This window comes from Apium graveolens, chromosome 10 (genome assembly GCF_009905375.1).
Source record: "Apium graveolens cultivar Ventura chromosome 10, ASM990537v1, whole genome shotgun sequence".
In the NCBI taxonomy this organism is placed as follows: Eukaryota; Viridiplantae; Streptophyta; class Magnoliopsida; order Apiales; family Apiaceae; genus Apium; species Apium graveolens.
Genome location: NC_133656.1, coordinates 218,349,858 through 218,421,946, shown reverse-complemented (window position 1 = coordinate 218,421,946; position 72,089 = coordinate 218,349,858). Strand labels below are relative to the sequence as shown.

Genomic DNA, 72,089 nt, shown 5'->3' with positions numbered 1-72,089 from the left:
GGTTACAAGAAACAAAGCAAGACTGGTAGCTAAAGGGTACTCTCAAGCTGAAGGCATTGATTATGATGAAACCTATGCTCCAGTGGCTAGACTAGAGGCCATCAGGATATTTCTGGCATTCGCAGCATTCTCTAACTTTAAAGTTTATCAAATAGATGTCAAGAGTGCCTTTCTGAATGGAAAGCTGGATGAAGAGGTGTATGTAGAGCAACCTCCTGGTTTTGAAGATCCAGATCATTTGGATTTTGTCTACTTTCTTTTCAAGGCTATCTATGGACTCAAACAGTCTCCGAGAAAATGGTATGACACTCTCTCTGAATTTCTTATTGAAAATAGCTTTATTAGAGGTGTCATAGACAAAATTCTATTTTCTAAAAAGCATAAGAATGATACTATATTAGTCCAAGTCTATGTGGATGATATAATATTTGGGTCTGCTAATGATAATCTCGGTAAGATATTTGCTAAGTTAATGCACAGCAAATTTGAAATGAGCATGATGGGAGAGCTGAAGTTCTTTCTTGGATTACAAGTAAATCAAAGGTTAGATGGAACTTTTATTTGTCAATCCAAGTATCTCAAGGAACTCCTCAAAAAGTACAATCTAGAGGATTCTGCATCAGCAAGGACTCCGTCAACTACAGCTGTCAAGCTTGGACCCTGTGAAAACTCCATTAAGGTAGATGTCACAAGCTACAGAGGTATGATTGGCTCGTTACTCTATCTTACTGCAATTAGACCAGATATTATGTATGCTACATGCTTATGTGCAAGGTTCCAAGCGGATCCTAGAGATATTCATCTCGTTGCTGTTAAACGAATCTTGAGATATCTTAAGTGAACACCAAATCTAGGTATTTGGTACCCTAAAGAATCTGGTTTTAACCTTGTTGGATATACAGATTCAGATTACGCAGGAAATGTTGTTGATAGAAAAAGCACCTCAGGGAGTTGTCAATTCTTAGGTAGCAGACTAGTCTCATGGTACAACAAGAAACAATAAACAGTTTCCAATTCAACGGCCGAGGCTAAATATATTGCTGCTGGAAGCTGCTGTGCTCAGATCTTGTGGATTAGGAATCAGCTACGGGACTATGGCTCTGTATTGAACAAAATACCTATTCTATGTGACAATACAAGTGCAATAGCCATCACCAACAACCCTGTGCAGCATACAAGGACCAAGCACATTGACATCAGGTATCATTTTATTAGAGAGCACGTCATGAATGGTACTGTTGAACTATTTTTTGTTCCAACAGAAGAACAAATAGCAGATATTTTCACTAAACCTCTTGATGAATCCACATTTACCAGATTAGTTGGTAAATTGGGTATGTTGAATAGCTTTAGTGATTAAATTTGTTAATATCTGAAATCTGTTCTTGAATGAATTTACAAATAAATTTTTCATAAATGAAAAATTCATTTGCAAATTTATTTTATCTTATTTTCCATAATACTTGCTTATTTCTATGTAAGTTTTATTATCTTATCTTATTTATTTATTCTACTTGTTAATTTTAATATCTCAGAATATTTTATTTTCTCTAAAAATATTTTTCTATGAATTTTATTTGCTAAAATTCAACAGAAATCTATTTTTTGAATAAAATATAATTATTTCTGAAATATTGCTTTTGTTTTTGTAAATTTATTCTGAAACTGTAAGTATTAATTCTGTGTATAAGTTTATTTTATACTAGAATGACAATCGGCAAGACAATTGAAATTGTCTTGCTGAAAGTCATTCCAGTACATATATGTGTTTAATTTTAATTCAGTTTAATTTTATAACTGGCAAGACAATCGGTATGACTATCAATAGTCTTGCCAGTAATAAAATTTATATCAGATAATATTTGTTTTTATTTTGTACTGGTATGACAATCGGTATGACTATCAGATTGTCATACCAGTTATATTATTAGTATTTTTATTTTCTCAATTGCCTGGTATGACAATCGGGAAGACAATCGGTATGACTTTCCTCGATTGTCATACCAGTTGTTCTACTTAATGATTTTTTGTTTTATTTTGTAAAATCAATTCAGTTCAATTTTCAAATTCCAACAGTGTTTTCTCTCTTTTGTTTCTCTCTCTCAATTTGATCACAAACCTCCATTGATACTTCATTGCTCGAGTGTTTACTCAGCTTCACAAAACTCCACTTCTGAGATATATACATACGCGTATATACATACAGAAGTGCTGCCAATTTTTTTTTTTTAAAAAAATATTTTTCAAAATCCAATCTTTCATTTCATTGGCTGTTGTGTTGTGTGTTTGACTTATCTGGTTGCATATCTGATTTTGGTGGTCAAGACACATTTGTTTCTAAGTTTTTTTTGGATATAATTGAATTAATTTGAATTATTAATTAATTTTTAATTCGAATTTTCTTAATTTAATTCTTAAAATTCTGACAGTGTGTGTATTGTTGTATTTGTTTTTTTTAAAATGGCTCTCAATTTCCAAATTGTCTCGCATAATCTTGTTGGTTATTTTAATCCAGAAAAATGTGATGTGGAAAAATTTAAGCCGTGGATTAGATTTTTAAATGACCATTCGATTGTTAGCTCTGCTATTAAATCAAATGTGCTTTTAAATGTCGATCTACTCAGACTAATTTGCACAACCTTTACTGTGGCCGATGATTTTAAATCTTTTTCATTCACCGTGGCAAACACACAGTATGTAGTTGATGAAACAGTCGTCAATCGAGCGTTAAATTTTCCAATGGACAATTTCTGTAATTTACCCTCTGAAAGTGATATTTTAAACTTTTTCCATGCTATTCACTATCAGGGGTGATTAATTTAACCAAGTTGTCTAAATCCAATTTGGTTTCTGAATGGGATATTTTCTTCGATACACTTTCCAAAGTGTTTGCCAACTGCACTAAATCCAACTTTCACAACATCACTTCCACTCTGCAGTATATTGGTCTTGTGGTTGTTTTCAATCAAAGGATCAATTTTGGCAAACTACTTTTACCCATTCTTCTGAGACGTCTCACTACTACTTTACGTGATCATTCTACAAATCGTAGGGTTTCGTGCTACTACGCTCGTTTTCTCATGCTCATAGCAGAACATCTTCTCTCACCTGAGCATAAAGCTCTTTTTGCTAACTCTTCAGTAACTGAACCCCCTCCAGTAAGTAAAAAGATTTACACATGCCAAGACACAACCTTCAAATTCATTCAAGTTCCAGTACTTGTATCTGCTTTCATGGCCACTTACATTCATTTACCTATCTTCAATCTTCCCGGTCATGAACAGCAAGCTCAACCTCCAGTGGTTCAAACCACCCAGGCTCAAACGTCAGATGCTCTTCCTCTGCAGGTAATAATTCCTCAAACTCAAACTATTCCTACTTCTGTTGAAAGACCCCTAGTGGTTGATAGGACTGACCATGAAGTTGTAGAACCACAGCTTCAATCCCAGGTCATAGAGCCAAACACAGAGTCACAACCTATCTCAACCTCTCCCCCACTGTCTAAAATGTTGCCTAGAAGGTTAGTAGGAAGTAGTATGTTGGTGGATGTGAATGAACCCTCAGTTCTGCCTCCTCCCAAGAAAAGAAGAACATTTACTGAGGCATCTGAAAGCCCATCCTTGTCCTCCCAACAGGACATGGACTTTGATATGGCCAGTGAACAGTTACTAGAGACATTCTATCAACAGGATGAATCTATTGAAATTCGCCATAGGGCCATGACATCCTGTACTGAGTCAAGCACACTTCCATTACTCACAATGGAAGCATACAGACCAATAGATGATACTCAGGACACGGAGCGAGGAGTGCACATTGAGTCGGTTACAGTGCCTGCCATAGTTACGGCAGAAGAGCAGTCACATGCTTCTGAGGGAAAATCTGACTCTCAACCACCTTTAATAGAGTCATTTTCTCCCCTCCCAGATCCAACACCTCTGGCTCCCTCACGGGATTCTCCACTCACGGATTTATATGGAGAAAGTGGAGGGCAACTCGGTCAATCTATCCCTGAAGCAATTCAGACATCTATTTCACATGAAAAGATAGGTTTGACTGAGGATCGGGACTCGCGAATTCCCATTGCACCACCACTGACCTTTCTTGAAGAGGCTAGGGTGATTTCAATTACAGGTACAGACGATCAGCATCAGGAAGACTCTTCACGAGCAATAATATTGAGAGATACAAAAGCACGTGAGTTGAGTGAATCAAACAGGAGAGATATTCAGATGAGCGCACACACAGACACAAACTGTGAAAATCTGTTAGCTCAAATTGTTGAACTGAAAGAACAACTTGCAAAAAGTCGGGCTGAGGCTCAATCATTCAAAGAACAAGTGGCTGAACGGTCTTCTTCTTCCACCTCTGTCAATAATCAGCTGGCTCTCATCAGGACTGAAATATCAGATTTGAAGACCTCTGTTGTACCAAAGCTTAACTCAATTCAGGCATCTCCAACGTTATCAGCTGAAGATATTTCAAACTTCTGCTCTCTCCATACAAGAATGACTTCTCTTGAAGACTTGGTTGAAATGAATCATTCACTGGATTCCTCCAGATTTCTGAAGATAGAGACGGGCATGGAACATCTCAATGAAGGGATGAAGCACTTGTACTTCATGATCAAAAATTCTCACTGCCCTAATGAAGAACAAAGAACTTTCTTTGAAGGGCCGTCTGGTGGAGGCTCAGGCTCTGGAGGTGATGGAGGTCATGGAGGGTCTAAGGGAAAGTCTGTAGAGGATTCCTCAACTAAGGGGGAGAAGAAAGAGAGAAGTGGAAAGGGAAAAGAAAAAAATTCTTCTGTTGGAGGCACAGGGAAGGCTGATGAGGTCTACTATAGTGGAGAACAGGATGACTTTGATATTTTTGACATTCCCACTGAACTAGTCTTGGAAGATAAAGATGGTTTCTTTGAAGCTGGGGAGGAAAGTGATTTTGGAGAATGGGAAGAGGAAGCTCAAGTAGATCATGTTTTTGAGAAAGAGTTTCAACAGCAGCAGTCAGAGTTGAAAAGAAAAGAAGCTGAACTCAAAAAGGTATCCCAGATCATTGACATGAGGAAAAACATTGAACGAACATAAACTCTTGAAAAGCAACGTATTCATGACATTAAAGCTAAAGAAAGGAGAAGAGATGTCAGACTGAAGATTGGTGAAAAATGGGATGAAGCTAGGAGAGTACTTGATATGCCTCAGCTAAGCACAAACAATGATAGGCAGTTTCTATATCTTCTTGACAAGTTGGAGATCTCTAATCCAAACAATAACGTGTACATGAATGCTATAAAGACTGAAGTCTCAAGGATCACAGCTGCCTTTGACAGATCTCTAAATGAAATGAGCATATTTGTATATTGTCAGAGCGAAGGATCTTTCAAGGTATCACTTCATCTGTTTGAGAATCGTTCTTTATCAGAGATTTGGGTCCTTCTCAATAAAGTCAAAAGAAGCCCAGAATTGAATGAAGTTCTTCGAGAAAGGCTCAAAGAGTTTGCCAGCAGGGCTAGTCCTCAAGTGGTCAACAATCCTCATCAGGTAAGATTCTTTAAGTCTGACTGTCTTCAAATCTGCCAGCTCGATTCACAATCTCTTAAAGACTACTCAGCTAAGCATCTTGTCTGGATGGAACATCACTTAAGAACTGCTGGATATTCATCCATGTTGAAAACTCAAGCAGCTGATCTGATTCAAGCTTATTATGAAAAGAATATTAAAAGGTACAATCAGTTCAAGAATAAGCTAAAGTCAGTTGGAGTTCAACCAGTCAGACCAGCCAGCTTCACTTCTGAAAAGGATCGTGTCTTTGACAAGGAGTTGCTTCAAGATTTGGAAGAAGGTGAATTCGGAAGAGAAGACAACTGAATTCAATTAGCTCAAAACTTAATGTAATTTGATTAGAGCTTTATGAATTAAGATAGACTAATGTAGTTATATGTTCAGTCTAGAGGAACATCTATCTTGTATTCACTTGTAAATTTATTTTGGAATCTGGAAAATGTTAAATATAATCCAGAACTTTTCTGCTATTTACTTTGCATTACTGTTTATATCTTTTTCTTATTTGTTAGTTGAGTTATGCTCTAGGTATTTGTTGTTATTATCTAACAAACAAATAGGGGGAGATTGAAAGGCATATGTCATAGCCTATTTGTTTATTCGAGGATCTAACTCAACTCAAATAAGGCTGTAACAAGTAAATAGTGGTTCTATCGTCAGAGAGATCTCTCAAAGTAACATATGTCAAAGGATTAAGTAACATTGTTCGTCTACAGACTTGAGGACTTAATTTACTGGAAGAAGCTCAAGAAATTGATCAAGCCTCAGTGATATAAATCAAGATTGTGGATTTAATCAAGTGACAGAGATCTCGTTAGGGTATTAATTAATTACAAGGATTTAGTCTGAAGAAAATCAAGAGTATCAAAGTCAAGGCATGAAGAAACGTCACGGAAGTTAGTCACTCATGAACCAGACAGTACATCGAGTGTCAACATTGAAGTGGTGGAATTGATTCATAATTGACAGTGATTTTCATAAGATTTTCAGAAGAATGGTTGTTGCTCAAGATTAGTATTAATTCTCTATTAATTAATTAAGTCATATAATTTAATTAAGAGAATAAATTAAATCTGCAAAGATTAATTTATTGATTAATTGAATTAATTGATTAATTAATTCAGAATTATTATTTGATTAAAATCTGTTTTAATCCAGCAAGACTATCTTTTGTATTAGCAAGACAATCGGTATGACAATCAATAGTCATACCGAAAGTCATGCTAGTTCATTTAGATTGTCTTGCCGAAAGTTCTATCAGTTCAATGGATAGTCCTACCGAAAGTCCTACCAGTTAAAAGGATTGTCATGCTAAGCTAAAAGGATTGTCTTGCCAGTTAAATCAAGGATTGATTTAATATAAAAGAACTGAAGCTGATTTTCAACAGAAGCAGTGCATTGAATATCAAACACAGAACAGAGAAAAACAGCAGAGAACTTATTGCAAATTCACAGATCATTTATTTCTAGTATTTATTGTTAAATCTAATCCACTAGAAATCCTTTTCTTGTTCTTGTGTAACTATCTAGCGGATCAAAATCCCTAGAACTTAATCTCAAATTGTATTTAGCATTTGATCCTTTTTATTACAAAAATAGAAAAAGTTCATGTCGAATTTATTCTAGATTTGGAATAATTTATTTGAGATTAATCCCTTGTAAACGATACCGTTGTTGTAACACCTTTCAAGTTTAATAATAGTTTTATTTAACTTGAATTTTTTTTCATTTTTTAATTCCGCATTTTATTCGATTAAACGGTATTGTTTGTATTCAACCCCCCTTCTACAAACATATTGAGACCTAACAGCTACTCAAGATGAATGTCTGTATAGTAGCTTTCTATCACAGGAGGAACCTAAGAGAGTGGAAGAAGCTCTATTGGATCCAGATTGGATTTTAGCAAAGCAAGAGGAGCTAAACCAATTTGAAAGGAACAAAGTATGGAAGCTGGTACCCAAGCCAAAGAACAAGAGTTCTATTGACACAAAATGGGTATTCAGGAACAAGATGGATGAAAATGGCATTGTCATAAGGAATAAAGCCAGATTGGTTGCTAAAGGCTATTCTCAACAAGAGGGAATAGATTTTGATGAGACATTTGCTCCAGTTGTCAGACTTGAAGCCATCAGGATCTTTCTAGCCTATGCAGCCCATGCCAATTTCAAGGTCTATCAAATGGATGTCAAGAGTGCATTTCTGAATGGGGAATTGGAGGAAGAAGTTTATGTAAGCCAACCTCCAGGATTTGAAGATCCAAATTTTCCAGACTATGTGTATTATCTGTTGAAAGCACTCTATGGACTAAAGCAAGCACCTAGAGCCTGGTATGAGACTTTGTCAAAATTTCTTCTAGATAATCACTTCACAAGAGGTACTTTTGACAAAACTCTTTTCTTTAGAAATGTTAATGGCTCTACAATACTTGTTCAAATTTATGTAGATGATATTATATTTGGTTCTACAGATGTTAAGCTTTGTAAAAAGTTTGCTAAGTTAATGCAAAGTAAATATGAAATGAGCATGATGGGAGAGCTAACTTATTTTCTTGGTTTACAAGTTAAACAAGTTAGTGGTGGAATTTTCATTAGTCAAACTAAATATATTTATGATCTTTTAAAGAAGTTTGACTTAATGGATTGTTCATCTGCAAAAACTCTCATGGCCACTACCACCAAGCTTGAATTAAACAAGGCTGAAAAGTCTGTAGACATTTCAAGTTATAGAGGCATGGTTGGCTCACTTTTATATTTAACTGCCAGTAGACCTGATATAATGTTTTCTACCTGTCTCTGTGCTAGATTTCAAGCTGACCCTAAAGAGTCTCACTTAGTGGCTATTAAAATGATTTTCAGATATCTCAAAGGGGCTCCAAATCTAGGAATTTGGTACCCTAGAGAGTCTGGTTTTGATCTAATTGGCTACTCAGATGCAGATTATGCAGGTTGCAAAATAGACAGGAAAAGCACAACTGGCACCTGTCAATTTCTAGGGAATAAGCTTGTGTCATGGTTCAGCAAGAAGCAAAATTTTGTTTCAACATCAACAGCTGAAGCTGAGTACATTGCTGCTGGTAGTTGCTGTGCACAGATACTGTGGATGAGGAATCAACTATTTGACTATGGTCTAACTGATGATAAAATTCCTATATTCTGTGACAACACAAGTGCCATTGCCATTACTGAAAATCCAGTGCAACACTCAAGAACCAAGCACATTGACATCAAGTACCACTTCATAAGGGAACATGTGATGAAAGGTACAGTGGAACTTCATTTTGTTCCAAGTGAAAAGCAGATTGCAGACATATTTACCAAGCCACTTGATGAATCAACATTCACAAGATTAGTAAGTGAGCTAGGTATGCTTAATTATTCATAAATTCATGTCCTCATTATAATCTGCTTTGAAGCCTGAAATGAATTTGTGGCAAGAACAAAGTTGGCTTTAAGTAAAGTTTATTCTATCAATGGATATTCCTTATCCGTTGAAAGCCAAAATTGTTCTATCAACGGATGTTCATTATCCGTTGAAAGACAAATACATTTCTGGTAATTTTATCCTTCAACGGATAAAAACAGTGTTAATCTTCAACGAATAACTATTTACCTCATCTGTTGAAGTGTCACATCAGTTACTTTAAGTGAGTCACAACCGTTGATTCGTTTACTTAACCGTTGATACATATATACACAGTTGTATGTATTTGTATTAAAGGCAGTTTTCAGAATTTCTGCAGTTTTCTTTATTCTTAAACGGTTGTAATTTACTTAAAAGTATTATTTAATCATTCTATTTACGTTTTAATTCGAGAAAGTATAAAAGCCCATTGAATTCTTATTTTCACTTTACGCTTTCTTGCAATTTTTACTCTCTTTCTCTCCCAAAACTCTCAATCTTTTCTCTGCAACCTCTACTCACAACAATGGTACCAGTAGTCAAGATTATGTCTCAGTCTGGCTTTGTTTATGAAAAGAACAATTTCGTAGCCTTGGTGGAAAAGAATGAAGCCCACTCAGATTATCACAAGATGATGGACTTCATCAAGAACTGCAAACTAAGCTATGCAATGCTGGAAGCCCCAACTATCTATTGTGAGGTAATTGAGGAGATTTGGACAACTGCAGAGTTCAACTCCAGAGATATGACCATTGTTTTCTCTCTCAAAGGTAAGGATTACTGTATTAACTGTGATGATATACAGTCTTGCTTTAAGTTACATGAGAATAATGCCATGACTCCACACACTGATAATGATGTATCTGCTATGTTAGATTCCATAGGCTATTCTTTTGACTCTGCTAGTTTAGGGAGCATTAGAAGGAAGGGCCTTAGGAAAGAATGGAGTTTTCTTGGAGATGCCTTTATCAAGGTTTTCTCTGGGAAGATTAGCAATTTTGATGTCATAACTTCATCTCTTGTTAATATGCTCTATATGCTAGTTTCTTATAGGTACTTTAATTTTAGCAACTATGTCATGCTAGAATTAGGTTCCATGTTAGGTAACAAAGCTAATAGACCTCATAACATCTATTATGCTAGATTCTTTATGTTATTGGCTAACCATGTTGCTGAAGGTTTGGTCATAACTAATAAGAGCAATAAACTCAAATGCTGGACACAAGAGAAAAGGGTCCTTGCAGACCTTGTGAAAATTAACCTCAACAGCCAGGTGCCATTGGTATATTTACCAATAATGAATGCACCTCAGGTAAGTGAGGTAAATACTTCTGCAACTCCTACTTCTTCCAACCCCATTGTTTCTTTGCCTTCTAGTGTGGCAATGGAATCTGTGTCTTTGTCCCAACAGATTCCTACCAAAGCCACCAAAACTAAAATTCCAAAACACAAGTCAAAGAAAACCACCTCTGTTGTTTCTCAAAAGACAACAGTTGTAACAACTACCATAAACCCTGAAGGGAGTGAACAGGGTGTGAGTGGTGAGGAGAGGGGTGAACATCAAGAAACCCCCCAGGATAAGGTGGGAGAGGTGAGTGGTACCCTAGCCAGCCAAGCCACAGTTTCTCAAAAGACTGTGGTGGTTCAAAAGGATTCAAACACATCCCTAGTTGCATCCTCCCAAAAGGATGCAGCTATTGAAAATAGTCCCCAACCAGGGACACAGAACAAAAGAGGGAGGGACACTGAAACCACACATTCACCTATCAAAGGCTTTTCAAGAAGAAAGAAGGCTAAAACCCTAGTTTCAACACAAGGGGCACACACTGCACATATACATCCACCTGTATCTTTGCCTTCTCAAATTCAGCTTGATGTGGCTCCAGCAAATGTGGAGTCATAGTCCCATTCTCTCATAATAGACACACATCAATCACCAAATTCTCCATCACCATCTATGGATATGGATATGATATTCACATCAATTCCTGATTCTCCCTCTTTAAAATTCAGGGAGGAGCCCCACTCAAATCCTGGTGATCATCATCTTTTAGATGATTTGTTGGATCATCAGCCAATTCTTTCAGACTTAGTTGAAGAATCTGTGTCACCTCACTTAATATCAATTCACACAGATTCAACAATTATGTCACTTTCAATATCTACATCTTTTCCTTCTTCAACGGATATCTCTCATCTGTTGACAAGTGGTTGTTCTTCGACGGATAAGCTTAACAGCAGTTATCCGTTGATATCATCAGTTTCCACTTCAACGGATACTCCCTATCCGTTGATGGTCTCTACACATATAACTGAATCAATTCCAAGTGTAGAAGACATGGTTACTGTACAATCACTTCTAGGATTGAGGGAAGGGAGTGATAATTTGAGTGAGAGGCTGGGTTGCTCCCAGGCAAAAGGAGAGGGTGAGAGTCAAAATATGCATGCTATTTATTCCAGCATGGCAAAAGTGAGTGAGGGGAGTGCCACCTTAGTAGGTGAGGGTGAGGGTGTGAGGGTGTGTGTGAGCCAGGGGGAGCCCCTCATGCAAGAATATAGAGAAATGAGAGAAAAGCAGGTACAGAAGCTATAAGGGTGGATCCAGCCATTGCTAGTGAGTCAATGATTGTGGATGATGCTGAAAAGGGAAGACAATTTCAGCAACATTACAAAGCTGAAATTGATAACATTTCCTTGGATGCTGACACTTTTACTCATCATGTTTCAGCCTATCAACTGTTGGCTGCTCAGGGCAATGTGGAGGCAGAGCAGACTTTGAACATAGTGCACACTTCAGAATCTCTTCAAAGAGATAAAGCTGCTGTTAATAGGATGCCTTCTCAAGCTGGTGAGCCATCTAAAGAATTTGAAGTAAATTCTAATGATGATGAATCTATTTCTTTGGATGGGAGCATGAACTAAGGGGGAGATGCAGGCCCAAGTTCTGTTCCAAATTTACCTGAATGGGCATGGACAAAGAAATCTACACCAGGACAGTTTGGTGTAGCTTTGGTCAAGCAGGTTATGACTATTCAAAAGGCCCTTCAGGACACTTCAGATGCTGATACCAAGGCTATTCTTCAAGCTCATCTAGACTCTCTGCATCTCCTGCAGTTGCAGCATATCAGACAGAATTTGAGTGTGGATGAACTCAAAAAGGATATTGCTGACTTGAAATCCTATAATTCTGAGAAGTTGGATTCAGTCATGCCTTATGGTACAATGCAAGATTTGTTGCTGAGATTGAGGAGAGAATCTGATGCTGACAAGAGGCTGGCCAAGTTGGAAAACAGAGTTCAAGTCATTGAAAAATATATGGTCACCATTTTTCAAAATCAACAATCTCAGACAAGTCTACTATTGCAGCTGGCAAAAGCACAAGGCTTGACCCCTACCCTTGATGATAATAAAAAGGGGGAGAATAAAGGGGAAAGGGAAGGAGAGCCATCAACAAAAGTTCAAATATCTAAAGTGCTAGTTCCTGCCATCACCATTTCTCCAACACTTCAAATCAAAGGAAAGCTTGATGGAATTGATCTAATCCAGATAGCAGCAGCTGAGATGAAAGTCAAAGAGCAAAGGAGGAAAATTGATAAAAGGATGCAACAATTTTTTGGTTCTACAACTTCAAAATCACAATTTGTGAAGCATAGCACAAAGGTGGAGCCAATCATTATGGAGCTCAAGCCAGTAAGGAGGAATAAGGTTGGAGAGACTTCTTCCAAGAATCTGAAACCTATGGTTCTCAAGCCCAACAACAGATCCAACAAGGACTCTACAAAGAAACCTCTAAGCCTTGCTCAGTTGAAAGGAGTGGATTTTCCTCTTCCAAAGCCTGATGAAGACAAGGTTTTGGGTGGTAATATCATGAAGCACAAGGAGACCAAGGATGTGGTTAAAAGAATGAACATGGCTATTATCTTTAGAGAGGGAAAGAGTGTTTATGTAATACAAGGACATCCCAAATTCTCAATAGCCAAGAGAGAAGAAGCCAGAAGGTTGAAAGAAGAAGCTAAAAAGCTAAAGGCTGACAAAAGAGCACAAGCAAAGCTTGAAAAACAGCTAAAGTCAAGTCAAGATGAAGAAAAGAAAGAAATTAAAGACAAGGGTGAAGATGTATGTATGGGGGACATGCTTAATGATGATGTGGAAGAAAGAAGCAAGGAAAGAAAGGAATGGCAGAAAGGGAACAGAAAGAAGGCCAATGTAAAAAGGAAGATTGTAGATGAAACTGAAGAAACCCAATCAAAATCCAAACCACTACCTTCTATTCCTGAACCCATTGTGCCTGACCCCTTCATAAACATCCATGGTGAAACAATCACTCCTAAGGAGGAACCAATTGATTGGGATACCATCAAATTGCCCACTTTCTTAACCACTTCTCCACCATCAAAGAAACAGAAAAGAAAAATCAAATCAACACCTCCTCTAACCTCAATCAAATTCACTCAGAAGCCTAAGCCTAAGCCACAAGCCTCAAAGGATGATTATGTTCACATTTGTGACATAAAGGAATTTACAGACATTGAACTCTATCTGGATGAGCTGGAGGAAGTAAGGGGAATAGATGCCTACAGACAGCTTCCAGAAAGACTAATGTTCAAATATAAAGGAAATGGGGAAAGGACTTGGCCTCTTTACAGAATTCTGGATGAAGGCTATTCTACCTTGGTTAGAGTCTACTCAGCTATAAAAAGGGATTCTGGCTTTACCAGGACTGCCAAAACTGAGATTCTCAACAAGATTGTCAGCATAAGGAAAACTTGGTGGGAGCCCAATGCCTTGCCTAGAACATTACTCATCCCAGAGAGAGAAGTTACAGTTCATAAGTCACCTCACTGGTTGATGGAGTTCAGAGACAATAAAGGAGTTAGAAGATTTTTTAGACTTGAAGATCAGCTCAAGATTGCCAGTAATAAAACTCTCAAAGATATGCAATCTAAGTTGGACATCAATGAAGAAGATAAAGCTGAATTCTACAGACAACTCCAACTCCAAATAGAGGAGAATGACAGGAGGTTAGGGAAGAAAACAAGGGATCAAATGAAAAGAAATTAATCCACTTCGGCTAAAGGAGCACCCTTGAAAACAATGTAATTCTTTAATTCTATCTCAGTATACACATTTTTGCAGCACTTTTGAATTTCTACTCTATTTCAGTTCATATGTTTGATAAGTGTTTTGTTATCATCAAGTTAAACCCAAATTTATGCCTACAGTTCTAGTAGACATAAATAGGGGGGATTGTTAGGAATATGTGTATTAGTTTGATGATAAGTTAAACAAAACACTTAAGTAAAAATCTAGTGTTTGTAGCCTCAACGGATAAGACCATTTTGGCTATCCGTTGAAGGAGTAGCTTTACTTAGAAATAAGTTTAGTATTGTAGCACATTTTATTCTCTGTATTTAAGTTGTAATTCTTAGATGTTGTGGGAAATTATCAGTCATGTTGACTACTAGTGGATATGCAAATAGGAGGGCTAATTGTAAATATTTCATGCCTTGTAATTTTGTATAAGTGAAGTAGTATCAACTGATATTAAAGTCCTTCAACGGATGAGAAACAAAGCTTCAACGGATGTCTCTAAAGCTTCAACGGATAACATCCATCAACGGATGAGTGCTTCAACGGATAAAGCATCAACTGCTAATGCATCAATGGATAAAGCTTCAACGGATAAAGTCATCAACGGATGAAAGCTTTAACGGATGCTTAGTTCAATAGCAGTTGATAGTGACAGCTCATAGGCTGACAGAGGCACATGGGTTGACAGAGACAAACTGGAATGTGGCAGTCTCTAGGAGAAATCAAGAAAATGCAGCATTTCCATTCTGGTGCAAACAAGGAAGTATTCAAAGATTCACAGCTAAACCTAAATTGTATTGGATAAAGAAATGAAGAAGAAACATGTGAAGAATCTTTTAATTGTATTTTACAGTTTTGTCTTTACTTGTAAACTTGGTGATATATAAACCAAGTAGCAGCTAGTAATTAGATTGTGAATTTTCCAAAGCTGTTTAGAAAAATCCAGAGAGAATATCATCTAGTTTGTACTAGGACACAGCTGTGATTTAATTCTTTGAATCACAGATTTTCTGAAATAACACATCTCTGGTGGAACAACAAATCCACCAGAAAAGTTTTTAAGTTCTTTGTGTTCTTTAAATTTGTGTTTGAATATATATCTGTATGTATTAGCTTCAAGCAATTCACACACATTTGTTCATTAAAACACTTAGCCTTAGAAACTGCTCAAAACTTGAAAAAGTTTTGAGATTTACATTCAACCCCCCATTTGTAAATCTCATTGTTAGTCCACTGGGAATATCAACAATTATTAAATTTTAATACATCAATGTAAATATTACATAAAATCCTAGTTAATCGGGTGTGTTAACAAGTACGCAATAATTAATGTATATATCATTATTATCATTGATATTATAAACATATCTATATATATAATGACAAATAGATTTTCACCTGCCATACGGACGTCTGCATACTTATCTCCAACCAATAATAAATTAAAGTTGACAATCCTGCATAATTAGTTAGGGGTAAAAAGTTATTATCCGATAAGTATGCAAAAAATAAATTAAGGTTACCACTATAATTCGATATTACCCAAAATTAAATGGTAACATAAAATAATTTTAATAGGCGGTGCTCCGGCCATATATATATTTAAATTATTAGTAGAGAGTGTAACCACGTCTACTTCGGTTATATATATATATATATATATATTATATGTAGATGGTGTAACCACGTCTACTTATATATGTATATTTAAATTAAAATTATACCTTCTCAGTTTCGGCAGGGTTTTGTGCTGAAAACGTGTTATAAAATACTGGTTATAGTAATAAAAGAGCTGCTAAAAGAACTACTATATTTGATCGGAGAGAGAGCAAGATGAGTAGGAGAAAGAGTAGAGAAAGAATGCTCGGTGCGATGTTTTCATTCACAGATGCATTCTATTTATAGTAAAACAAAGGGAGCAAGTATTTAATGCAAGTTAACATTTTCTACACATCTATGCATAGCTTAACTATTGCAACATTGACTAACTATATGAACATTGACTAACTATATGATAATCAATTTACAACAATTTTCAATTATTGATTCATGAAGTTAGTTTATTCTTCTATGTAATGTCATTTTGAATTCTTGATTATGCTCTTTTAGGAATATCTTCCAAATTTTTTGAAGACTCTACATGGGTATACCGCTACAACAAGTACACAAGTTCTTGATCTTTATTTCTTCAAATCAAAGAAAATTTTATGTTGCAGTAGTGTGAATTTCGTCCAATTTCATATGTGGTGAACGTTCTTTATGATACATGCGACACGAAACATTCCTTCGTAGATTAATAATACTTTATAAACCAAACATACCCGGTATATCCAGCTTAATGCAGGGTTTGGGGAGGGTAATATGTACACAGTCTTCCCCTCATTCTGAAAAAATGAAGAGGTTGTTTTCCGAAAGACCCCCGGCTTGTGTGTGTGCATGTAAAAATATATAAAAAGTGAGATGAACAATATAACATATATGCAAAAATCAATACCAATTTGAATTAAACTAAAATATGATCACTTAAATTAAAAAGATACCAAACAAACCTTAGCCCATGGTATTATTCACACGGGACTTACCTAAAATCCACTTTTAAATGAATAATGATAAATAAGTACAAATCTCGCATAATTTCCAGTGCCATATGAATGTAAAATTGATCAGACCATGAAAATGTGCCTTTATAAATACTGAATGGAAAACAGTTTATAGACGTTTGGATCCTATTCCCAAAATTGCTTAACCAATCTTTGTAATTTATGCTTTGCACTTGATCCCCAATCCATTGTCCATGAACAAATTGTGAGTAGAAGAACACACTAGGAATTTGGGTGTGAAATTGAAATGTGTCCCGATTCATATATAAAATTGCATTTCTCCCAAATGAAATTTTGAACACTAAACTCTTCTTTCTGATTAAAATTTTGAATGAATTTTTTTGAGAATTTAACAGGATGATCATAGTTGTAATGGTTAAATGGATATGATCCATGTCTGCTTCAAGGTTAGGAATTGTGATCGGCGGTTCGAAGACGAGCGCGCTTGGATATAATCAGGGATGAATAGATTAATAATATTTTATGATTCTCTTAAATAGCTTGTTAATATGTAGTTTTACATCACTCTAAAAAGAGGACTTCCCTACAGATTAATCAACATTTAAAACTTCATAATATGGCTATCAGAATTTAGGGGTCGTTTGGTTCAGGCTTTTCAGGTATGAGGTATGGGTTTTGGTCATTGCAAACCTATACCTGATGTTTGGTTCTGAAATTCAATCCTCCAAACCCATACCTCAAAACCCCAAGGTATGGGTTTTTGATACCTTAGTGGGGAGGTGGGTATGAAACATTGTAACACCCCCAAATCCGGGGTCGGGGATCCGGGTTGTCACGAGTTCCATTTCCCTTAATAACACCCAATCTTAATCCACAATCAACTACTCTGTACTGTGACCCCACAATAAACACACACACCACAAGTTATAGTCTCAGAGATGAATATCCAAAAATAATCACAAGTCATTTTATTCCACAATTATATGTCAATACACCTTAAAAAGGTTTCTGAATAGATTTACATTTCTTTGCCATTATTACAATTGATAAAGATACATAAGTCTGGTACATTAAAAGTTGAAAGTCTAGCCTATTGGTAGTTCCTACCTCAGCTACAGCGACATCAACGCCTATAGAAAACTGCGGAACGTTTCCTAATCGCTTGCGAATCGGGAGCTTGGTCCTGTTCATCTTTTCTATCTGTTGTTGTGTGATGAAAGAAGAAAGCAAGGGTGAGCAGCAAGCCCACCAAAATAATATGTATAATGATTAATAATATATGAGCCTTCTCATAGTACTCATGAAAGTCTTGGTCAAAAGAAATGAACCAAGTTTGATATCTTTAATGCGATGAAGTCGCAAAATATTCAGTATATATACATATATACTTTTCAAAATCTTGGAAGTCCTCTTCCATGTATAATATACACAAAGTTCCAGTTTATAATTGTATAAAAATATCGTTGCAAGGTGATCTCATATATCTAACCTTGTCTCAACGTTTTTCTGAAAATCTTTGTCATTCATAAGACAATTATTAACTAGATATAAGTTTAAAAGATGAAGTTACAAGATACTCCAATATACTTATATCTTTTCCAAATACTACTTGAACTACCACCGTTCAAGATATAATAGTTTCAAAAGTTCATCACATAGATGAGACTACAAGACAAGTTTTGAATAGATTCAATCTTTGAATATCTTTATAAATAATGAAGTTACGAGATACTTCATTAAGTCCCGATATATATATATATATATATATATATATATTCATATATATATATCCCATACATTTCCTGAAAACCTCTGTCATGTAAAGTATGAATAGAGTTACAATATCCAATGAATTTGGAAGGAAAAGAATTTTGGCATAAACCCGATATCTTGCTGATCAGGCAAAGATACCAATAAGTAACCTTTTTTACTAGTAGATGGACGAATTCCCCACTGGTCATCACCCTGGTCGCAATAGGACCTTATGCTGGACTGCCACTCAGCCACTTACGCATTTGATGGACTCCCACTGAGCCACTTACACTATCCTGGACGCCCACTGAGCCCATGTTGCTTATGCCGACTCGATAGATGGACTTACTTCCCGAACTTTGGGTAAGTAATCAATTCATTTACCAAAACTGCAACCTTGTTGCGAATATAAAATACACCACAGAGCCGGATCCCTCTGGTTTTGAGCGAGTATTTAAATCCCCTTTTTAAAAGGAAGATCTTAAATATATAAAAAATGAGTTTTGGGATCCGCTCTAACTTTTAAAAATCATTTTGAAGACTCGAAAACACTTTAAAGAGTGTTTGGAGTAATGCTGATTTAATGAAGTAAATCAGTCCCAATATATTTAGAAAATGTCTGAATATTATTATTTAAATAATATTCTCATAAAGATAATCCTTATAAAAATAATCGAAGTAGAAGTATTAAAACTTATACTTGAAATGGATATTAAATAACCAAAGATATACTTATATAAAAGTACTATCTTTATTTGAATAATCGAAAATAAGTTTGATTATTGACACCTTATTCTTTAATAAAATAAAGAATATATTTCAGTAATAAGCGGAGTCATAATACCTCGAATGAATATTATAAATAATATTCATAAAATAAAGGAGTCATACATCCTCAAATGAATATCCAATTAATAATCATTAATAATATAAACTGAGTCATAAGCCCTCGAATGAATATTCGAAATAATATTCAATTAATACAATAAAAGGAGTCATAAATCCTCGGATGAATATTCAAAATAATATTCAATAATAAAATAAAGGAGTCATAAGTCCTCGGATGAATATTCGAAATAATATTCAATAATAAAATAAAGGAGTCATAAGTCCTCGGATGAATATTCGAAATAATATTCAATAATAAAATAAAGTTAAAGTTATCGAATAAACCTTATTCGATTAATAGTTTTGAAAACTATAACCATATATATATATAAAAATATATATATTATACTCGGGAACATCGACTCCCGGTTTAGAAATATGTTCACCTTTTATCCCCTATACTAAGGGTAAACTCAAATACCGTTTATCTCTAGCATAGGTATTATGCAACTATAAGCATTTGAACCAACAGATATATAAACCAAGAATATAAATCAGGCATGCATATATACCATATCACATGCTACAATATATCGCAAGAATTTGCTAATAACAAATATGCATTTATCGCAAGATCATGCATATACACATATACATCACCACAACAGTATAACGGGTAGAAAACTTGCCTGAGCGACTGGGGGTTACAAATGGCTCGGGACGAGTCTGGTAACCTATAAACAACATGTGAGTTGGAATTAAACCAAAGTCACTTGTAAATCTATACTTTAACCAAATTAGACTCTAACGCTCGCTTTGCGCTTACTGATTCTCTTAAGTCACTCGAGTACCCTTGGCTCCACCATTTTTAATAATTTAACCATTACGAGTTTTAAGGCGATTCTTTCGCGAGTGTCTTATCAACTTCCTAACACACTCTACATAAATGTTTTATGCTCCAATTAGTCATTTAAGGGCCTTAACCAAGGTTTCAAAGTAAGGCGAGGGGTAAAGGTTCGTTCGCGAAATACCGTTACTTAAAACGGTCGTTTCTCCTAAACCGTACATCGGATTCAAGCAAACCACATATCAAAACGAAGCTTGAAACATAACCTATCTAAGCATGGAAGTGGTTATTTTATAGAAGTGGGTGTTCGGGTCCAACAGTTAATCACAAAACAGTTTATAGAAAATCGGGCATTACGACGGCTATAACCTAACGATTTCCAAAGTTTAAACTACACCAAATCATCACCAATTCAACAACAATCCAACATCCATCAACATCAAACTAAACCCATTCATCTAAGCACTATTATCATCCAAACAAACCAAACTTAAAACTAAGGGTTCAAGAGTTTATACCTTCCTTGGAGAGTGGGTAGTCACTAACAAACCTCTAGGAACCTTGATCTATGCTTAATCAACCTTAAGCTTTCATGAAAATCAAGAAAATCAAAGTAAGTTACTATTCACTACTATTCATCATCATCTTTGATGAGTGGATTAGCTATGCAAAGCAAACCATGGAATCTTGATCTTAAACTCATGGTATAACTAAGTTATGAAATATAGGATTCAAGGAAACAAACCTTGTAATTTTCCATGTCCTAGAACTTGAGTTTTGAAAATATATTTCTTCATTTCTTGAAAAGGCCGAATGGAAGAAGAAAGAAATGGGGGAGAGCTTTTGCTTGCTTGTCTTGCCTTGATATTTGTGCAAAGACTGCATGGTTGTGGTTAATTATTGGCTAAATATCTTGTTTTCACTTGCTTATGTCATTGCTTGCATCACTACTTTGCCACATGTCTCATTCTTGTGGTGTGATGATGTCACCTTGATTCTAACCACATGTTTTAGCTTATATTAGAAGCTTCCTTCTCATGTTACTTGCATGTGCTTGCCCCTTGGACGTTTATTTGTTTTACGGTTCGCTTAACTCTCTTTCTCGTTGATCGTTTGAGGGATCATACCCGGGATCTTATTACTTGGGTTCCCTTAACCTTTCTCAATACATTATATTCCTTTTTATAATCCTATCTTATAATCCTTAAATTTAAATCCTTTTAATCATGTTACCTTATACTCAATTCTTTCGGTATCTGATGGATTTTCGAGAAAAATCAAAGTGTTCGGAACTGGATTCTGACGATCTTTACATACACTTATTTACTTTATGGAATACTAATACGATCTTAGAATTTCCATAAACAGTACTCCTATATAGCGTGGTCTGATAATTTTTCTTAATCAGCATCATCAGCAAAAGTTACTATTCATCCGTGTTTCAAAAATTCCAAAAATTGGGGTTATTACAGTCTCCCCTCCTTAAAAGGATTCCGTCCCGGAATCAGATAAAAATGAATATGGACACTTTCTTAGCATTGCACTTTCTAACTCTCAAGTAAATTTTCCCACGTTGTGGTTCTACCATCAAACTCTGACTAGTTTGATAACCCTTCTCCTAAGCACTTGTTCCTTTTCAATCTATAACCCTTCCTGGTTGCTCCATATAGGTTATTTCTGGTTGCATGTCTATGCGCTCATATGCCCCTATTTGTCCGGCATCCGAATTACATTTCCTTAACATTGATACGTGGAACACGTTATGAACTTGCTACATGTACGGGGGTAGGGCTAGCTCATATGCTAACTTCCCAATATGTCTTAATATATCCTAGGGTCCAACAATTCGTGGACTTAGCTTTCATTTCTTTCCGAACCTCATCCTTCCTTTCCAAGGGAATACCTATAATAACACTAGGTCCCCTACTTCCTATTCTTTGTCCTTTCGTGTCAATTCAACATACTTCTTATGTCCATCTTGGGCTACTAATAGCCGTCCTCTGATTAGATCTATTATATCCTTGGTCCTTTGGACTACTGCGGGTCTGAGCATCTTGCGCTCTACAACTTCATCCTAACATAAGGGAGATCGATATTGTCTTCCCTCAAGGATCTCATAAGGTGATACCTCGATACTAACATACGATCGATTATCGTGAGATAACTTAATCTGCGTTAAGTGATCATTCCAGATTCTTTCAAGTCTATTGCACCAGCTCTCATCATAGCTTCTAGCATTATATCTTTTGCTTCTCACTACCCATCCTTTTCCAGTTCGTAGTCGTTACTCTCTTCCGTACATAATATTATACTGGTTACACTTTTGCTCGTTAGCGTTCTATAACCTTTTAATAACCACGTCAACCTTAGTATCACGAACGTGTTTCCATTCTGAATACCACCATAACTTTACTACTCCTTTTTCAGCTGCTTCTATCTTTGGAAGCTTGATCAATCATATAGAAGTAAAGGAATTTGTTGAGAGATCACTATGATCATGAACACTTGTTATATCGCATAGTTAGTACAGAAGGTGGCCAGCCTTTAGTACTTAACAAGCAATTAAACAATAGATGGTATCCTACTAGGCTTCTATCACACAGATAGATAGTCATTCGGCAATACCTCCCCTTCTGGAAGGGTTGTTCTTCTCAGCTTACATGAAATGAAAAGAAGAGAAAAGAACGAACTGAAGAGAATTGTATATTCATAAAAAAATTTCTTTCCATAAAATATCTGGCTTGGAATCTACCTCTGAACTATAGAGGTTTGTCATAGGAGAACAGAACATATACGTATTTATATCAACATCAAGTATTATAGCATCGTATTTCACATGCCTAAATATTTTTGCCATTCCGTCCATCATTCTATGGACCCATGCTCTTCCTCGAGCTTATACACAATCACCTTTGAAACTCCCTCGATATCGAAAATCGAACCAGGGATCTCTTTCTAGACATCATCGTTACTAGAATTCTATGCTTGCACCGCAACCTTCCTCATATAGTAATACGACTCTCTTTTCATAAGAGGGAATAAATATTCAATAGGTAGATACTCTACTTAATTAGTCTATCAATGATAACTTATATACTACCACGACCCGATTAGTGGTACTCAATCTCAACATCCATTCCAATACAACTCTCACGGTTGTAACCAGCTCATTACTCGTAGAATCATTGCTGCATTACTATGGTCCACTACTGACCTACTGTCGTCATTCGTTTTCCATGAAGTCTTAATAGCTAACCATACGGAGTCCATACATATCGTATCGAATTCTTCTAAGGAGGTAACATGATCACCATTCATGATTCATGGAGAACACTCCTGAACTTGACGTACTTTCATGATATGAAGTAGATAAAATTACAGAAGAGTTTCAATCAAAGCAACGATAGCAGGTTAATACCATTCTTAATCGTATGCCTTCAATTGAAGACTTAACTCAAAGGTTCGTTTAGTCCTTTTTGAAATATGGTCCTGGATTATTCTCAAGATAGGACCTTCTAAGATAGATAGCCCGTTCATGGCGATTACACGAATTAAACCTTTACCAACTACTATTACGGTTGGGTATTGCACAGTCATCAGAAGGAATGTCAATCTTCCAAACCATAATACAACCTTTACGGCTTCAACCATCATCACTGTATTCCTTTGGCACAAGCGCCTATAATTATCCTCTTACCTTTAAAGTGTCGGCCACCTCTTTGGCCTTTCCTGATAGTAAAATTTCCCTACAGTCAATGTCATTTTAACCACCTCCAAATAAATTTTCTACCTCATTTCAATCACAGCTTATGTGAAGATGTTTTCCTTAAAATCTGATGAGTAAAAAAAAATCACCATTTTTCCATAAGTTATTGCCTCAGTCTTTAGAGGTTAATCACCGTCACGACTGACTCTCAATTATACTTAGAACATCTTTTATCTTAAGTCCTAATTGCCTGGAACAATTTCGACCTTTACTGGTTCGATCCATACTTTCTCGTGGTTTAACACGTGCCCCACTTGGCATCATTATAATTACGTCATATTTCCTTTATCAACATTTCTATTCTTGAGAATTTTGAATATTACCTTTCTCCTTGTAAAACCTCTAAGGTTATCCTTGAATCGTTCCTCATGTATTCCCTAGATACAGGGCATATCAAGGTACTATTTATTAATACCAGAATCATTGTCTATATAATTCTGAAAAAATTTCTCCACTGATTCTTAAAGGTTTTTATTATTACCTTAATCCTTTCCAATTCATACTGTCAAAACTCATACTATCCCTATTAAGGGTGAAATGCCAACCTTTATGCATTCCCCTAGGATTCGTTTTAAGTTACCGATGTTGTATCCTTAATTCCACCTTTAAAAAAAAGTACATGCATCCTTCCATGGATAAATCAAGTCATATATCCCTGATAAGGGTGTCTTATTCAATATTCCCACCTCGATAGTATATGCCTAATTTCACAATAACATCTGTATACAAAATGAGGTTAATCAAAATGGCCTCCAAAAGTTAACAACGGTTATCCGCTTTTCTTGCCTAATCTGGTAACGATAACAAGGATGTTCTGGAAGATATTGGTCGTGTTCAACGTGAACTTCTTCTTAATAATTCCTTATTTACTTTTGTTGTTTATCTCAACAGTCACCTCAATGTTGGGATATCTTTCATATTTGGCGTCTCCCTTTCTGGGTATCATGCCACCGGTCTTACACTTCACCTTCTTGAAGGTCACTTCCTTCATCCAATTTTCTTAATTTCTTACTTTCTTGTCTCCTCAGTCTATCCGCGTCTCATTATTTATCCTTCGAATTATCTCAAGGTTTCCTCGAATCCTCCCAACTTACAGGGGATAAAATATATGTATCCCTTATGCCTTCAACCATCAATTTTAACTCATGGTGAATCACCCTCATCCTGACGATTACATACTTTCCTATTTCTATTGCTACGAGTCTTTAGGGTTTCCTCATACCCAACTTCCTTATCATACCTCAAACTCTATTGCCTTTATATTCCTTTCCACTTCAATTTCTTTTTTTTTCTTTTTTTATTTTCCTTTCTCTTATCATTATTTCATGAACCAACACAACATAAACATTGATTTCAAACATCCCGTCATTCTGGATTCGTGTCCTTAGAACGAATCTTGATAACTTTTACAACTTAGATTCATAATTCATCCTACTCGTTTGCCTTTGTTCTGGCTATAAAGCTTTTACACTATTTCCATAACCTTGGGAAGTACTTTCCTGAAAACAATTGACTGAACTAAAATCAGTTTATTATAATCTCTTGCTCCGTGCCTTCCTTGGCCTTTCACCAGCGGGTGGCCTCTCTCTTAGGAGGGTAAGTGACAAAAACAGTCTTTTGTGATTCGTCAATCATTTAGAATCTCAAATGATTCCTATATTTCCTTTAGCCAGGCTCTTGCCTCGACTGGGTCAGCTTGTTCCTTGGAACTCTGAGAGCTTAGCGACTTAAAGGTCCTGAAAGAATTTCTCACCGCATTGTTTCCTCAGGGTGGTGGTTGGGAATAATAGTCTAAGTCCTTTTTAGACAGGTCCATGAATCGCCGTATAGGAGTACCATCTCGGGTCTCCTTTCCTTACTCGACTTCTGTTTCCTCAGTATGAAATGTTTCATCCTTCTCCCATACATGGGGTTATCTTATACGTTAAAATCCTCATTTTCCACTTCATTATGTTATGGGTTCCTTCTATCTTGATGGCGTCCTCCCTGACTATCACATTCAGGGTTTGCCCTTAATCTTATTCCTTAAACTATGACTTTCATCTAAGATCTCATCTTTAAGCTCTTGAACATTTGGAACCCAAATTCTATAGGAATACCTCATTATTCCCTTATCATCTTTCTCGGTATTAATCTCATATCTATTTGTTGGCTCTCTGCCTTCATTCATCACTTTTTCTGGCACAATATGTTCTTTTCCGATAATTCGGTCTGTATTGCAATCTCAAACAGCTTTTCGGTACCGGCTCCGGTTACCTTCATATCTATTTCGATTTTTTTCAAAATCTCTTATCAACTTTCCCAAAGACATTAACCTCTTGAGTCTCTCCTTTTTACTAAGGGCATCAGCCACCACATTGGCTTTCCCCGAATGATAAAGAATCTCCCAATCATAATTCTTGATTAGCTCTAACCGCGTCCTCTGGCGTATGTTGAGCTCTTTCTGCGTGAAAATGTACTAGAGCACTTATGGCTTAGGTAAATCTCGCACTTCTCTCCATACAAGTAGTGCCTCCAATATTTAGGGCAAAACTATTGCCACAAGCCCAAGCTCATGGGTGGGGATATCGAATTTTATATTCCCTTAATTGCCTTGACGCGTACGCGATTACCTTGTTGTGCTGTATAAGAAGCACCCTAATTCCTTATACGAAGCGTCATTACAAATCACAAAATCTCCTTTTCCATCCGGCAACGCCAACATAGGAGCCATCACCAACCTTTGCTTCAGTTCTTGAAAGCTGTTCTCGCATTTCTCTGTCCATTCGAACTTCTCAGTCTTACGAGTAAGCCGCGTTAAAGGGGGCTACTATCTTTACAAACTTGAACGAACCTCCGGTAGTGACCGACCAATCCTTCCTCTGGTAGTCGACCTAACCATGGTCATCAATTCATCAGTGGTCCTTTATTCATTCTTGTCAGGATCCTCCATGGGATTCTCCTCAGCAACTGTCCATTCTAGGACAACATCCTTAACCGCTACATCCTTAATATGAACATCATCTGATCCCGCGTTAGGACGCTCTATCGGATCCATAATCTGATCTCCAATAAGTAGTAAAACATCATCGCGTTGTTGCTCCTCAACCTCAGGGTTCGGAGTCCCGCTACCATATACGATAATGAACTACGCTTCTATCACAATATTTATAAGGGTTCCCATAAGGGTTTTAACTGTCGGTGCAACGTTAGGTAGCCCGACTATGAACTTGGCAAGAGTTCTTATTATCTTAGTGAACTTATTATCTTAACGTCACATCATCTCTGAGGTTTATAACGCTTAGCTCTGATACCACTTCTGTAACACCCCCAAATCCGGGGTCGGGGATCCGGGTTGTCACGAGTTCCATTTCCCTTAATAACACCCAATCTTAATCCACAATCAACTACTCTGTACTGTGACCCCACAATAAACACACACACCACAAGTTATAGTCTCAGAGATGAATATCCAAAAATAATCACAAGTCATTTTATTCCACAATTATATGTCAATACACCTTAAAAAGGTTTCTGAATAGATTTACATTTCTTTGCCATTATTACAATTGATAAAGATACATAAGTCTGGTACATTAAAAGTTGAAAGTCTAGCCTATTGGTAGTTCCTACCTAAGCTACAGCGACATCAACGCCTATAGAAAACTGCGGAACGTTTCCTAATCGCTTGCGAATCGGAAGCTTGGTCCTGTTCATCTTTTCTATCTGTTGTTGTGTGATGAAAGAAGAAAGCAAGGGTGAGCAGCAAGCCCACCAAAATAATATGTATAATGATTAATAATATATGAGCCTTCTCATAGTACTCATGAAAGTCTTGGTCAAAAGAAATGAACCAAGTTTGATATCTTTAATGCGATGAAGTCGCAAAATATTCAGTATATATACATATATACTTTTCAAAATCTTGGAAGTCCTCTTCCATGTATAATATACACAAAGTTCCAGTTTATAATTGTATAAAAATATCGTTGCAAGGTGATCTCATATATCTAACCTTGTCTCAATGTTTTTCTGAAAATCTTTGTCATTCATAAGATAATTATTAACTAGATATAAGTTTAAAAGATGAAGTTACAAGATACTCCAATATACTTATATCTTTTCCAAATACTACTTGAACTACCACCGTTCAAGATATAATAGTTTCAAAAGTTCATCACATAGATGAGACTACAAGACAAGTTTTGAATAGATTCAATCTTTGAATATCTTTATAAATAATGAAGTTACGAGATACTTCATTAAGTCCCGATATATATATATATATATATTCATATATATATCTCCCATACATTTCCTAAAAACCTCTGTCATGTAAAGTATGAACAGAGTTGCAATATCCAATGAATTTGGAAGGAAAAGAATTTTGGCATAAACCCGATATCTTGCTGATCAGGCAAAGATACCAATAAGTAACCTTTTCTACTAGTAGATGGACGAATTCCCCACTGGTCATCACCCTGGTCGCAATAGGACCTTATGCTGGACTGCCACTCAGCCACTTACGCATTTGATGGACTCCCACTGAGCCACTTACACTATCCTGGACGCCCACTGAGCCCATGTTGCTTATGCCGACTCGATAGATGGACTTACTTCCCGAACTTTGGGTAAGTAATCAATTCATTTACCAAAACTGCAACCTTGTTGCGAATATAAAATACACCACAGAGCCGGATCCCTCTGGTTTTGAGCGAGTATTTAAATCCCCTTTTTAAAAGGAAGATCTTAAATATATAAAAAATGAGTTTTGGGATCCGCTCTAACTTTTGAAAATTATTTTGAAGACTCGAAAACACTTTAAAGAGTGTTTGGAGTAATGCTGATTTAATGAAGTAAATCAGTCCCAATATATTTAGAAAATGTCTGAATATTATTATTTAAATAATATTCTCATAAAGATAATCCTTATAAAAATAATCGAAGTAGAAGTATTAAAACTTATACTTGAAATGGATATTAAATAACCAAAGATATACTTATATAAAAGTACTATCTTTATTTGAATAATCGAAAATAAGTTTGATTATTGACACCTTATTCTTTAATAAAATAAAGAATATATTTCAGTAATAAGCGGAGTCATAATACCTCGAATGAATATTATAAATAATATTCATAAAATAAAGGAGTCATACATCCTCAAATGAATATCCAATTAATAATCATTAATAATATAAACTGAGTCATAAGACCTCGAATGAATATTCAAAATAATATTCAATTAATACAATAAAAGGAGTCATAAGTCCTCGGATGAATATTCAAAATAATATTCAATAATAAAATAAAGGAGTCATAAGTCCTCGGATGAATATTCGAAATAATATTCAATAATAAAATAAAGGAGTCATAAGTCCTCGGATGAATATTCGAAATAATATTCAATAATAAAATAAAGTTAAAGTTATCGAATAAACCTTATTCGATTAATAGTTTTGAAAACTATAACCATATATATATAAAAATATATATATTATACTCAGGAACATCGACTCCCGGTTTAGAAATATGTTCACCTTTTATCCCCTACACTAAGGGTAAACTCAAATACCGCTTATCTCTAGCATAGGTATTATGCAACTATAAGCATTTGAACCAACAGATATATAAACCAAGAATATAAATCAGGCATGCATATATACCATATCACATGCTATAATATATCGCAAGAATTTGCTAATAACAAATATGCATTTATCGCAAGATCATGCATATACACATATACATCACCACAACAGTATAACGGGTAGAAAACTTGCCTGAGCGACTGGGGGTTACAAATGGCTCGGGACGAGTCTGGTAACCTATAAACAACATGTGAGTTGGAATTAAACCAAAGTCACTTGTAAATCTATACTTTAACCAAATTAGACTCTAACGCTCGCTTTACGCTTACTGATTCTCTTAAGTCACTCGAGTACCCTCGGCTCCACCATTTTTAATAATTTAACCATTACGAGTTTTAAGGCGATTCTTTCGTGAGTGTCTTATCAACTTCCTAACACACTCTACATAAATGTTTCATGCTCCAATTAGTCATTTAAGGGCCTTAACCAAGGTTTCAAAGTAAGGCGAGGGGTAAAGGTTCGTTCGCGAAACACCGTTACTTAAAACAGTCGTTTCTCCTAAACCGTACATCGGATTCAAGCAAACCACATATCAAAACGAAGCTTGAAACATAACCTATCTAAGCATGGAAGTGGTTAGTTTATAGAAGTGGGTGTTCGGGTCCAACAGTTAATCACAAAACAGTTTATAGAAAATCGGGCATTACGACGGCTATAACCTAACGATTTCCAAAGTTTAAACTACACCAAATCATCACCAATTCAACAACAATCCAACATCCATCAACATCAAACTAAACCCATTCATCTAAGCACTATTATCATCCAAACAAACCAAACTTAAAACTAAGGGTTCAAGAGTTTATACCTTCCTTGGAGAGTGGGTAGTCACTAACAAACCTCTAGGAACCTTGATCTATGCTTAATCAACCTTAAGCTTTCATGAAAATCAAGAAAATCAAAGTAAGTTACTATTCACTACTATTCATCATCATCTTTGATGAGTGGATTAGCTATGCAAACCATGGAATCTTGATCTTAAACTCATGGTATAACTAAGTTATGAAATATAGGATCCAAGGAAACAAACCTTGTAATTTTCCATGGCCTAGAACTTGAGTTTTGAAAATATATTTCTTCATTTCTTGAAAAGGCCGAATGGAAGAAGAAAGAAATGGGGGAGAGCTTTTGCTTGCTTGTCTTGCCTTGATATTTGTGCAAAGAATGCATGGTTGTGGTTAATTATTGGCTAAATATCTTGTTTTCACTTGCTTATGTCATTGCTTGCATCACTACTTTGCCACATGTCTCATTCTTGTGGTGTGATGATGTCACCTTGATTCTAACCACATGTTTTAGCTTATATTAGAAGCTTCCTTCTCATGTTACTTGAATGTGCTTGCCCCTTGGACGTTTATTTGTTTTACGGTTCGCTTAACTCTCTTTCTCGTTGATCGTTTGAGGGATCATACCCGGGATCTTATTACTTGGGTTCCTTTAACCTTTCTCAATACATTATATTCCTTTTTATAATCCTATCTTATAATCCTTAAATTTAAATCCTTTTAATCATGTTACCTTATACTCAATTCTTTCGGTATCTGGTGGATTTTCGAGAAAAATCAAAGTGTTCGGAACTGGATTCTGACGATCTTTACATACACTTATTTACTTTATGGAATACTAATACGATCTTAGAATTTCCATAACAGTACTCCTATATAGCGTGGTCTGATAATTTTTCTTAATCAGCATCATTAGCAAAAGTTACTATTCATCCGTGTTTCAAAAATTCCAAAAATTGGGGTTATTACAAACATGGTATAAAGAATCAAATATATTTTTCATTTTGAATATAATTCTATGTAAATATGTAATACAAAATTAAATCGATAAATCAAAACAATATAAAATTCAAATTTTATTAATTTTTTAAATTAATAAAAAAATAATAAATTAATAATATTTTAATTAAATATATTCATTACACCACTCAACCAAACACGTCATATCAAGAATGATATCTCAACCCTATACCACCTTAACATGATTCCTCGTTCCAACCTCATACCACTACACGAACCAAACGACCCCTTAAATTTCTTAAACTTAAGAACTAAGAAAAAGGCAATGATATTGTTGCAAATAGGAACACATTACATTAAAAACTCCGTTGGATTTGTCAAATTATTTATATGCAAACCGTTTCTATTTTGTTTAGACTTGTGACCTAGAAAACTACATCACAAGCATAATATTATATTATTTCTTAAATTTTAAATTGAATTCAAAATTTTAAGATACGAATATTATAATAATATAATTTAATAATAATTATATACACACACAAATTATTGATATATAAAATAATAGATATTTTATTTTAAAAAAATAATATTATTGAATGAAATGTATATGTGTATTTATATAAGATAATTATATTTTAGTTAAAAATAATTTTTATCCCAGATCAATAATATATAAATTATTTTTAGTATGATTTACTTAAGTTTTATGTTTTATATTAGCTCAGATCAGTAATTATTAGTTTTATGTTTTGTTTTAAATTTTTTCAGTGTGTGTTTTATAAATTTTTTTTTTCGATTCTCAAATAAATTGATAATTTGATTTACTAGTAGCTACTATAATATAATAACTACCCGTCAATCCAAAAGGGACAAAACCCTAATAAACCAATTGGGGGACTACAATCTCCAATTAAAACACCACCGCGTGGATAAACCCATCTACAAACCCTAGCTTTCTTTTCAATTGCTGTCCGTACATCCATGGCGAAGAAGAGAAAATCAATCTCCACAACACCATCTTCTTCAAAACCTCAATTAGATGAACCCCAACAACAATCCTCCAAAAAAATCCCCAAATTTGAAGCAAAAAAAGAAAAAGAAAAGGAAAAACAACAAGAAGAGCCTGTTGTTCTAGAAGACGATGATTCTGAATCACAAGAAGAAGAAGTTGAAGAAGAACAAGAGGAAGAAGAAGATGATGGGGAAGATGAAGCTTCGAAAAAGGAGAAATTGAATGAGCTGTTACAGCCGTTTAGTAAAGATCAGATTATTGAGTTTTTGAAATTCGCGGCGTTACAAGATAAGAAATTGCTTGATCGGATTACCCAGTTTGCTGAATCCGACCCGGCTCATCGGAAAGTGTTTGTTCATGGTTTAGGTTGGGATGCTACTTCTGATCAGGTGTTCTCGACTTTTAGTCAGTTTGGGGAAATTGAGGATTGTAAGGTTCCTACTGATAAGGTTACGGGGAGAGTTAAGGGTTTTGCTTTTATTCTTTATAAGACCCGTGACTCGGCTCAGAAGGCGCTTAAGGAGAAGCAGAAAAAGATTGGGAATCGGTTGACTTCGTGTCAGTTGGCATCTGCTGGACCGCCTGGGGCTAATGCGGTTCAGGATCCTAGCGGGAGGAAGATTTTTGTTGCCAATGTGGGTGCTCATGTGAGTCCGGATGCGCTTAAGGCATTTTTTGGGAAGTTTGGGGAGTTAGAGGAAGGGCCTTTAGGGTTGGATACGGTTACGGGGAAGTTTAAGGGGTTTAGTATTTTTGTTTATAAGAATGCGGATGGGTGTAAGAAGGCGTTGGAGGAGCCCGTTAAGGTGTTTGATAATTGTAGGTTAGAGTGTCGTCTTGCTGTCGATGGTTTGAAGAATAATAAGAATCAGATTCAGGGGAGGGTGTTGAGTAATGTACCTGCTGGTTTTGGTGGTGTTCCGCAGGGTGATCTTAATAGTACTATGAATTATAATGCTGGTGTTAATCCGGGGTTTTATGCAAATCCATTGATAGGGCAAAGTCCGGGTTTTGGGTTGGCTAATTCGATGATGGCTTTGAATCAAAGTGGTCTGGCATCGTCTCTTGGGGTGAATCCTCAGACTGTCAGGTTTAGCGGGAATTATGGGATTAATAGTGTGAGCCCAAGTGTGATAGCCAGCTATGCTGCTCAAAATTCTTTGCAGGGTTTAGGTGCTTATCAAAGTCAGCTGGGGCAATCTTCTGCAGGGTCAACAGCAGCAGTTGCTGCAAGGCCTCAGTCTGCTGGTTTTGGGTCCACAGGACAAGCTTTTCCTTCATTCTTTGGCCGCTAGGTGAGTTCTTTCTTAAGTTGATATTCATAGCAAATTTGTTATTTCGGAAGTTAATCTGTATTCTGGGTGATTGTTAGGAGAGTGTGTGTGTGTGAGAGAGAGAGAGTGAGAGAGAGAGGGGGGGGGGAGAGAGTTTCTGTGTGTGTGACGTAATGGTGAAATGGTAAACTGTTTTGTAGGCAAAGGTCTAGGCACCTTTAGAAATTTAGATGCAGTATGGACTGTTTAAAACCCGGGAGGAATCAATCTAACACTTGTCTATAACACTAGGTGTTGTCTGAATGGGAAATAATAATCTCTGATTGACAAATTAGATAGTTTTGTAATGAAAGCCACCAGCATGGACTAGAAACTCATAATGTGGGGAATTTGCAGGGAATTCATATAATTGTTTATATATATATAAGGTATTATTAATGGTTGGCAATGGCATGGGGAGATCGTGTTGGAGCGTAAGATTTTAAATTTTTTCTAATACAGTTTGCAGGCATATTTGAATTTCTTGGTAAGAGTTGGGCCAATCTGGTAAATTAAACAAACAATTAGGCATAGAGGAGTCTTGCTCAACATATACAGTGTGAATTGTTATCATATCACGTCTTACCTTATGTACAACCCTACATGTTTGCAGTAAGTTCTTAGTTCTTACTGTACCATCTTCATATGAGGGACATCAGAGTGAAACACCTAGGACCTTGGTTTTGTTTTCTCAATAAAATATACATTACCCCTCCCCCCTGGATGTAGGACAATGGTTAGGGATAGGTAAACAAGGGGATAAATGGCCCATCTCCACAGAGAATCAGCAAGAACACACAAATCAGCATATTTAATTCCTAATAATCAACTCTATTCTTTAAGAACGATAACAATTGTTTATATAGAAATCCCGTAACTCGGAGGCTAAGTAAAATCAAAGATAAAAGGAAACAAATCCTTTTAGCAATAATTAATACCTATTTATCTACCCTATTTATCTACTACCAAAGATGTATTTATTTTATTGAATATTCCTAAATATGTAATAAAAGTACTAAGTAAAAACGTACTTTTATCTTAATAACATAATAAAGTATTTAACAACTAATTTAATTATTTATGCTCCGCATCACCCCCTTTGTTTTTTCAAAAAAAATGTAAGAAAATTGCTATATGTGAGAAAAGATAGCATGTAATCTTGAATTATGTTAATATGGAATAAAGTTTAGTTTGAAGTAGGAAGAATTGAAGATTTGAGATGGGGAAAATGTATAAATCTTCCGATAGAACTAGTAGAGAGCAGGAAGAATAGCTGGCAACGGTTAAAGCAATCTCTAAGTTAATGCTTAACCGAAAGATTACATTACAATGGATAAAACATATGCCACATGGTACTGAATTGTGTTTTTATTCTATAAGTTGACCTACCTCATGCTTCTTCCACATTATATAGTTTTCCGAGTTTTTGTAAGACTCGTTGATTTGATTTAAATAGGCCCATAGGGGTCTCGGCCTTGATATGACATGAATTTATGTAGTAAATTGCTTGGCCTGGTAGTAGAAAATGTCAACTGAAGTGGTAAAAGTGCTTGTTAAGGTGTCCCACATTATATCTGAGGAAGTTATATATTACGAGTTAAGTTTTGAGGTTCAGACAGGTATAATAGCACTTAAAAAACAGTACAGATAGCTAGGCGAGTCTATCGGGTGCAGGTTGCAACATTCTCTCTTGTTGGATTGGCTGAGGTGGAGATGGAGCTCTCTTCAGAGGACCAGAAGGATACTAGAGAAAAGGGAGGACGTGAGAGAAGTTTTAGTCTGTGACGGTTGAACTATATACTGAAATTAAGGCTCCATTTGGTTGGGTTAAATACTGAAATGCCACGAAAAATATGAACAGTCTTTGGAGTGTGAGATAAGAGTTTAGAAATGATAGGATGTAAGCTTTGTATTGCATGACATGTGATTGAAATGATCCGAATTGGAGGAGCTTTTCCTGAATTAAAATGAAGAGAAAAGGAAGGGTACTGACTCGTAAATTAGAAAGGACGAGCTTTAAGTTGAACTTGTGGAGTGGACTGGGGGAAGGAATGGTTTTTTGTGCATAAATGTTTGGAAACTACAATAAATTTTATTTGAATTTATCAGACCAAACGGAGGGAGGGTTAGTGTCATTTGTATTAAATTACTTTACATTTCTTGGTAAATTGTTACTACTATTGACCTCAATATATAACTGTATAGGAAAAGTACGGTTTGCGTGAAGTGTGATATACATGAAGATGCCAATCAGCTTGTAGTTCTCATTCATGACAATAACTTGATGGCCTAAAGAATGTCTATATTATTTTAAATAATTATATATTTGATAGATTTATTTTTTTCTTATAAGTTTGGTTTTTGGAGTATATTAATCTAACTTGTACTTTTCTTTCCTTTTTTTCGGGGTAGATTCAAAATACAAGAAGCAATATTTTTCAAATGTGAAGAGATTTGCTGGGTATTGCTATAATGGTTTTGAAGAATGCTGGATTTTTTATTTTATTTTTATCGATGTAATAGATATTTCTTGTGCTGAATTATGAAACTTCTCTGACAGGAACAAACAAATATTACTTGAGATTTCACTTATGTTTTACATTGCTTTGCTTTTAATGTTGAGTTATTTATTTTGTATATTTTTAAGATTGAAGTAACACGACTTCGCCTCCGAGGAGGCTTGGGTACTCAACCTCTTGGTCTTGATTAGCAATGGTGAGGGTAGTGCAAGGGCAAGAGCCCTTTTTAAAAGACTCAATTTCTTGAAGTTTTTCTGAAGGTGCTTCGAATTAACCTATTTTGTATGCATAATGAGGTGTTGAATGTCGTGGTGATTATATATTTAAGTCCTGCAGTGCCGGAAATTAGCTCCCTTCTTAATCCAGCAAGTTCACTGCCAGAGAAATTATTGGATGTACTAGCTGGTGACCTCTAGATTAAAAAACTCCTTGAGCATGCTATTGTTCTTTCTTTTGCTTGCTTGTTGTCGCTGATACCTAAAGCATGATTATATTAAAGTAGTTTAATGAAACTATATTTCGAGGTCTGAACCATTATAGAATGTCCAAGCATGTCGCCAACAAGCTTGCAACATTTCCCCCATTCTACTTGTCCTGTAATATGTTAATAAAACAAATTAGGTCTGCGTGTACAGATTACTCTTATTACAGGTTGTATTAATCTAAACAGTTATAATGGGATTGGTTCGAGTTTTAAGGTACAAATGTTTGATTCAAGTAAATTAAAAATCTTGATTTCAACTTACAAGGCATAACACGCAAGTCATAACTATGCTTGGGAGTATCTATTAGGCATGGTCGGTGGAGTTTGAAGACCTAATTGTATGGGAAGAAACAAGAAGAGAACAAGAAAAAATTAGTAAGAAAGTATGTGCAAATATTTTGGAAAAAGATATGTAGTTTGGACCTGAGAGAATGACAATAACAAAACAAAGATGATATGATAATTAAATATCAAAATATGGGTCCTATTTTCATCTGGTAATATGGAGCAAGGAAGACCTGAGCCTGAGTTGGGGAATGAGATATAATGACAAGCGGTACTCAGATACATGAAACAATTGGACGATTGGGAGCTTGTAAGCAAGTTTGGAAGACAAATTGTCAACAACACTGTAACTCATTTTGATATGCAAATTTTTCTCAGAATAGTTTTATAAGTTTGTAATAAATTTGATCATCACCACTTAAACTTAAGTAGTACCAATATTGACTAATACCTAACAGTGATAAATTTTTGGGTGCAAAATTTCTGATATTCGTGCTCAAGTTCAGAATTAATAATAACATATTGATGATGTTAAAAATAATTTGGTTTTCGGGAAAGAAATTAGTAGCCTAAAAATTGAATATACAGTTATTTTTCAAAATACTTGTTCTTGCAGCATTTTCCATCCGCATTCAACTCAAGTAATAATAAAGTACAATCTGAATTATAAACTTATCATAAAAGTCGGGTATGCTTGACAAGCTACCTTTTGGTTCTTTTTCTTCAAGCAACCAGACACTTAAAATCTCAATGTTCCATGTTTATTGATGACTCTAAATCCTAATCAACAATCTCTTATTATTGATAGCTTTTTTTAACTCAAATTTACGGATATAAATAATTTTAATTTAAATAAGCGACTAATATAGCATAACAATGGACTTCATATATCACTGGGCTTATCAAAAGTCAGTATATGCATAACTGCTGATTTTTTTTTAAGAAAAACATCCTGGGCCTAGGTAAGCATGAAGTTGCGTCCCTGCACTTCGTGGATTACAAATTTATCACATTATGAAACTTAATATACTCGATTCAATTCAAGTAATAATAAAGTACAATCTGAATTATGAACTTATCATATTTCGTGGGTAACAAATTTTACATTATGAAACTTAATATATTTTTTTTGCATATAATTTACAATTGTAATTAACTGGCATAAGTGGGTTTTAAGAGGAGAATATACAGTAGTTTGTCTTATCCAGCAGTTACAAGCGGCTATAACTACGAGCTTGATTCTCATTTGGTTCTAACTATTGTTTTTTTTTTGAATAAAATGTACTTGCATTAATCAAACCATCTCACTGTCTAGTACATGCATAATAAAATGAGTTGGGTTATCTAACCACTCATCTCCTTCTCCTTCTGACATAGAATAGGCAGTTTTTGCTAACTCATGCGCCACTCTATTCGCAGAACGGTAAACAAAATGAACTAGGATTTATGTGCTTCAATAATTGATTATAATCACTAACTATTGTAAGTCATATGCCATAGCCTATTTGTATATTCGAGGATTTAACTCAACTCAAATAAGAATGTAATAAGTAAATAGTGGATCTACCGTCAAAAGAGATCACACAGAGTAATATCTGTCAAAGGATTCAGAAACAAGGTTCATCTACAGACTTGAGGAATTAATTCACTGGAAGAAGTTCAAGAAATTGATCATGCCTCAGTGATATAAATCAAGAGTGTGGATTTAATCAAGTGACAGAGATATCGTCAGAGTATCATTAATTACAAGGATTTAATCTGAAGAAAATCAAAGTATCAAAGTTAAGACATGAAGAAACGTCACGGAAGTTAGTCACTCATGAACCAGACAGTACATCGAGTTTCAACATTGAAGTGGTGGAATTGATTCATAATTGACAGTGATTTTCAGAAGATTTTCAGAAGAATGGTTGCTGCTCAAGATTAGTATTAATTCTCTATTAATTAATTAAGTCATATAATTTAATTAAGAAAATAAATTATATCTGCAAAGATTAATTTATTGATTAATTGAATTAATTGATTAATTAATTCTGAATTTATATTAAGGTTTTTCAGAATTTTAATTGGATTAAAATCTGCATTAAATCAGCAAGACAATTGAAAATGAACTAGCATGACAATCAGGATTGTCATACCGATTGTCATGCCAGGCCATTTTCAATAGTCTCACCGAAAGTTACACTGGGAGGAGGATTGTCTTACTAGTTCATTCTGATAGTCTTGCTAGTTCATTTGATTGTCATACCGAAAGTCTTGCTAGCTGTTGAGATTGTCTTGCTAGTTCAAAGGATAGTCTCACCGAAAGTCCTACCAGCTATGGGATTGTCATTCTAGTTCATTCCATTCTGTTGATTGATTAAAAAGACAGAAGCAGATATTCAACAAATATACACAGAACACAGAAGTCAAGAACAAAGCAGAAAAGAAAAACAAGAAGAAATATTTCATCTTTTCACGTGCATACTTCAAGATTAAATTTCTAGATTGTAAAGTTAAATCCAATCCACTAGAAATCTTTATCTTGCTCTTGTGTAACAATCTAGCGGATCAAAATCCCTAGAACTTAATCTCAAATCGCGTTTAGCATTTGATTCTAATTATTGCAAAAATAGAAAAAGTTCATGTCAAATTTATTCTAAATTTGTGATAATTAATTTGAGATTAATTCCTTGTAATCGATACAGTTGTTGTAACACCTTTCAAGTTTAATAATATTCTTATTTAACTTGAATTTTGTTTCATATTTTTTATTCCTCATTTAATTCGATTATTCGGTACTGTTTGTATTCAACCCCCCCTTCTACAAACATATTGGGACCTAACAATTGGTATCAGAGCCTTCTGATTAACGAACAAATCAAGATCCTAGACTTTTGTGATTTTTCAACTCCTTGAATTTTTATTTATTCAAAAATTCATAATGACTTCATAAAAAGTTGGAACCGTTAAAATTCCACTATTTGATAAAGAAAATTATATCATGTGGAAGAAGAAGATGCTATTATTTTTACAAGTTGCAAATCCCAAATATCTGAACTTGTTAAAGAAGGGTCTAAAAACTCCGATGGTTATTGAACCAAAGGTGATAGTAGATGATGTTGTGATTACCAAAGCTAGAACATATCCAAAAGAGCCTGAAGATTTTACTCCTGCTGAGAAGGAAGAAGCCTCCTTGGATGCCAGCCTTCAATTAATATTAATTGATTCCCTTGATCCCTTGATGAACAAACATGTGATGAACTGTAAAAATTCCAAACACATGTGGGAAACTATTGAGGTGATTAATGAAGGCACAGAGGAAGTTAGGGAGAACAAGTTGGAGATCCTAACCTCTGAGTATGAATATTTTAAATCAAATCCAGGAGAAGGAATTACTGAAGTGTTTGAGAGGTACAATGCGTTGATCAACAACCTGAACATAAATGGGAAATATTATTCAATCAGGGAGGTCAACAAAAAGTTCCTTTTAACACTACCAACTCATCTTGAACATAGAATCACTGCCATTAGAGAAGCTAGAGATCTGAGTGAGATTTCTTTGGACAGGCTCTATGGAGTGTTAAAAACCTATGAGTTGGAGCAGATTCAACAGAAGGAAGTCTACGGGAAGGATAGAATGGTCAGCACATCTACTGCACTTGTAGCTGAAGGTCAACAACAACATCAATCTCAACAATTGGAGAGAATGGTACAGTGTTCCAAGGCTGAGGAAAATATGTTAGTAGCAGAATATGATCCTCCTACTACAAATCAATCAAGTGATGATTTTTATTCCTTGAAAGAGCTGGAGCAATTGGAAGACGAGTCAATGGCCCAAATTGTCAAGAGATTCTCCCATGTCAGATTCAAGAGGAATCCCAAGCTTAAGTACAAGTCCAACTACAACAAATTCCAGAAAGGTGGATCTTCATCCTCTAACACCAGCAGTGGTGGATACAAAACAGGGATGGTTGATCGGAGCACCATCAGATGCTATAACTACAATGAGTTGGGACACTTTGCCACAGAATGTAGGAAGCCAAAGCAAGTAAGAAAGAACTCTGAAAGGGCTTATCTGGCAAAGGGAAGAAGCTGGGATGATACTGACAGTGAAGATGAAGATGAAGGAAATCTTGCTCTTATGGCTATTGATGGAAAAGCTTCATCGTCAAGAATAGAGGTAAAACTTTCTGATGCTGAAATGGTTTATCATCTAAGAGGTAACTTAGATTGTGCACGTCGTGATAATGAACTGTTAAGTTTACAGATCACAGACCTTGAGAAAGAGGTCAATGAATTAAGACTTGTGCACATTAATCAAGACAAATTAAAAGAACAAGTATCTTTTCTAGAAAATAGAGTTGACTGTTATAGAAAACTCGAAACTATTCTCAAAGACAAGATCACCGGTCTTGAGACTAAGGTTAGAGCCTACTTTAATTCTTGTTCGAAGGCTAAAGAGTTCTACAGTAAGCAATCTGTTCATCAAACATCTGAAATAGGTTATGATTACAATGTTGCTATTGGAGCTTCAAAGGTATAGCAGCTTATGAGGAAACGCATATCTTGCTCATCCGACATGGCATGAATCACCGAACCTGCACGGCATAAACTCCCCTCCTCGTGTCTGTGCTAAAGGGAGGGAAGTACCACATGTGCTTAAGGGTGTTGATGAACCCCTCTATAAACCATCAATTGCTGAACCATTTGATGCGACCTCTTCTGTTATTCAGGAAGAAATACGTGCTGAAGATCATGCTAATGAGAAGGTTGTTTCCAAGTCAAGTGTGTCTAAAGTTCCAGTCAAAGTTGTGAAAGCAACTGAGACTAACTCAGACACACATGAGTTGGATAACAAAAATGCCATGTCTGCCATGCATAAATTGCCTACTATTAATCACTCTCATAAAGCATGTGGTGTTTCTAATTGTATGTCTTGTGCTTTTAATATGATGTATGCTTATTTTAATGGTAAGCATATTTCTAATGATAAGACTACTCCTCGTCAGCATGTGAATAACAAGAAGCATGATAGGTCTAAGACTGCTAGTCCTTCTAAGGCTAGAAAGGAGACATTTGTGCCTAAGCTTAAACAGAAATTTGTTAAGGCTGTTTACAAGGTCAAATGTTCAGTCATTGAGAAAGTTGAGGCAATTAAAATTAAAAATGTTGTTTTGCCTGACAAAGGACAGTTCTACAAGTATGCCGGGCTTAACCAAGTTTGGGTTCCGAAGAAGGTCTAATCCATTTGTAGTGCAGGGCATTAAACAGGTATAACCGGTAGTGTGGATTCTTGATAGTGGATCATCAAGACATATGACCGGAGATAGAGCCCTGCTATCAAATATGGATTGAGAAAGCTGGCCCCCTGGTTACCTTTGGAGATAACAGCAAAGGTTTATCCGAGGGATATGGCTGTTTGCAAGCTGGGAATGTTATCATTGAAAATTTTGTATAGTGTGCTAGGTTATTATCAGGAAGCATCATCTGACATATAGCACCAGTGACGAGACTTGAGAATATTACGACATATCAGGCACCTGCTGCACATTACACTTGGAATTGGACTCTAGTAAGATGTGTACAAGTGTACTCCTGGTTGGTGAGTCAAAAGAGGAAGTCAGTGCACCACAGTTCATGGACTTTGCAACTGCAGATCTATTGGACTATGCAATCTCTTCTTCACAGTCTCACTTCAGGTTGGTATGAACTACTGTACTACTCAAGCAATCGTCAAGAACATGGTATGGCACTCTAACTGAAGTTATTGTTTAATATGAACTAGTAGAGTCGTCATATTTTTAACTCTCTTATCACTAGACACAATCATATTGTTTTATATGTGCAGTGATATATTATTAATGCAACATAACAATTAGTATCTAAAGTACTTGACAAGTATCGGTCAATGATATGTTGTTAACATTATGTTGCAGATATTTGTAAGCTTTTGACATGAATGAGAATTACTTATACTTTACCCTAAGTGATCAATGTTTTATCAAAAACTCATTCATATTGAAAAACAAAATCAAACTTCTTTCTACATTAGTGATTTCTTATTTCATGTAAAATCTTTTGAAATCACTATTGTAAATCATTTTCTCTCTATTACCATATGTTCTGTGTTACAGGTTCAGTCTCCAATGACTTTCTTTCATTAACAGTCATGAGGTTGAAAACCCACAACGTCTATCCCAGACTGTAAAGACAATCACAAAAATAGAACCAACCAACACTCTCTTACCACTAAATGTAGTATGAATGAGCGTGAGGGAGATAGTGCCTCAGTGCACCACATAAGGAAGGTTCTGTAGTCAACCCAGTAGCTCTGTCTCCTACATAGATGAGTAGTATTTAAACCGAGACAACTGCTAGCCCCCATACATCTTCTCAAAAAGATGTAATGGCTGAAAAGGCACAAAAACAGTTACTAGATTCATTCTCTCAACAGGGTGCGTCTATTGAATTTTGCATGTCGGCCAAGGTATCCGATGTAGTGTCACCACTTCAAACATAAACAATTCTTGATGCACAAGGAGAGGTTACACACACAAAGGATGAGTTGACGGAAACAAGAGTTTCGACCATTTTAAGGTCAGATTCGATTGTTCAAGGTTCGTTAATACCAATTGCCTTTATAGGTGTTAGGAGAGGATACTGATCCATAAGCCATATGTCAGTGGTCAGTGTCTACCTCCACAGGATTAAATCCCCTGGATGCATCTGCGGATAATGGATCTGACATAGGCGCAGATCGGCAACTTGTTGACAATGATTCAGATATTACCTGATGAGTCACAAGGAAATGTCTTCACAGACATTAGAAGGGAACTTTGATCTTTATGCTAAATTCGTTGGATCATTGTTTACCTTCCCAGAATTCAAATCTGGAACCCTAAAAGGGAAACTAGCAACTTGTAGATTATGACTCAGATTCATCTGACGAGTTTAACAAGGATGGGGATTTGCGAACTTCCATTGCATCACATGTGACCTCCTTAAGGATGGCTAAGGTGATTTTCCTTGCAGGTACAGCTGGATTATGGAGCTATGAGAGAAGAGTGATACACTTGTGAGAATGAGTGTAAACACGAGTGGAGAGAAGAGTGAAATACATGTGAGGTACACTAAACAGAATCACACACTCACAGTAAGGAAGAAACAGAAACTTCTTGTTATTTCTTTTCCAACCAAGTGAAATATGAGAACTCCTTCAGACGATGGCATACATTCCTTCTTTAAGGGGGAGATAAAAGCTTAAGTAATAGTTTGGAGGATTCCTCAACTAAGGGGGAGAAATAGCAGGGAGGAAGAAAAAGATCATATGTACACTACACCACACCATTGTTGTTTGTAACTACGGATCCTATTGTACGGGAAAGGTGGTAAACACAAGGTGATTTTCTAGTAAGGGGAGAAGCTGTTTTCAAAAGGGGAGTACCATTGGTTTTTATCTGCGGATCCTATTGTACGGGAGAGGTGGTAAACGAAGGTGATCTTCTTTAATCAGTTGATTCTCATAGGGGGAGAAGCAAGAGAGATATGGGCTTCTCAACAGGAAATGTGGTTGTACAAATGAAGATGGAACTACTTGAAGATATGTTCAGTCTAGAGGAACATCTACTTGGAATCTGGAAAATGCTAAATCTAGTCCAGAACTTTTCTACTATTTACTTTGCATTTCTTTTTATATCCTTTTCTTATTTGTTAGTTGAGTTATCCTCTAGATATTTGTGTGTTATTGTCTAACAAACAAATAGGGGGAGATTGTAAGTCATATGTCATAGCCTATTTGTATATTCGAGAATTTAACTCAACTCAAATAAGAATGTAATAAGTAAATAGTGGATCTACCGTCAAAAGAGATCTAACAGAGTAATATCTATCAAAGGATTCAGAAACAAGGTTCATCTACAGACTTGAGGAATTAATTCACTGGAAGAAGTTCAAGAAATTGATCATGCCTCAGTGATATAAATCAAGAGTGTGGATTTAATCAAGTGACAGAGATCTCGTCAGAGTATCATTAATTACAAGGATTTAATCTGAAGAAAATCAAAGTATCAAAGTTAAGACATGAAGAAACGTCACGGAAGTTAGTCACTCATGAACCAGACAGTACATCGAGTTTCAACATTGAAGTGGTGGAATTGATTCATTATTGACAGTGATTTTCAGAAGAATGGTTGCTGCTCAAGATTAGTATTAATTCTCTATTAATTAATTAAGTCATATAATTTAATTAAGAAAATAAATTATATCTGCAAAGATTAATTTATTGATTAATTGAATTAATTGATTAATTAATTCTGAATTTATATTAAGGTTTTTCAGAATTTTAATTGGATTAAAATATGCATTAAATCAGCAAGACAATTGAAAATGAACTAGCATGACAATCAGGATTGTCATACCGATTGTCATGTCAGGCCATTTTCAATAGTCTCACCGAAAGTTACACTGGGAGGAGGATTGTCTTGCTAGTTCATTCTGATAGTCTTGCTAGTTCATTTGATTGTCATACCGAAAGTCTTGCTAGCTGTTGAGATTGTCTTGCTAGTTCAAAGGATAGTCTCACCGAAAGTCCTACCAGCTATGGGATTGTCATTCCAGTTCATTCTATTCTATTGATTGATTAAAAAGACAGAAGCAGCCATTCAACAAATATACACAGAACACAGAAGTCAAGAACAAAGCAGAAAAGAAAAACAAGAAGAAATATTTCATCTTTTCATCTGCATACTTCAAGATTAAATTTCTAGATTGTAAAGTTAAATCCAATCCACTAGAAATCTTTATCTTGCTCTTGTGTAACAATCTAGCGGATCAAAATCCCTAGAACTTAATCTCAAATCGCGTTTAGCATTTGATTCTAATTATTGCAAAAATAGAAAAAGTTCATGTCGAATTTATTCTAAATTTGTGATAATTAATTTGAGATTAATTCCTTGTAATCGATACAGTTGTTGTAACACCTTTCAAGTTTAATAATATTCTTATTTAACTTGAATTTTGTTTCATATTTTTTATTCCGCATTTAATTCGATTATTCGGTACTGTTTGTATTCAACCCCCTTCTACAAACACATTGGGACCTAACAACTATCGTACCAAAATATGCCTCTCCCCTTCTTCCATTGCACGCATCTACAAGGTTTTTGGAATCTGTTTCGACAACACAGTGATCGTGCTTCCATGTGAGCATCCATGACAAGGCTTCCTTCATTCCAATAGCTTCAGCCTCTCTCGGCGTCCATGCTCCAGCCTTCCTACAGCTTCGAGCTCCCAGAAAACGACCTTGGGCATCCCTCAGGACACACCCCACTCCAATGCTCCCATCATTAAACACTGCTGCATCCGTATTCAATTTCACCCGGCCTTCTTTCGGCTTCTTCCACACCAGATCACATTTGTCTCCCTTGTGACCTGTTTGACATGATGCTTGTTGTGCTTCCTTCCAGTCTGCAAGAAGGTTCATAACTGCAGCCTTAACATCAAATGCTGACCCGTTTATTCGATCTCAGAACCATTTATTTCTTCGATTCCATAAAGCCCAACTGATCGTTGCAATCAAAACACACTGCTCTGTATTACAGTTTTCAAATAAACGAACAAAACTCATAAACGCTGCTTCCTGAGGTAGAACTTGGATCTTTTGATACAAACCGGCACTATACCAAACCGTTCTTGCAAATTCGCATGTAAACAGCACATGGCTGTCTGATTCCATTTCGTGTCGACACCATGAACATTGAGCATTTTGAACAACTTGTTTAATAACTAAAGCTGCTACAGTAGGCAGGCAACCCTTACACACCCTCCATAAGAAATGAGTTACTTTTCCTGGGAGCTTTAACCTCCAGAATTTCTTCCAAAAGTATTGAAATATATTTACTTTTGATTTTCCAGCTGTAATTGCTTAGTTGTCATAGTTAGTTAGAGTTAGTTAGCTTTTCTTTCTTACTTCATGTTGTATATAAACAAACTTCACAGCCTGTATTTTCAGATGAATACATATTTTTTTACATTTCTTATTCATTACTTCATGATAGAAGCTAAGACTGTAACTCCTTCTCATGGTATCAGAGCTTGTTCAGCTCGATCATAACATAATTTCAATCTCGATCTCAATCAATTTTGATCTATTTCATCTCGATTTATTTTCTTGACATCGATTTCTTGTTCTGGCAATGGCGGAATCGTCAATTGCGAACGAAATCTTAACTAATTCACAGAATCAGGCTGTGAATTACAATGATCCTTACTACCTATCTTCTGGTGACAATCCTCGCCAGCAATTAGGAACGATGTTGCTTTCTGGTGATAATTTCATCAATTGGAGTCGTAGTGTTAAGATGGCGCTTGGAGCCAAAAACAAACTCGGTTTCATTGATGGATCTTTACACAAACCAGCTGAGGACTCTGTTGATTACAACAAGTGGATTCGCAATGATTACATGGTGATGTCGTGGTTGACTTCATCTATGGAGCCGGTAATTTCTGATAGCTTCATTTTTGCAACATCTGCTCATGATCTTTGGACTGATGTGGCTGATCGGTTTGGTAAGTCGAATGCTCCATTACTCTATGAATTACATACGACTTTGATAAAGATTCGGCAAGATAATATGAGCATTGCTGAATATTTTGGTAAGATGAAATCTGTTTGGGATAAATTTGCTTCAAGTTCTTGAAGGAAATCTTGTTTGTACTTATTCTGCAATGACTAAATGCACTTGTAATCTCATGAAAAAGGTCATTGATGCTCTAGAAACTAAGAAATTGATTCAATTTATCTGTGGCTTAAACAAACAATATGATTCTGTTAAGACGAATCTCTTGAGTATGGAACCTTTGCCAAGTGTTCTTAAGGCGTATCATATTTTACAACAGATTGAGAAACATAATAGCCTTAATCTCACAAATTCTAAAACTGAGGTTAGTGCTTTATTCAGTCAACGATCTGGTCAATCTGGTTATTCCAATCAAGGAAATTATGGTAGAGGTCAAGGACAGTCTAATTTCAAGAAAGATCTCAAGAGATCCAAGCTTAATTTGATTTGTGATCATTGCAAGAGGAAGGGACATACTGCTGATCAATGTTTCAAGTTGGTAGGGTATCCAGAGTGGAATAATACAATGAAGAGTAAAATTAACAATCCGAGAATGGCTGCTAATGCGATTTCTGAATCTGTTGATACTCCAAGAGCATCTGGTGAGAATGCTTCTTTTGATAGTAAGATGGTATCAGCTGTTTATCAAGAGGTGCTTAAGATGATGCAACAACAGCAGATGTCTCCTCTTTCAGAAAATTTTCAGTCTTCTCAGTCCTCTGTGAATTTTGCAGGTATTGTATCTGCATTTCAGGTTATCTCTAATGCATCTCATAATTCTAATGCTTCATGGATTATAGACACAGGAGCTAGTGATCATATGGCTTATAATGAATCATTATTTTCTCAAATTTATGATGCTAAAATTCCTATCAAAATTTGTTTACCTGATGGCAATATTAAGAGTGTGACAAAAGTAGGAGATGTCATATTAACTCCTAATATTACTCTGAAACATGTTCTATATGTTCCAGATTTCAAACATAACCTTTTATCTGTTGGAAAACTTCTTGAGCACAATTCTTTAGTAGCTCAATTTGAAAAAGACACATGTTCCTTTCAGGACCCTTTGAATAACACAATTCAGGTTGTTGGCACAAGAGCTGCTGGATTGTACAGATTTTCTTCACAAAATTCTACTTGTCCTCAAAACTTGTCTTTGTCTATGTTCAATTCTTGTTGTCATTCTACAACTATCCCTGATGTAAATATTTTTCATGCTAGGCTTGGGCATTTGTCAGTTGGAAAAATGCAGCATTTGAAAATGTTTACCACTGCAATGTTAAACAATTTTCATTGTGATTCTTGTATTCTTGCTAAGCATCATAAATTGCCTTTTAATGAATCAAATTCTAGAGCTCCTGCTGTTTTTCACATGTTGCATATAGATTTATGGGGTCCTTATAGAGTTTCTACTCCATCTGGTTGCAAATATTTTTTGACTATATTGGATGATCACAGTAGAGTAACCTGGACTCACTTGCTTATTTCAAAAGATCAGGTTGCTCAGATTATATCTGCTTTTCTTGCCTATGTTTCTAATCATTTTGGAGCTACAGTTAAGCATATTAGGAGTGATAATGGTACAGAAATATTGAAGGAATTTTGTACTTCTCTTTTCCATTCAAAAGGCATAATACATCAGAGGAGCTTACCTGGTGTACCTCAACAAAATGGTAGAATTGAAAGGAAGCACAGACATCTTTTAGACACAGCTAGGGCTATCAGGTTACATGCCAATCTACCTTTTAAATTTTGGGGTGATTGTTTGTTATCTGCTACTTATTTGATAAACATGATGCCTAGTTCTGTTTTAGCATGGAAAATTCCCTATGAAATCTTAATAAAGAAACCACCTGATATTAGTAATTTGAGAATCATAGGTTGCTTGTGTTTCGCTGCTGAGAAATCCAATGACAAATTTGATAAGAGAGCTAGGAAATGTGTTCTTCTTGGATATCCATATGCTCAAAAAGGGTATAAGCTATATGATTTAGACACTCATGATATCTTTCTTAGCAGAGATGTAATTTTTAAGGAAAATATCTTTCCTTTCAAGTTACAAAATACTACTGATAACAATTCTTCAGTGTCTACATCTTCTTTACCACCAGTTAATCCTGCTAATATTGATGATATCATTTTTTCTGATTCTCCAAATCATACCTCTTCATCTATTTCTATTCCACAATTTCATGTTCCTTTGAATCAATGTACTAGTACTTCTGATTCTAGCACATATTCTCCAGCTTCTATTTCTCAATTTGAACATTCTCAAACTGAAGTTTTTCCTCAAAATGATGTTATTTTAAGGAGGTATTCTAGAGTTTCTACTATGCCTAAGAAGTTTGATTCTTTTGTTTTGCATAAATCTGCACATGTTAACAGTGCTGATATAAATGACTATTATGTCAGTTTGAATAATGTGCTTAGTTCTCCAATAGAACCATCCTGTTATAACATGGCTAAGGATGATCCAGTTTGGATTGCTGCTATGGAAGCAGAATTAAAGGCTTTAGAAGCAAATAATACTTGGGAGTTGACTACACTACCACCTGATAAGCATGTGATAGGTTGTAAATGGGTTTTTAAAACGAAATTTAATCCTGATGGAAGTGTGGAAAGATGCAAGGCTAGGTTGGTAGCAAGGGGTGATAAGCAGATCAAGGGTAAAGACTTTAAGCACACTTTTAGTCCGGTAGCAAAATTTACTACTGTCAGAACTTTGATAGCATTGGCTGCTGCTTATGGATGGCATTTGAAACAACTAGATATCAATAATGCATTTTTGCATGGATACCTTACTAAAGAAATATACATGATGCCACCACCTGGTTATTCTAAGGCTGGACCTGGTCTTGTTTGCAAATTAAGGAGATCCATATATGGTTTAAGACAGGCTTCCAGAGAATGGAATAAAGAATTGTCTGCTTATCTTATTAGTCAAAATTATGTGCAATCTTCTCAAGATTATTCTTTGTTTATTAAGCAGAATGCCAATTCTTTTACCGCAATTGTGGTATATGTTGATGATTTACTGGTAACAGGAAATGATATTAAGGAGATAAATGATATCAAAGCTTTGCTTCATCAGAAGTTTACTATAAAAGATCTTGGTGATCTAAAATATTTCCTTGGCATAGAAGTTTTAAGAACTGAAGAAGGTATTCAGCTCAATCAAAGAAAGTACATTTTAGACTTGTTGGCAGAAACACATTTGACAGATTGTACAGCATCATCTTTTCCTTTGTCCAAAGGTTTGAATTTGAGCACCAAAGATGTGCCAAAATTACCTGATCCAGAAATCTATAGAAGGATCATTGGTATCTCAATCTTACAAGACCTGACATATCATATGTCGTGCAACAACTTTCTCAATTTCTTCAAGATCCAGCACAACCTCATTATGATGCTGCTCTTCATGTTCTAAAATATTTGAAAGGAACTTTGAATACTGGACTTTTTTACAAGGCAAATTCTCTCTTGCATTTGACTGCATATTCAGATGCAGATTGGGGCACTTGTTCTTTTTCAGCAAAATCTCTGTCAGGATATGCAATTTTCTTAGGATCATCCCTTATTTCTTGGAAAACAAAGAAACATAAAACTGTTTCTAAAAGCAATGCAGGAGCTGAGTACAGAAGTATGAGCTATGCCACTTCTGAAATCATTTGGCTTGAAGGGCTTTTACAAGATTTGAAAAATCTCAAAACTTCTGTCGCTCCATCCCCGCAGGGGCAGAGAACCCCCCCTTCTATAATGTGTGTGACCTAACACTGTAACTTTTGCTCAACTCGTCAGACGAGGGATTCGTCCATACCACCGGTAAAGTTTGGAAGACCACGACTGATCCAAGGTAGGGCATTTCCCATTTTTATAGGAACTTCCGTTGATAAGTTTACCTGTATCCGAGGTAAATTCAAGTTCCTAAACCTATAAATCTTTACGGTGATAACACTTCAGCACAACACATTGCAGAGAACCAGATTTTTCAAGAGCGCACAAAGCATCTTAAGATTGATTGTCATTTCATCAGGGAATATGTGGCGTCTCAATTCATCAATATCACTCATATCAACACTTTTATGCAGTTGGCCGACATTCTCACCAAGCCACTGGATGTAGCTCATCATAATTCTTAAGTGCCAAGCTAGGCCTTCAATTTGATCCACCATGAAGTCTAGCTTGAGGGGGGGATATTGAAATATATTTATTTTTGATTTTCCAGCTGTAATTGCTTAGTTGTCATAGTTAGTTAGAGTTAATTAGCTTTTTATTTCTTACTTCATGTTGTATATAAATAAACTTCACAGCCTGTATTTTCAGATGAATACATATTTTTTTACATTTCTTATTCATTACTTCATGATAGAAGCTAAGACTGTAACTTCTTCTCAAAAAGTCTTTATACCCATCATCACATTCTCCTTACAGCCATCTGTAACTACTCTTAACTGTGAAGACTCATTTATCATCTAACAGCCAAAACCAGGAGTCTTGTCTATCATTCATTGGTACAGGTACTCTCTTCATCAGCGCAACATCTCTATCATGAAAAATGCTATCTATCTCATCCATATTCCAACCCCTCCTATCAGTACTCATTAAACTGTTTACAGTGATGTCTTTCAAACACTCTGGCATAATTGTTGTCACACATCCGTTCTCCTCACTTGGTAACCAAGGTACCTGTCATACCTTTATGTCCTTACCATTTCCGATTTGGCATCTAGCTCCAACCTTCACAATGTCCATCGCAGACATTAGGCTCCTCCAGACATAGCTAGGGTTGTTACATATTTGTGCTTCAAGAAAGGATGTCTTTGGATAATACTTAGCTTTTAATATTGCAGTTGCAAAATTATTCGCTCCTTGAAATAATCTCCATCCCTGCTTAGCTAGCATGGCTAAGTTGAAACTCCTCATATCTCGAACCCCCAATCCCCCACAACCCTTTGACTTACACATTTTTGCCCACTCCATCCACCTTATGCCTTTCCCTGCTACTCATTTCCCCCACAAGAATACATTCATCTTTCTTTCTATTGCTTCACATATACCAGTTGGTATAAGGAATAGATTCATCCAAAAACTTGGAATCATTTGTGTCGCAGATGATAGCAGTGTCAATTTTCCTTGCTTTGAAATTTCTTTACTCGACCACCCCTGCAGTTTCTGATGCACCTTATCTTTTAAGAATCCAAACACCTCATTCGTATTCTTCCTCACCCTCATTGACATACCCAGGTATTTCCCAGGTATTTCTTTTTCTTGCACTTCTAAGATTTCACAAACTGCTGCTTTATCCTCCACCCTTGTATTCGGGCTAAAATTGATACTTGACTTACCATAGTTAACCACTTGCCCCGACATACGTTCATACCTCTGTAACATATTCCTCATTATGCCTGCCTCAGCTTGTGTTGCTTTGAAAAAGAAGTACGCATCATCTGCAAACAATAGATGAGAGACAGACGGCGCACCGCGAGCTATTCGACATCCATGTATCAGTCCAGTTTCTTCACTTCGATTAATATTTTCTGGCAATACACCCCTTTCAAAAAAAAATTGACAGAAGCTGCACACATCCCTGCCAACTATATTCCAGTACGTTTGGAAAAACGTTGGGTTTATTCTTGGTCTCACCTTTAACGTATTATTTCCAATGTTATAAAAATCGGAAATCGGACTAGATTGGCGGAGTTATCGATTTACGATTTATCGAAAATCGGGAATTTATCAAAATAATAAATCGGATCAAAATCGGATATATTTTATTATTTTTTTAAATATAAATAGGCTAAAATATTACCGGGTCATATATATTATGACATGTATGGTTGTATTGGGCCTTGAAATAGCCCATGTACATGGGCAACAACACCATGTACTGCTAGAAAGTTTTAGTAATGTACTACACAACTAACTACAGTAGCTCAAAATGTGTAAAGTTATGAATCTATGTGCCCATTTTATTAAACAATTATGATTATTGCGTTAAGGTCATCTTCTCCCCCTTCTTTTCTTCTTTCCACCGCCGTTGCTGAAGTTCTTCTTCTTTCTTGACAAATGTCAAGTTCTTCTAAAAAAAATTCCTCTCTACATCCAACCCACTACGATTTCGTTCAATCACACCGTAATTTTCTCCGATTTTTTTCTAGAATTGATCCGATTTTTGACGATTTTGACCAATTTACAGGAAAACGTTTTTCCGGCGATTTTCCGTTATTAGATTACCAGCTCTCCGATTACCGATTTGTCGGCCGATTTATCGTACAAATCGTCGATTTTTAGAACCATGATTATTTCGTATTAAAAAGAATAATATATCGTGTTATTGTAGAATATAGTTGAATATCGATAAAGTAACAATTTTGATAAAATATTTTTTTTTTTGTTCTAACATAATGGACACAATATATTTTTATTCTCGATAAAGAAAAAAAAGGTTTAACGTTAAAAACAAAAAATATGTTACCAAAAATCTTTTTTTATTTGCACGTGTCCTGATCCTCGACAATCATGTGTCAGGCACTGTTAAAATAACAGTAGACTGCTCAGATTTATGCCTCGATTAAAAAAAAGAATTTACCTTTCGCTATAAATATCCACGAAAAGAATTTTTTTCCTTTTGCCATAAATATTTGCGGAAAGTAAAAAAAAATCCGCGAATATTTAATAACAGAAGACAAAAAAAATTCTTTTAATCTGAACCCTTGAAATAAAAATCTAAGAGTTGCGGAGCAGTGTGTTAGATAAATGATTAAAACCATATTTGCACATACATACATTTAAATCTCTTTAAAATTATATAGTTGGACAAAAAATATTATTTTAGCGAATATATTACTTTATTTGAAATAAAAATATAATGTGTCCATTTTATTAGGAACGGAGAAAAATATTATTTTATCAGGATTATTATTTTATGAATTATTAATTTATCGAGATTCAACTGTAATTTAATAATTTAAATTAATTAATTTTTAATAATTTGGAATGGTTCAATTTTATCGTTTTGGTTTAAGATGAAAATCAAAATTAAACCATATATATATAGAGGTTTTTTAAATTTAGAATAAAAACTAGAAATCATATAATTTTGTTAAAAAAATTAATTCGAAATATAACACAAATGTATGCAAATCGATTGTTGATAGATGTACAAAAATACAGTGAAATCGGATTTAAAAAAAATTACGGTTTGATGGAAAAAATTAAATAAAAAACTTAGGAGAAAAACTGAAATTGGGTGTGGGAGGGTGCAGAGTAGTTGGATGGGGTGATTTATGGTGCACCATTAGATTAGGTAGATCTAATGGTTTAGATTTATTCCTAATTTCTATTTTAATTTTAGTTTGTATTTGATCATTCATCTATATATATATATATAGTTTTTAAAATTTGAAATCAAAATCAAACCAATTATATCCTATATATAATTAGAGTAAGGGAGTTTTGGTGGTACAGTTACATGGTTTGGTGGTCACATAGGTGAATTGCACGTCCTAAGGTATAGGTACTATGAATATCCTATTATTTTACTATAATATCTAATAATCTATATAATAAACATTTATAATTAAGAAATTGAACTATAATAATATATTCTTAATTGATATAAAAAATATTAAAAGTATTATATTTATATAGTACAAACAATAATTATTTTAATAAAAATAAATATAAGTAACAATTAACAAATCATTTATAATCTGGTTAAATTAGTATCATTTTCTTAAAAAAAAATTGGAATGAGTAAGTTTGAAATATAATAATAATAATAATGATACATTATTACAATTTAAAATTGAAATACAAATATAATGAAATACATTTAAAGGTGAAATACATTTAAAGGACCATGAAAATTAAATGTAAAGTATTTTTTTTCAAAATCATTAATAGAATAGAAAAAAATAAGGTGGGGTTGCACGGGTGAAAGTGTAGGCATAATAATAATAATAATAATAATAATAATAATAATAATAATAATAAACTATTATAAATTAAAATTGAAATAAAAATCTAATAAAATATATTATTACTATATGTATTTCAACTATTGTAATATTCCATTAAAATACTTAATAATCTTTATAAATAGATAATTAATTAAGAAATTAAACTATAATTACACATTTATAACACATAAAAACCAGGAAGAAATATAATAATAATCATAAAATATTATTATAATTTCAAATTGAAAGCCAGACTAATAAAATAAATTCAAAAGTACAATCACAAAAAAAGTTAAAGTTTTTTTTTCAAAATGAGTACTAGAACCGAAAAATGATGAAATATTGGCAAGATACAAAATTTTTGAACAAACTCCACAATATTAAGAAAAGAAAATATATAAATAAAATATAAATAACTGCATAAACATATTATGTGAGCTACAATTATATTTTTTAAGTGATATAAAATAATATTAAAAGTATTATATTATTTATATAATAAAAGAAATAATTTGATTTAAAATATTTATGAACTGATAATTTTTATTTTATAAAACAAGAAACAAATTTAAATTATATTTGGGTATAACTATTACATGTGATTTATTTTGTTGTGTAACAAGGAAAAATACTGTTTGTCTTTTAAAACATTTAGAGCACATGTAACTTACAAAATTCAAGGGAAATTACAGTTTGTCTATTAAAAAATTTAGAACATATGAATCATATAAAACATAAAAATTAGGAAGAAATATAATAATAATATTTTTTTTATTAAAATTCAAAACTGAAATACGAATCTAATAAAATATATTTAAAAGTATTATGACAATTAAGTGTAAGGTATTTTTTTTGAAAATCATTATTATAACCAAAAAATTATAAATATTATTATAAATATCGCAAGAGGCAAATCCAAACAACTTTCTAATTTTTGGTCAAACTCCACATGATTAAGAAAAACATATATAAAAATAAAAAAATAATTACGTAAACATATTATATGACATGATTAAAATATTATATTTACAAATTTATAATATGAAAAAATTCAAATAATAAAATAAATTATAACATATATTTTATAGTTAGGTTATCAATGTCACATATAATGCTACAATTATAATTAAATATATAAGTACAAAAAATACAATTTTTTAGAAAAATACATTATTAATGAAGAACATAAAATTTATCTAGGGAATAAAATTATTTTATTAAAAATTAGTTAAATAAATAATAAATATTCAAAAAAAATATAAACAAAAAAACTATAATTATCCCGTGCGTCGCACGGGTACAAAGCTAGTACTCCCTAAAAACGTTTCTCATTTGTGTTGTACATGTTTGTCAATGCACACTTTTAATTGTTAATATCTTTAATTTCGTATTAATATTAAATATAAAAATTTTATTATATTAAATTACTCATAAATATGAATGTAACAAAATCACTCATAACTATATTTGACCTTATAGATTATAGATTATAGATTATAGATTATACATGAACAGGAGGAAAAGTCAAAACGGGAAGATCAAAGACGGAGGAGTAACTAATAACAACCAGGTGGTGTAGTTTTGTGTGGTTCGGCTTTTGGTTCAGTTTTAACTTTAGATTTAATTTTTGTTTATCAGCGGAATAATTATAGACATTATTTAACCTGATGTGTGGCCAGTATCTTTCTTAAATTTACTTAATTATCCATATAAATTGCCCATGGTAATCATTTTCTATTACGCACACGTCTGATAACAATTGGATCGCCAATTGAATTGCTCGTTTTTTTCATGTTCTAGCATTTAGATTTGGAAAATGTTAAATAACTCAAATTTTTAACCCAAAAATTTTCTCAAATATGACGTGTCACATAAATTGTTGGCAACGTTCCTAATAATAATATGGAACCTCGCTTGCATTTATATACGTTCACAAATCAAAATCAGTCATATGTTAGTAACGTTATTTGATAAAAAATTTGGATAAAATATTTGGGGTACCCCGTCATTTTATTTTTTTAAATCTTGTCAGACATTAGATTTCCTGAAAAAAGTGTCCGACTCGGTGTGACTTGCTATAAATTGATAAACTTGTTGATGGATCCATATATATTGCGGAAAGCTCGCGATTAAACTTCACTGATTATTTTTTAATCAAAATATGTCTATATCAAAATTATTGTCAAATAGCTAGTACATCTTTTATCGGCATTTTTTATAATATTGTACTAATTTTAACAGCAATTACAAAAAAAATCTTAATTCTTCGACTTTTTATGATCAATACATAAAAACAATAAATTTATCTATTTTTTTAAAAATATTTTAAAATAAAATTTTAAAAATCAATTATTTATTCAGAATTTTTAGAACAATATTACACTAAACTATCATTTTTATACATCTTAAATACACATAAATTTTAAAAAATGTATTAATTTGGGATGTATGAATATTGATGATGGGAGTTGATTAGCCAAACAGGGTACATCAAGTGAGTATTTCAGGTTTTAGAACCAAGAACCGAATCGCTCCAAAATTTCGGAACCGAATCGCTCCAAAATTTCGGTTTCGACTCGGGTCTTAACTAATTCGGTTCCGTTTCAATTTTTATTTTTTTTAAAAAAATTGGTTTCGATTCAAGTGGGTTCTTAACATCTTAAAATCGTAAGAAGCGGACCGAAATATATATAAAAAAATGTATTATAATAATTTATAATATATAATATTATAATAAATGTCAAAATCAATATGATATTATACTACATTATTCATTTATGTAAATGTAAATGGTGTTTTGACTTGTATTTCTAAATATTAGAAATTAATCGAATGCAAAATAATCTACCCTAATAATTTTATTAATAAGTTACTCTTAAAATATAATCAAAATTAGTGAAAGTTTAAAAAATTAGAATAATAAATAATATAGAAAATAAATAAATTTAAAATAAAATAATAAATTGGTTATTTCGGTTTGGAACCCAACTGAAATTTTCGGCTCGTTTCTGGATCGGTTCTACCATAAAACGAGTCTGGTCCGATCCTTGAATATTTCTTATTTCGTTTCTACTATAAGTTCTATTAAGTACTTATTTTTTGTGAAATCTTGAAATTCACGTACGTTCTGTAATTAAAATATTACGTAAAATATTATATAAGAATCATCTTACATGAATATTATGCAAAACACATATAATTTATGAGTAAAATATTGTAAAATATATTATTGTACAAAACATATTTAGTTTGCAGAACATACATTTGTATGTTAAGAATATACATGTTTCACTTGCAAAGCATATGAAATTTGTTAAATTTTCATTTGAAAAATTATGTTTATATAAAATAATTCGTAAAATAATATTTACTATAATATTTTAGTTATATTAATGCATAAGGAGTTCACAAAAAACAATGACTTCATCAAACTTTTTTCTTATAGATTATTTTAATTAGGAGGACAAAATAAATTAAGAGGTCCCGATTGGTGCTTATTATTCCGTTAAATATTTACGGGAGATCAAGAGATTTCGACCCATAAATAATACTCCCTCCATCTCATATTATATGTCTTATTTGGATTTGTACCAGTTAAATTGACTTAAGTTTGACTAAAATTTATTAATAATTTAAAATTGAACAAAATAAAAAAAATTCTTCACCGGAAAGTAGATTTAATCTACTTTAATCTATAATTTTTAGTTTTTTGAAATAATATACGAATAATATTTAATCGTTAGTCAAAAAATTGATAAATTTGAGTTTTATAAAAAAAAATGTGACATAAGATGAAAGGAGTAGTATAATAAATGTGATTAGTGAAATACTTTTACTTTTTAGAAGAGGCTTTTGTACCTTTTGGCTTTTTATACAGGTACCCATCGACTAATACTTTCCTTTCTTAAAAAAGGACCCTCTAAAATTTATTAAAAGGACGTTCCTTTTTGTATGGTTTCCATTTTGTGTCTCGTTTTGTAGATTGAGTTGGAGTCACCCGGCGTTTATGTACAGTATTTTTATAGATATACATTTCAATATCCAATAATTCCAAGAAAGTCTTTATATGACACATGATTTTTTGTTTCCACTCAGATTTTCTTTCCATTTGTCCTCTGTTTAATCCCCCTCTTCTTTTTTAATTCTCTTCATCCTCTTCATAAAACTGCATACAATCAATAAACACATACATACATTTACTATATATTTTTTTTATTATTTATTATACAATTACTATTTGCTCTGGAGAATAGAATGTGCGTCTGTTCTTGTATACTGTGAAAATAGATACACTTGTCTCTTTTTCTAATTGGAGTATACAGATTGAGCTCAGCATGGTTTATGGGTTTTTGTTCTCTTCTGCAGAATGTTGGATTTATTTGGGCTTTTAGCTAATTCATCTCATCTATCTCCTTCTCTCCCTCTCTATCTCTCCCACTTAAGGTAAAGTTTGCTGCTTTTTTCAATCTCGTTCTTGATTTTTATTAAAGTTTGATTCTTTATTGCTGTTTAGATCATTTTATGTCTGTGATTGAAGTTTTTTTTGATGTATTTGTTTAAAGTTTTGATCTTGGTTATGATTGTGGTGTGATTTGTGAGTTCATTGTAGAGCATTATGTAGGGTTATGATGGATTATATGTGATTGTGATGATTCTTTTTTTTGTGTGTGTTTTAGATTGAGGGAGTCGAGTTCTTGATTAAAGAATTGATTTTAGATTCTGGGCTATTGTGATAAGTCATTGATTGTGCATTTAGAGGTAGTGAATGGGAACTCAGACAATGGGATCTCAGGGAAGTTATGGTAGTGGTAGTGGTAGGGATTTGCAAGAGTCGAGGAAGGAGTTCTTGGCTCGTCAGAAATCGTTGTATAACCTTACGCTTGATGAGGTTCAAAGTCAATTAGGGCATTTGGGGAAACCTTTGACCAGTATGAATCTTGATGAGTTTCTCAAGAGTGTTTGGACTGTAGAAGCTAATCAGGGACTTGGAAGGGTTGATTACGCGGCTATGCAAAATGGGATGCTTGCTTCTGGGTCCGGTTTGAACAGGCAATCAAGTGTGACTCTATCACGTGATCTGAGCAAGAAGACTGTTGATGAGGTTTGGAAAGACATCCAGCAAGGTCAGAAGAAGACTGGTATTGGGATGAGTAGCCGTGAAAGAAATTCTACTCTCGGTGAGATGACTTTGGAGGACTTCTTGGTTCAGGCAGGGGTAGTTACTGAAGGGGGGAAAGCTTCAGGACCTGTTTTTGGGGTTGATCCGATTGCACTGCCACAACAAAGTGTTTCCCTACAAACTCCTTGGATGAATTACCAGATCCCCTCGGCTCATCAGCCAACTCAACAACAAAATATGCTGGCTGTTTACATGCCGGGCAATATAATTCAGCCATCCCTTTCTCTGGGTTCAAATCCAATTTTGGATGCATATAATGAGACTCAAATGACTATTTCACCTTCCCCTTTAATGGGTACACTTTCAGATACCCAAATACCTGGGAGGAAAAGGAATGCTTCAGGGGATGTTGTTGAAAAAACTGTTGAAAGGAGGCAGAAGAGGATGATTAAGAATAGAGAATCTGCTGCTAGGTCACGAGCAAGAAAGCAGGTTAGTTATAAACTTCTAGTGTTAGGTTCCTTTTCTTTATGCTATCCCCTAGAATCAAGAAAACTTATTATGTCATTTTACAGGCTTACACTCACGAGCTTGAGAACAAGGTGCAACGGCTAGAAGAGGAAAATGAAAGGCTCAAGAGACAACAGGTATCTTTTAATTTTGCCATATGTTTTTCTTTTCCTACTTTGTATTCAGCAGACCTTTTAATTTCACCAGTTGGGTTGCTTTGCTATATGTTTGTATGTGCGACAAAATTTGTGTTGTACAATCATGTCTGAAATGCTTTAAAAATACAAAATCTTTTAAAAATGGTTGCTTTTGCGTAAACATGTATATGGTGCAATATATTCTGTGCTGGAGAATCATGCCATAAATGCTGTGGAATTGTGTAATCGCAGTTCAAACCACTTTTGAGAGTAAGTCACGACGCGAGCTTTGAAGCCAATCAGAATCTATCTAAGAGACGTAGATCCATTGGCCTTTAATTGATAAAGTTAAAAGAAAACGTTTCCAATTGGATATTTTTACCTTTTATTGAGACTTATATTCATTTGACTTGTAGGAGATAGGTCTTTCTTTAATATGATACTTGCATAACTTCCTTGAGTAGGGATGTTTCCTGATTCGTTGATCTCTTACCTTTTGCATCTTAATTTAAACTCTATACTATCCTATGCTATCCTTAGATTCTTGTTTTCAAGCTAGAATAAATTTAATACAACTAATGGACTGAAATTGATTCTAATTGATTGAATGTTGTTATTATTGTTTTATAATGCCCATCTTTTGTGGCCAAGTGAATAAAGGTTTGAAGGTCTTGATATTTCACATAGAAAAAGTAACACAATTCATTATCATCCATAAAAGACTTTCCTTTTCAAAATACCTGAACATAATACACATAGATTTAAAACCCCGCTCGACATGTCACAGCCAAGAGGGTGGTTCAATCCAATATGTATAATTAGATAATTAACATTAAGAACACTAGCTTATATCCCGGTTTGATGCACATATTACTTTAATATGTGTTATTTGATTTTAGACATTTGTTTGTATCTTTATATATCTAAAACTAATAATGTAAAATGATTAATTTTAATTTTTTGTTGACAAAATTTGGACCCTAGACGTCCCATAATATTATACATATTAAAATATAGAACATTCTTTAATCTTTAGTATCAGATCTAAAAGTTTTTTTTTTTAATTTAGAAAATCTAGCAGTTGTTATTTTGTTGGTTAACCAAAACTATCGACTTAGAACTGTGGGTTGTCACTTGTCAATTACACCCGACATATAAAAGGTGTTAGAAAAGCGCCAGTTGATCTGATATATGCAGAACTGGTATATTAAATGAACCAAACTGCTGCTCTGTCATGATTTATTGTATCTTTTATATTTGTAATTGTCATTTGTCACGAACAATCTTCAGTTATTTATATTATTTTCTATGTAAAAGGGTAGAAAAATAGGGATGTTTTAAATTTAAAACATGTTAGTACAATCAATCAAGCAATGACACATTTCATCCTCTTTGAACCTCTAGTAAAGTAATTAGATGGTGATTTGTCTTTATTGTGTGAAACTGTATATTCAGTTTCCCTGATTTATATTTGTCTATAGCTCAATATATATAATTATTGTGTTAAAGTTCCAAAAGTACCTAGTGCAACTCTGTAAACATTTATCTGTGAACACTTGGAAGTTGGATCCATTACTTTTCAGTAAATATCTGTATTATATGTTCTGATTAAGATTATAATATATAGTCCAGTCATTTATTACTTTTAAAAAACTGATTGTTATGGTTGAGGGAAATTTCGTAAGATTTATATAGAAAATAGATGACTATCGATCACAGTCGTTATTAAATCATCAGTGTGTCCGTCTCTTGTTATCATATGAGATATGTGACCAATATAGATAGAAAGCCCTTTTTTAAGGACATAAAATATTGATCCATTAAGAACATACATTTGGCTGATTAGAGTACTATCGTTACATGTGTAATGTGTGCCTGTGTGGTTGATGCAAATGGTCATTCAGTTTACTCTTTTGAATGGTTTTCTCGCTTTGATTTGATGTTTGCTGGTAGCAGTGTATGTGCAGTGCGATGATAGGTATGACAAGTACCCGGTTAAAGTTTGATTGGCTTTCCTACTTGATAAACTGTAATTAGGTTGTTGCTATTAATGACTGTAACAACTAATCAAATTCAAAACTTTTTTTTTGCTGGATATGCGTCTTATGGAGTGCATGTGTTTTTTTATGGGTAAGTTTCTTTATTTTCCTTGCTATTCATACACGATCCTCTGATTTGACCATGGTTTTCATTACAATAATTGAGGTAACAATATTATATATGCAGATGGATATTTACAATCACCATTCGCTTCCACCTTAATTTTAAACTAGATATAAAAAACTTATTAGCCGATGGTGCACATCTCTATGTATATACAGAATAAAAAATTAAGACAAACTGCATTTTCTGTTGGCGATGAAATGTTGTGATTGGTTTATTAGGTCTTGGAGAGTGACGAGCGATGAGAGTTGTAACGCTGCATTGTGTGCTTCTTTCTACATGATTATTTACAGCAGAAGGCCCCGTTTTCCTGTCAAGAATAGAAATCAATGTGCTATATTGCCATCTCTAATGTATACAATTTGATTGTGTTGGTTATTGTAGGAGGCAGAGGCATTGTTGCCATGTTTACAACTTCCAGAGCCCAAGTATCAACTTCGCAGGACAAGCTCAGCTGCTTTCTGAAGAAAAAAGTATAAAGCTGTTTGTTAATGTTATTTAGTTTCCAGTAGGGTTAAATTAGTTGTGGAGTCTCCTTGGAAATATAAAAAATGTGCCTCTCTGCCTTGTATGGGTGGTTAATTCCAGAGGCAAGGTTTATTGTTACTTTGAAGTTGCCTTGTACATTTTAACTTAGAACTGGTTTACAAAACACAAAAAACAGACTATAGAGCTGCTCCTTGTTCTTTTACCGCCAACTTTCCTCTTGTATTGTTATTTTTTGGTCCTCTTAACAGTATCTACAAGAGTTCAGGTACACATATACCAGAACGGCACTCACAAGATAGGACGGCAGAAAAGTTTAATACTTGAATTTTATACATTACTTTTCGGCACACTTTTCAATGCTTATTTAAAATATAATTTCACAATTTTTTTTTTTAAAAATTCCCTGAATAAAAGTTTTATGTTTAAACTTTTATTCAAAAGAAAAAAAAAATTAAAAAATATTATGAAACTATATTTTATAGAAATCTCGAAATACGTGCAAATAATGAACGCATACAATTTCATGGGACGGAGGTAGTACGTTTAAACAAAGATAAATTAATATTTACTTTGTACCTGTCTAGTTGGAAGAAATGAGTTTAAGAAAAGGTGAGACGGAATGGAATTTAATAATGTTTGTAGTATTTTGTGAATAATTATTTGTAATTTTATGCGATTCGTAAATTAAAATAGCATAATCTTGCAATTTGAAATTAGTTTTCCACAATTTCTGCTCTCTTGAGCTCACGCTGTTCATAAAATTCATCACTAATACAGTTATACCCACTTTTTTTTTATTCTTCCACGATGAGCTTTTTCTCTATACTTAATTCACAAATTAAGTTTTGTTCCTGAAATATAACACTGGCATACATTAAATCTCCTCTGCAATAAGGTTACAAATAATGAAATTAGGAGTAGTGTGATACCACTTCATAAAACCTGACATATAATATCCGGCCTGTGTTACCGTATGAGTTATACTATACGCAGACTTGTGATTAAAAAATAGTAATACTTGGTCAAAATGTCCGAGTAACTCAATACATCAACAATGGTATAAAGTATAATTTTTTTTTGCTCCGTGTATCAGTGTATGGCCTCAAAGGCTCAAACCAGTAATTTGGCATCCATTTTGAAGATACATCTAGTCCTCCAATTCTTTATTCATGTTAACGCCTCCGTTAAGTTCAATGCTTTGTCTCACGTGCCTGATTTCTGGAATCCTTCCCTGTTATGCCCATATTTAGTATTCCCTTTCTCAAAATACCCACCTTTTCCATGATATTCCCAAACTACCGGTTTTCTCTACCCATCTTCCATGTCATCTAGTTTTTCCTACTCTTTTCTTACTTCACTCCTCCACATCACCCAGTACTTTATTTTTTCTCCTCAAAACCTAACTCACATACAAATGTATTTTTAACATTATTTTTTATTTTAATTTTTAATCATATGCCTTACCTAATTCTTTTAATAAATATATTAATTTCTTATTTAATTAAATAATAAATAATTTATTTAATTTAGTTGAGCGGAAAATTAAAAATATAAAAATAATTAAATTGTAAATAACTAATAATTAATGATATATTAGTACAAATATCACAAATATTTTTAGAATTAATTTTTTTAAATATATAGAAAAACAAGTGGTTGAATTATTACTAAAGTAAGTTGTAGTGAATTGTCAAATCTTAGCTTTTAGGGACTTGTTAACTCAAACTTTTGATTGAGTGGTCACAAATCGTTGTAGATGAAAATACAAAGAATAAGAAGAAGAAGCTTAAACAAAGACGTCAAAACTCACGTATTCGAACATAAATGGATAATACTTGAAAAGTGATAAGTTGCGGGCGATGCGGACAAGAAGATCATAGAAGAGGCAATTCTCGATCTCCTGAACATGGTCTTTAGTTTTCAATGTTCACTTTAATTAAAATGATTTAATATTGTATAAAATATTTTGCGTGATGCATTTTATTTTAATGTGTATCGTAGATAACCTGCAGCCGCTACCATTCGGGTGCACACTACGGGCTCACTCAATAGCCTGCAAACCACGTGAACCAAGGTAAACCGCATTTAAGCAACACACTCTGTCTCAGTAGGCATAATCATAAATTCTCCTCACGTGGGATTCGAATCTGTGACCAAAATGATAGTTATCATCTCTTTAACGAAGAGCATATATTTTACTTTAATGTATAACGTTTAATCTAATTTTAGTTGTATTTTAGTAAATTATTTAATTGACAGATAAAATATAATTAAAAATAATTATTATATTATTTAGTCATGTTTTAAATATTTATAAAAAAATTAAAGGACAAGCACACAAAGGTAAGTCAGCTGGATATATTAAAAAAATAAAGAAAAGTCAAAAAATTGGATGACATGGAGCAGTGAAAGACAAAGTTGGGTAGCTTGGGAAAATGAATCAAAAGATGGGTAGTTTGAGAAATGCAGGCCCAAATATGGACAAAACAGGAAAGGATTCCTGATTTCTGTCCCTTACCATGTTGCACCTTACCCTCAACACATTCCTGACCACGCAACCCACACACAACCCACAGCTACACACTCATTTCCTGGAGAACAAGTTGTATTTATGTTTATCTTCATCCAGCCTGCAAGAGGTCAACTCCATAATTTCTTGGCTCGTTGTTGTTGAACTACAGTGTTTGCTTCTCTTCCCCGTGCTCATCTCCAATCATTTATCAAATTCATGGTCATAACTTTGACGCTAAAGATTTGAGGTACTCTTTCTCTCCCAAACCCATGCTATTACGACGTACCTACATGCTCCAACAAAATAAAACAATCATGTTCTTTTGTCCCGCCCGTTTAACCACATCCACGATTGTATCTCCGTCACATACAGATATAACATTACACTGCCAGACCTTTCTCGTAAAAGAATATTTAAATATTACATGCACTACATCTTCTTCATGTAAATGACACCATGAGCAAGTCACCAACAATTTTATCATTATTTGTGATTTTTTCACCTTTGGTATGAGACAAACTAATGATATGTTACTTCCCTCTGTGCTCATAAATTTTTGATAGAATAAAACAACATCGTTTTCTATTATACTCCAAAAGGATTGAAAGAATGCAGGGTTCAACACGTCTGGGCCTGAGGTTTGTCCGGGTGTATGGGAAAAAAAATACACTTTTAACTTCTTCTAACTTCTGCTATTAATCCCATGTTATCCATTTTCAGAAACTGTTTGCACATTTTCTCTCTCACATAGCTACCATTTGTATTCGATGTTGTAAACAACTATTTAAAATTGTCTGCAATCACACCTTGAATTTCCTTTACCAATTCTTTTCAGTCCCCATTTTCGTCCTTTATTCGCTACAACAAATTTGGTTTCCATCTTATTGATGCATATCGATGGAAGAATCGAGTATTTTTAATCACCTTCAAATAACTATAGTTGTTTGACGCGTTACTTCCGATACACTTCTTGTTTCTCCAAAAAATTTAAATACTCTCATCTGACCTCATTATATTGTTGTAATCCCTCGTTATCATGTCCAGATCTCAATCTCCTCAGTTGCACTCGACAAAGCTTGAGCTTTTGCTTATATTCATTGTTGATTCCTCCCCCATTCCTATAATTTTAACCCACAATAATTTATTTTATCTATTATATTCAAGCCTACTGCAGTCTCCCATCCATCCTGAACAATCATTTGCATTCCCTTTCCTTTAGCCATAAGTTTTCAAGACGAAAATGTTTAACTTCACGGTATATACTTACCTATTGTGTTGTAGATAAAGCGGCAAATGGCAAGGTCGCTACCTCAAGGACCTTAATCTCCGCCAAAGGAAACAACTCCTTCCAACCATGATTTGCTAGACCCCTATCCAACCTTTCTTGAACCTAGTTCAACTTCCCTCTCAATTTATCCCATGTAAACTTCTCTCCAACATACCCAAGATCGATCAAGTTACAATCGTGAACTGCTTCGGTGAAATTTATTAATAAATTTTGGGATTATTCCCTCCCTCTTCGCTTTTCATCATGAAACATCGTATCATTAATGTTGTATATTTAGGCTAACAACCGAAAGTTACAAACATGAAAGGGGGATTGAGTAAAAACAAGTAGCAGTCCTGAACTAAGCTTAGATATAGATTCACCACTAAACATAAATCAAGGTTCCTAAGATCACCTCTCAACCTGCAAAAACTGAAATAACATAGGAGTAAAGCATTTGGCTTCCTAATATAAAGAAAACCAAAAGTGAAAGAAAATATCGGAGACAAAATATTTGTTCATAATCCTCCTCTTCTCATTTCATTTCATTGTATATATAATTACAACCAAGCAGTTACAAACATTTTCTGATATTTTGAAATAAATAAAATATATAAAAAAACACACAAAATAGTCCGGCTGTTAGTGCTCCAAATATACTCCAGAATTCACATTTGTTGGACCACTAACTATAACCCCTCCTGACTATTAGAATTAAATGCAATTTAAAGCATAGCTCAATTAATGATTAAATTCACAAAGGAATTTAATTTCTGAACCAAATTTTCTTGCATGATTCCCATTAAACTATCATCAACCAGATTAATGATCCTAGGGTCTTTGTTAATGTTTAATGATGGTGATACCGGCTTTCCATCATCCTCCCCTTCTGGAAAAGAGTTTGACCTCAAACTTGGAAATTCCGCCTCCATCTTCATAAAAGGGACTCAAATCAGCCACATTAAAGGTTGCAGACACTCCATAGTCACCAGGAATCTCTATTTTGTATGCATTATTGTTGATCTTCTCAAGTACCTTGAATGGACCATCTGACCTTGAATGAATCTTAGATCGTAGTTTGGATGGAAAACGCTCCTTTCTGAGGTGAATCCATACTAAATCTCCTGGCTGGAATTGAACATCCGTCTTCTTCTTGTCCAAGCGAAGATTTACCTTCTCATTGATCTTGATTATCTTTTCACGAACCTGCTCATGGAGTTTATTGATTTCCGTGGCTCACTCTTCAGCTTCTTTGCTAAATTTAGTGATGGTTGCGAATGAAGTTAAATCAAGTGGAGTACGGGGATTGCAGCCATATACTTTAACAACCTAACTAATTAAGGTTTCTCAATATAATACTTATTTAAATCCAAACTCCATTAACATCCGATAAAATTTTTAATTTTTGAAATATAATACAACTAAATTACAACCAAACCAACAAACTCTAAAGAAAATCTAAGAAAATACAAAACTCCTCAAAGTCTTGGAACTCACACTCTTTCCCTTAAACAGCCCACCTAAAAGAGAGAATACCTGTCGGAGGAAACAAGAAAAACAAAGGACCGGCAGTGAGCGAAGGGCTCATATACGGATATAAAAAAAAGCATAACTGAACAAAGATTAAAAGATGACGAAGCTAAGAACACAACTGAATATATGAATGAAGCACAATAATAATAGTGAATGAGACAATATAAAAAAATGAATACTCAACTTATAAAATAAAACTAAATGCTTACCACCCAAAACTTATCATACTCTTACACATATCCTTATCAATTTTACATAATAATCACAAATAATATAATCGAAAGAATAATGATAAAATGAAATCATACCCTTACACATACTCTTACACATATTCTCACACTTACAAAATAATACACAAAATAGCTTACATACGAACATGGGAGATAATCTTACACTTATAGGATGTCCTACATTTTCGGTAATCCATAAATATGTAGTCATCAAAACTTACAGGGGTTTGCACAACACAAAATAAATGCTACCCAATATCTTACAGGGGCTTGCACGACAATAAGCACGTGCTACCCAAAAGGCCAAATCATACACTTACTAGCCATGGTTATACATGTCCCACAACTTCGGCGACACACCTATACAATTTAAGTACACCACATAGGAGGTGCCAAACACGAGATTATCCACTCGCGACGGATGTCTTACAAACTCCCAAGTCATACAAATAACATAAATAACTCAAAATAAATATTCAAAGGTCACACACTCAAATATTTTACATCTCCAAAATCATATATAAATTTATCAAATAACCTCAAAATACTATAACCCAACATCACGAAACAAAATATCATAACAAACCACTAATTATTGATAAGCTCAAATCTGATCAGTTTCAAAGAATGTCAAATTACTGCATAAAGATGAAGTCAACTGAAAAAGTACGAAACACGAAAGTCGTAGGAAATTCCGAGACCTTTCCAGAATAATAAGGCTCGTCAAAAATGAACAAGTAACGAATTCAGAAAACAAAATAAATGCGGACTGAAGAACAGAATCAGCCCCTGATTACAATTGTATTTTGATGTTTAAGACATCAAAATCACAGAATTTAGCAGCAGAATGTAAACACAAATTGCAGATATCGAAAAGAACTTTCCAGAATGGTATTGCTCATAATATTTGAATAAATATTCAATTTATAATCAATTTACGAAGTTAGACCGCACAAACATAAATTTCAACAATAGATTACACAAACAACAGATTTTGACATATTTACAAGTAGAATTTCAGATAATGCAAAGAACAAAAAACGAAGATAATCAAATTAGCTTTCCAACGAGTATAGAATCCCAAAAATCCAATAAACAGAGAATTAAATATGAAATTTATAAGAATTCAGATTACTAGAATCGAGGCACATGAATGCGATGAAGTACAACAAGATTGATAGAATAACGAAAATATCCGTACAAACGAATTCGAATATGAAAATAAAGAGTACAAGAAAGATATCCGTACACACGAATTCGAATTCGAAAATAAAGAGTACAAAAAAAAGATGTCCGTACCTCGAGATCTTAGTTATCGAGAATGCTAACAAAGAATTCAGAACCCCAAATCACAAGAACCCTAATCCCTTAAACTCCAAATCCATAACCTACGATTTGACTTTGTTGTTAATCTATTTCTTATTGTCTTGCCTTCTCTTTTCCTCCTTTTCTATCTATTTTACTCTCTCCTCTTCTCTCCATCTCTTTCTCTCTTCTCCTCTTTTCATAAAACGTAAGTAATCTCTTTTTGTTCTCCCTATTATTTTTTTTTCAAACCCTAACTCTTTCTTCCTCCTTTTTTTTATTAAAACCCTCACTCTTTTTTTATAATAGCCTTACTATTTTTTTTAAACCAATACCCTTAAAACAATATTCTCAATATAAGAATAAAAATAAACATATAAAAACTATTTTAACTACAGCACACTAACATTAATAAATAATTAAATCAAAAAATTCAACTAAAAATAATTATAAAAAAATTGGGATGTTACATATACAACTTCAAAAGGACTAAGGCATGTGGTCTTATAAGGGACCCGGTTGTAAGCAAACTGAGCATGAGGCAACATTTCTTCCCATTATTTAGGACTCTTGGTTGCCAGAACTCGTAACAAAGTTCCCAAGGTGCGGTTAGTAACCTCAGTTTGCCCATTAGTTTGGGGATGACTCGATGTGCTAAACTTCAGTTTTGTACCCATCTTTTTCCATAAAGTGAGCCAAAAATGACTAAGAAATTTTGTATCCCGATCACTGACCATGGATTTTGGAATTCCATATAAATGAACTATCTCTTTAAAGTATAAGTTGCCTGTTTGGACTGCATCATAGGTGGTATGGCAAGGAATAAAGTGAGCCATCTTAGAAAACCGATCAACCACCACCATAACAAAGTCCTTGCTTCGTTGGGTTCTGGGCAGTCCCGTAATGAAATCCAAACTCACATCTTCCCAAGGAGCTTGTGGTACAGGTAATGACATATATAAACCTTGAGGCATAGTGTGACTCTTTGCCTTGTGATAGATTATGAATCTACGGATCAAATACTCAACATCACGAGATATCTTTGGCCAATAAAAATATTCTGATACAAGAGCCATTGTTTTCTCGATGCCAAAATGACCAGCCAGGCCTCCTTCATGGAGTTCTTTAATGAGAGATTCTCGAACACTATGTCTTGGTATGCATAATCGATTTGCCTTGAAAAGAAATTCATCAAGAATATAATACTCCCCAACAGCGTGGTTTTGACAGTTAAAATGCAACTCTCTAATATCAAAATCACCAATATAATTGTCTTTCAAAAATTCAAAACCAATAACATTAGTACTCATAGAATTCAATAATAAATACCTTCGAGATGGTGCATCAGCCCCCTTGTTCATTTTTCCAGATTTGTGTTTGATGATAAAGTTAAAAACTTGCAAAAACTCAACCCATTTGGCATGTTGTGGTTGCAATTTCTGTTGACTCTGGATGTACTTTAACGC

At 34.3% G+C, this 72,089-nt stretch overlaps 4 protein-coding genes across 5 annotated transcripts; 3 read left to right on the top strand and 1 right to left on the bottom strand.

Annotated features, from left to right (window-relative positions):
* Positions 1 to 32,046: 32,046 nt before the first annotated feature.
* LOC141689128 (UBP1-associated protein 2A) lies at positions 32,047 to 37,149 on the top strand. 2 transcript variants are annotated; one of them, XM_074493316.1, is made up of 2 exons: positions 32,047 to 33,490; positions 36,156 to 37,149. In XM_074493316.1, exon 1 carries the CDS (start codon positions 32,165 to 32,167, stop codon positions 33,488 to 33,490), a length of 1,326 nt encoding a protein of 441 aa, XP_074349417.1. In that variant the 5' UTR covers positions 32,047 to 32,164; the 3' UTR covers positions 36,156 to 37,149. The 2 variants fall into 2 exon arrangements, with proteins under 2 accessions (XP_074349417.1, XP_074349416.1); XM_074493315.1 differs by lacking the exon at positions 36,156 to 37,149 and adding an exon at positions 35,921 to 36,124.
* On the bottom strand, positions 36,466 to 46,511 carry LOC141691822 (uncharacterized). The gene is made up of 4 exons (XM_074496574.1): positions 46,448 to 46,511; positions 45,893 to 46,243; positions 36,560 to 36,621; positions 36,466 to 36,504 (listed from the first exon to the last, which is right to left on the bottom strand). The coding sequence occupies exons 1-4, from the start codon at positions 46,509 to 46,511 to the stop codon at positions 36,466 to 36,468; spliced, it is 516 nt and encodes a 171-aa protein (XP_074352675.1).
* A 460-nt stretch (positions 46,512 to 46,971) lies between these two features.
* Positions 46,972 to 47,475, top strand: LOC141691820 (uncharacterized). Its single transcript, XM_074496573.1, has one exon. The coding sequence runs from the start codon at positions 46,972 to 46,974 to the stop codon at positions 47,473 to 47,475; it is 504 nt and encodes a 167-aa protein (XP_074352674.1).
* Positions 47,476 to 59,351: 11,876 nt separating this feature from the next.
* On the top strand, positions 59,352 to 63,980 carry LOC141693312 (ABSCISIC ACID-INSENSITIVE 5-like protein 2). The gene is made up of 4 exons (XM_074498375.1): positions 59,352 to 59,801; positions 60,035 to 60,969; positions 61,053 to 61,124; positions 63,672 to 63,980. The coding sequence occupies exons 2-4, from the start codon at positions 60,124 to 60,126 to the stop codon at positions 63,750 to 63,752; spliced, it is 999 nt and encodes a 332-aa protein (XP_074354476.1). The 5' UTR covers positions 59,352 to 59,801; positions 60,035 to 60,123; the 3' UTR covers positions 63,753 to 63,980.
* Positions 63,981 to 72,089: the final 8,109 nt, after the last annotated feature.

Coding starts and splice junctions, on each gene's coding strand:
- LOC141689128 (XM_074493316.1), top strand. CDS start 32,165: ATGGCGAAGAAGAGAAAATCAATCTCCACAACACCATCTTCTTCAAAA.
- LOC141691822 (XM_074496574.1), bottom strand. CDS start 46,511: ATGGAATCAGACAGCCATGTGCTGTTTACATGCGAATTTGCAAGAACG. Junction 36,622..45,892: donor AAGGGGAGAGGCATATTTTG/GTACGATAGTTG, acceptor AACATATTACAG/GACAAGTAGAATGGGGGAAA. Junction 36,505..36,559: donor TGCTTGGACATTCTATAATG/GTTCAGACCTCG, acceptor ATCATGCTTTAG/GTATCAGCGACAACAAGCAA.
- LOC141691820 (XM_074496573.1), top strand. CDS start 46,972: ATGGCGGAATCGTCAATTGCGAACGAAATCTTAACTAATTCACAGAAT.
- LOC141693312 (XM_074498375.1), top strand. CDS start 60,124: ATGGGAACTCAGACAATGGGATCTCAGGGAAGTTATGGTAGTGGTAGT. Junction 60,970..61,052: donor GGTCACGAGCAAGAAAGCAG/GTTAGTTATAAA, acceptor GTCATTTTACAG/GCTTACACTCACGAGCTTGA. Junction 61,125..63,671: donor AAAGGCTCAAGAGACAACAG/GTATCTTTTAAT, acceptor TGGTTATTGTAG/GAGGCAGAGGCATTGTTGCC.